Source organism: Stenella coeruleoalba (genome assembly GCF_951394435.1).
Source record: "Stenella coeruleoalba genome assembly, chromosome: 4".
In the NCBI taxonomy this organism is placed as follows: domain Eukaryota; kingdom Metazoa; phylum Chordata; class Mammalia; order Artiodactyla; family Delphinidae; genus Stenella; species Stenella coeruleoalba.
The window spans coordinates 40,780,569-40,852,657 of NC_137149.1; the positions used below are offsets into that span (position 1 = coordinate 40,780,569).

At 40.3% G+C, this 72,089-nt stretch overlaps 1 protein-coding gene across 4 annotated transcripts; it reads right to left on the minus strand.

Annotated features, from left to right (window-relative positions):
* Window positions 1-3,291: 3,291 nt before the first annotated feature.
* Window positions 3,292-59,475, minus strand: BOD1L1 (biorientation of chromosomes in cell division 1 like 1). Of its 4 annotated transcripts, none has more exons than XM_079919078.1 (26): window positions 59,122-59,475; window positions 53,916-54,040; window positions 49,321-49,511; window positions 48,202-48,816; window positions 47,471-47,620; window positions 39,549-39,715; window positions 38,290-38,401; window positions 37,488-37,626; window positions 36,011-36,083; window positions 27,967-33,937; window positions 26,018-26,082; window positions 25,048-25,132; window positions 22,873-22,916; window positions 21,385-21,442; window positions 20,071-20,141; window positions 19,422-19,458; window positions 18,565-18,644; window positions 16,844-16,928; window positions 16,402-16,475; window positions 14,460-14,535; window positions 14,347-14,381; window positions 12,978-13,023; window positions 10,997-11,046; window positions 10,815-10,899; window positions 10,279-10,432; window positions 3,292-5,033 (listed from the first exon to the last, which is right to left on the minus strand). In XM_079919078.1, the coding sequence occupies exons 1-26, from the start codon at window positions 59,356-59,358 to the stop codon at window positions 4,916-4,918; spliced, it is 8,943 nt and encodes a 2,980-aa protein (XP_079775204.1). In that variant the 5' UTR covers window positions 59,359-59,475; the 3' UTR covers window positions 3,292-4,915. The 4 variants fall into 4 exon arrangements, 2 of the variants coding, with proteins under 2 accessions (XP_079775204.1, XP_079775203.1); XM_079919077.1 differs by having other exon boundaries at window positions 19,386-19,458; XR_013827904.1 differs by lacking the exons at window positions 3,292-5,033; window positions 10,279-10,432; window positions 10,815-10,899; ... (6 more) ...; window positions 18,565-18,644; window positions 19,422-19,458 and having other exon boundaries at window positions 20,116-20,141; window positions 21,385-22,195.
* Window positions 59,476-72,089: the final 12,614 nt, after the last annotated feature.

Sequence of the window (72,089 nt, forward strand, 5' to 3'; positions counted from 1 at the left end):
CCATCAATTGTGTGTGTGTGTGCGTGTGTGTGTGTTGTGTGTTTGTTTGGAGGAGTGGTATTTGCAACACATTTACATGAAGGTTTATTATCCAATATATAAAGATATATATATTTATATCTTTATATTAAATATATAAAGAATTCCTACTAGTCAATAAGAAAAACACAAAGAACCAAATGGTAAAATGACATGAACAGGCATATCACAAAAGAAGAAATAAGGATGGAAAATAAACACATGAAAACATATTCAACCTCCTTATAACCAATGCAAATAAAGACCACAATGAGATATTTTACATCCACTAGATAGGAAAAATCAAGAAGTCCTATATTACCAAATGTCCAGTGAGGTAAACACACTGCTGGTAGGAGTACAACATGGTGAAAGCATTTGGGAAGAAATTTGGTTATCTTATGAACCTGAAAATACGCTTACTCTAGGAATTAGCAGTTGTACACTGAAGCAGAAAGCTGAGTGTGTCTTGGCATGGGAAATGGGGATATATATTAATCCCTCAGCCTTTGAAGTGGTTGAGTGGTCCTCTGGTTCACAGGCTAATGGTCGCCTCAGGCAGCAACCAGCCTGCTCCTTCGGCTTCCCTTAATGTGCCTATAAATGTCATCTTCTATATGTATGATGATAAGTTTGGGAGGCTCTGCCCATAAAATATCCATAGAATATTCATAGAAGCATTGTTTCACCTGGAAACAACCTAAAGACCAGTAACAGGCAAATGAACAGCTTAGTATATTGTGATGTATTCTTTTAACGGAATACTATACAGCAGCAAAAATGTACTAACTGGAGGTATGCATGTTACCATAGCAGGTGTGCACATTACCATAGACGAATTTCAAAGCACAGTGTAGAAGAAAAAAGCAAGTCTCAAATGATCCTTAAAATATGATTCTATTTATGTAAAGTTCGAAAGTATTCAAAACTTAAAATATCGTTTAGGGACGTATATACATATACAGTAAAATGATAAACTTGTATTTAGAATGGTGGTAAACCTGGGGGCACACAGGAAGCTTCCAAGGTGTGAGTATCGTTCTATGTTTCAATGTGTTGGGGGGCCCATAGCTGGTGTATTAAATAAAGAATGTACAGATTATAACCTGCTGAACAAGGAGGCACAAACCACCCTCAAGGGGTTGGCAGGTAGCTCTTCCGGTATCCGATCTCCCACTCTGGGGAAGTGAAGACCCCGGGGTCACTTTGATCAAATGTGCAGTTTCAGTACATTCATACAAAGGAAGTAAAGTCCCAAGATTTGTTGCTTACAGATCACAGATATGGAGGCGGGGTTGAGGGAAGTGCAGTGAGCTGGGGGAAGGGCAGTCCTCTGTCCCAGATCACAAAAGAGCAGGAGATGGAGAGTGGGGTACCAAGCACCTGTTACTTATAAGGTGTTTGGGGCAGAGGTCACTTATTTTTTGAGTACTCAACTCTAAGTGGTTATTTTAAAAGGTTCCCCAGGAAAAGCAAAGCGGGAACTTAGGGCAGGAATCCTCAACTCAGGTTCTTATGTAAATGTCCAGAATCTGGGTGGGAGCAGGGTTGTCAAATAGATGTTAAATTGTTGAGTTTGTGTGTGTGTATGTGGTGTGTGTTACGGGGAGGTAGTAGGGGTTCTAAGGTTTTGACAACCTTGGAAAATTCTGGGTTAAACAAAGTTAGCCAGATTTCTTAGAAATCCATGTGTGCTCGTGTGACTAATGAATTTCCAAGAAGGTCTGCAGTGTGAGGAAGCAGCCTTTGGAGCTATGTATGTGTTTTGTGTGGTTAGAGCTATGTAGATATTATCTGTGTGCTTCTCCTCCTGGAAGTTTCTGGAAGGTTGACTTGGCAGTGAGAATGGGGCCTGTCATTGCCAGCCTGCTCCTCAGCTTTCAAAATGCTCTATTCTTTAGGTCCTAACCTTGCTTCAAGCTCCATTTTATACTTAAACAAAGACTCTCTTGTCCACCAGGAGTTCATCCTTTGGCCGGCTTCTCTCAGGAAGGTAACTTTCTTCCCCGCTGCTGTGTCCTATGGTGCAGTCCCAGGGCAGCACAGCTGTCTGCTGCACGTGTTGTCACCCCTGGGACTGGGGCTCACACTTGTGTCCCTGGTGTTGGGCTAGGAGCTCAACAAATGTGCATCCCAGCGCAGCAGTTTCAGCAGGAAGACACTGGCTATACAACCATTTCCTTCCCCTGAGAAAAGTGTCTCACTCAGTGTATCAGGAAACACTTCCTGTGCTTGATTTAATTACACAAGGATAGCTAAGCAGTAATTTTAGGAAATGTAAGGTGCTCTCGCACTCAGGATGAACAATAAATAAAAAACAGATGAAAATTAAATCATTGAGCTCGAATCATCCCCCCACCTCATCGCAAATCAGTTAGGTTTTCAGTTGTGGAGATGTTTGGGGATTCCTCCACTATATCATGGTCCTGCCGTGAGTGAGCCTGCTGTTGAGGTAGGAAGATCCATCCTCCCTCTGTTGGGGCTTTGCAGAAAGAACCTGGACCTGGGGTTAGAAGACAGGAGTTCAGTCCCAACTTGGCTCACTGTGAGATCACCAGACGGCCATTCCTAATGGCTGGCCTTGGCAAGCTGGAGTTAGTAGGTTCTAATCTTGAAGAAGTCTAGGTGATGAGGGGGGGAGTCCAGCAGCATCGCCCTGAAGAAAGAGGACTGAAGTAGGCAGGGAAGGACCAGCTTCAGCTGCAGAGGAACTGGCTGCATTACTTTCAGTCAGGGGACAGGCTGCCCCTTTGGGACGTCCCGCTGCATTGGCCCAGCCTTGTGTCAGCTCCACAGATGTGTGACTGTTCAGGTTGCCTACAGAGGAGCAACGAGGCATGGCAGTGGTCACTAAGCTGAGATGAGGGAAATGGAGAGTTTGAGGTGGTGTGAAAGTGTTTCCCAGTGGGATCTCGGGGGGAAGCTCCTGGCATTTTGGGCTGTGGAGTCAGGGGCTGTTCTGTGCATTGTAGGACACTCAGCATTCCCAACCTCCTCCCTTCTACTAAATATGGACCAGTGATGCCAAATCCTTGTGATGACCAAGAACTGTTCCTGTGTAGTTCCAGTGCCCCATGGGGTGGCAGCTCCTCCCTACATGGGTTTCAGAACCGCTGGAGGTTAAGTGACCCAGCTGAGTTCCCCACCAGACGATTCCTTATGCAGCTGCAATGTTTACTTCCAACTTTGTTAAGAGGCTGCATTTCCTCACCACCCAGCTACTCAGTCCCGTAAGGTCGTGCCTAGGGAGGGCGTTACTAAACGGAATAAGACTGGTTTCACGTGGAGAATACATTCTCGGGTGAGCACTTCTGGTGAACCAATCTAGAACCATCTAGTGCGAAGATGGTTTGCCAAGGAGTTTGGAGCCTTGGAACCCAGTCTGGCTTCTTACCCTTAACTAACTTTGAGCTTTGGTTAAACTCAACCATATAAATGGAAATAAGGAGTTCTCACATTCCTTGTCTCCCAAACCCCTTCCAGATCTAACATTCAATTCTACCGAGAGAGAGGCCATCACCGACTCAAATTTGAATGTGAAAATGGAACAATATATCTAAGACCAATTATTTAGAGAGATGAAACAGTTTTCACAGGGAGAAATTTTAAAATAGGGGGAAAAAAATTCTTACCACTCAAGTTTTGGGAAACATTTTATAATTTATATATAAAATCTCAGTAAGAAACAATGTAAAATGACAGAAATATCCAACTTACATTAAGAGTTCAAAAAAAAAAATCACACACACTGAATGTAAATTTTAATTATAAAACAAGAATATGAACAAAACATTTTAAAACAATCTCAATTATTTGGCAACTCATCACATCATTGCTAGAGGCAAATTTGATCTTAAGAAAAGCTTAATCTTATGAAAAACTTAAGTTGGACAGTTTGCTCATATGAGAGTTAAAACATGTTTAAAAAAGAATCTGGCAATAAAGCCAGTTTCTATCTTGAAATAACTGTGTATAAAATAACATATAATCCTGAAGCTCGATAAACAGGAGTGACTTTAATCTTCAATGCATTTCTCTTCACTGAAAAAGACATTATGGAAAGAACATGGGGCAGCACAGAGAGGAATGGACACCGACACAGGGGTTTATGCTGCAGGTAACAGATGTAATTTTACTTGAACCGGAACCTCCTACGTCAGTGGGGCTGGTAGTAAAGTCAGAGATGCGAGTATAATCTAGAAACAAGTTACATTCTTAAAAAACAGAATCACAACTGTGAACAGAAAAGCAATGGAGACCCCTTCTTGAGCTAAACTACTTTACTCATACATGCGAGAAGAGTCTGTATTTCCTGCCAGATGAAATTCAGATAGTTACAGGGCAGGCAGAGTCCTAAAACATCTCTACTAATGACTGCATAGCATTTAAAACCCTTTTTTTTTATTAAAAAAAATAAAATAAAATAAACAGATATATAGTAAAGTTCACAGATAAGTTTTCTCTGTAAAATAAATAAAGTGTTCATTGATTAGCATCATACATACAGTAAAATACAACCTGTTTTTACATGTTTATATACTGTACACAGATTACCAATTGGCAGCCTGGTGTCTGATGGGCTGGAAGGGTTTGCGTGAGTGATGTGTCACATCGGGAAATCCCAATTTCAAATGTTAAAATATACAACTACTTTGTTTTGAGTTCAGGTACAAAGTAAACTTATTTTCCTTTATCTGAAATAAATGTACATAATACTTCTATGAACAATAGTTTATAAAGCTGTTTAAAACATAACAAGAAAAAGCTTGCACCTAGGAACTTGGAGCACATGCACGGCCTTCCCCTGGTTAAAAACGACAGCCTGTGGCCCTGAGGCTTGTCCCTCTTCTCTCTACCGTGTCCCCTTGTGGACCAGCCAGGGGTGGCCGCAGTCAGATTACCGCTTTGCCTTCTTCACCGGGGTCTCCTCCACCCTCTGCTGGCCTCTGGTGCGTGCCCCGGGAGGGCTGGCTTCTCTCTTGCGTTTGGTAGGAGGGGAGAGCTGTGCCTTTGATCTGCAGTAAACAAAAGTCAAGGCCGTGGTAAGACTTAGAAAGAGCTGCTTCAAATAATTTGGGAGTTCTTCAAAAATTGGAAGATTTTTGACATTGAGAGCCAAGAAGAGAAAACCTGGATAAGGTCCACACAGGACAAGGAGACTCTAGAAGAGCCTATGCTGACAGCCTCACATCCTAACAGGGCACGGGTGCGGGAGTTTGGAAGCCTGTACTCTGCTTCCGGTTCTGTCCTACTCTGGGTGTGGACCTTGGTCAAGACCACTTTCTTCTCTAGGCCCTAGTTCTTCTATCTATACAATAAAGAAATCAACGGCCAGTCCCATGTTGAAACAACTGGTGAGAACACAGCGGGATGGCAGCCTCCATCTGAGCACGCGCACAACCGTGTCTCACAGGACGTTACCACAGAGGACAGCTGGCAGTGTTAGAAAAGGCATGGGAACCTGAGAAGAGTTTCCTACCCAGTCTCCCTGCCAGCAGCCTAGCCCTGCTCTCCATTCTGCCATTAGACTGATTTGTCGGAAACTTCAGTTAATCATGTCAATATCACCGTCTTATCTCTTCTCTAGGACCTCTGATACTTTCAGCACAAAGTCATCCAGAACGCAATACACAAAGTCCTTTACCATTTGCCCTCAACTGCTGCACCATTCTGGACTATAGTCCTGCCAAAGTAGCCCCATTCCCAAACACAAAGTGTTCTCTGACATGTTCATATTTTGGCATGTGATTTTTTTTGGAACAACGCCACACCTCCTATCTGGCAAACCTCATTTTGAAGCCCCAGTTCAAAAGCAACTCCTTCTGGGAAGCCTTCCTCATCACAGAGCAAGCTGCCCTTCGGAAACCCCACAGCACTTTCCGTTGTTAATTTATCCACTGGAGTTTTTCAAATTGCAGGCTAGAGCCATTATTTTAAAACAACGTATTAATAGAACACAATAGACCACTGATATCACTTCTATTCAGTTTGGCTCATGAAAATTTTGTTTCAGTGACAGCGACAATATTGCAGAATACATTCTTAACATGAGCTGCTTACTGTCAAAAAAGTTTGAAAGTCAGGTACACATACGTCCCTCCATTAGACAAGGTGTTTCTCCAGGGCAGCTGCTGAGGTTATTCCTTTTCCTCTCTCCAGTGCCTAGTACAAAGCCCGACATGTGTGAGCGAGCAGTAAATGTTATATCAGTGAAGACACTTGGAAAATAAAACTGCAGGAGATGGGACTCTACTGATGTGAAGACATGTTTTACTTATTGTTCCTTTGACAGCACAAGTAAATAAGCTCAAATCGAGTCAAATATTGTTGTATATGATGTAGTTTCAGCATGTTATCTATGCATGTGTTGAGAACAGCTAAAAACCAGTGGTTGTCAATATCCCATTTCAAACCATGACCAGGGAAAGCCATCAGCCACTAAGTGCGCAGCTATTTACCTAGGAGTGGGCGTGTGCCAGCACTGTGCTGGATGCCATACCGCAGAGAACAGAAGCTTTGCGCAGGGGCTTCCGTCTAGCTGTGTGAGCTTGGCTAGGTCACCTGACAGACCCTTTCTTTCCACTCAGAGGGTGGCCTATGACCAGCAGCACTGGCAGCACCTGGGAGCTTGTGAGAAATGCAGACCATCAGGTCCTGCCCCAGACCTACAGAATCAGAGTCTGCATCTCAGCAAGAGCCTCTGTGATTGGCCTGCACATTCATGTTTGAGAAATAATGAACCAGACCTTTCTAAGATTCTTCTCATATATAAAATAAGGATAAATACCACATTTTACTTAATGAGGATTAATGGGAGAATATATGTGAAAGGTGCCCGGCACTTCAGTTTGCTTCGCTTTCTATAACACGGGGATAACAATGCATACATACAAGTATGCTAGGAAGATCAAGTGTGATAAGAGACATCAAAACAGCTTTCATACAATGTGAAGTCTTTTATTTTTTGATGCTATAATGTACAGAAGGTCAGGCAAGTCCCTGACCTCAAGGAAGAAGCTTATGGACCAGATAGGAAAACAAAACTAACACACTTAAAGCAATGGTATATGCCACTGTCAACTGCACAGCCCCAATTAGAAGGGCAACAGGAAGGAGGCGAGGATGAGCTGAACAGGCAGGGCGGCATCCTGAAGGGGGTGGGTGTACAGGATGGAAGGACGTGGCTGACTGGGGGCTGGTGGTGAGGGCGCTCCTCAAGAAAGAGCCAGCACAAGCAGAGGCAGGGAGCAGGGGTCGGCACAACCTGTGGGAAGCGGGAAGATGAACCAGGCCAGGCTGAAGGTGTAAGCCAGCTCGTGGCTATGCCTCAAGGGCTCTCCTGTCACCTCATCGCCTCTCCAGTGCTCTGAGCAAAACAGAAATGACCCCGGGCTGTTACCTCCTGGACCCTGCTGCAATGCTTTTAACCAAGCATTCAGGTCTGTGACCACTTGGGGAGAAACAAGCCTTGTCTTTGGTTCTGGGGGGTAGGAGTTGGCTGGTAAGGCTCACACGTGTCAAGGATAAAGCCTGTGCAGGAGGGCCGTGAGGTGGGGCAGACTGGTGAGGCCACCGAGACTCCTTTTGGCAGCCCTTCCTACTCTGTTTGGAGTAGATTTCATTTGGAAAACAAATGATTCCCAAAGACAGTTATTTGGCAAGACAAGAATCTTAAACTTAGGGAGAAAGCATCACTGCACCCACCAAAACCAATCTCAGGGGTTTAAAAGTGACTTGAACGTCAGCAGGGACTTACCTTCCTAGTTGGGGAGATTTACTAACTTTTTCACTGGTAGATAATTCCTCTTTTGCTAATTTTTGGTGATTTCTAAGGGAAATTCTCTGGGCTGCCAAGTTTGGATGTTGCATGTGTAGATGGCTCGCTATGATGTTTTCTGAAACAGATTATAGAAACACTGGGCAAATGGCAGCACTGAACACTCCAGTCCCTGGGACTCCAGAAAGGACGAGGCTCCTCATGGGCAAGTCAGAGAATGGGGACTAAAAGTAGGAAAATGGCTGTTTTTCTGGACCACTGTTGGTAAGCAGGTCTTCATGTCACCTGAGACTAACTCTGCTTATATGACTCTAGCTTTGCTTTCACTGTGTGGGACAGTATATCGTGATTTAGAGAAAGATAAATCTGTGATAAACAGAAAATATATTGGCTGATGATATAAGATCCCAAAGTGCTCACCAGAGTAGAATAAGGGGCCAAGATCGATGAAAGTACAGTTCACAAAGCTGAATGTTAAGGCCCTGGAACCGGGTCCAAGCAGTCACCTGCACAAGCATCAGGTGAGAGAAGAAATGTCCCATGAGGAAAAAGAACGTGCTGAGTTGGTGTGCAGCCCAGGCAGAGGGAGCCCAGTGAGTTGGATGCATGTTGAAGCACAGTCTAGAAAATAAGGTGGACCGGCCTCTTCTAGATTCATCAGCGCACACTTGGTGTAAACATTTGCTTCTTAAAAGAGAATACAGATAAACTGAGGAGAACAAACAGGATGATGAGGGGGCTCAAAACAAGGGAAGACCTAGAAGCCACCCTCCAGTGTTTAAGGGAAAGTTGTACAGGCTCCAAAGGTAGAAGCTATGGGGAGGCCAGCATCCATTGAACACAAGAGAATGCCATGAGGAGGTGGCTTTCCTGTCCTGAGGTAACACGCAGAAGCAGAAATACCTTTTCAGAGGAGCTGTGGGCAGCATGATCGAGGTACTGATGGGTTTGCAGTATGGACCCACTGAGACCCCATGTGACCCTGAGAATCTGTGGGATTATAAAGATGCCAGAGCCCTGGAACCAATCAACCAATGCCAAGGAATCTAAAGTCACAAGCTCCTAAAGTGCATTAAGGAGAAGCATTGATAATCTGGGTGATTATAGAACTGTAAGTCAAATACGATTTATTTTTGAAGAATAAATTTTAAAGGGAAAATCTGTTCGCTACTTTTAGACACTCACTTGAAGATGCCTAGAAGGCCTGTGGAACTTTCCGAGTTGGGCTCGACTATACTGGATGATCTTTCCACGAGTGTAAAAGAGGGAGGGGTGTCTGTACCCAAACGCACCCTCTCAATCAGCAGATCTCTTAATTCTGTGATTCCTATTTATCTGAGCTGCCCCACCTAAGAAACAACCATGAGACACCTCACCTTCAGCCCTGTGAGCTCGTAAAGTCTTCTGGCTCTAAAATCTCATTCTTTGAGAAACTAAACCACATCACGAATGCCTAATAATGTACAGGTTTAGAGGAATTAGAAATAGGCTCATTTTAAGTCTTTATGTAAACATAACACATTATTACTATTATACTACAGTGGCAGATGTTAATAAATGATCCTCTTGAAATAAATATTCCTGAAATCTTGGATAATGAAATTATAGATGATGATACCAAGATTAACAGCTTGTGAATCACATTAAAAATGGAAAATATTCACGCTTCAGAAAAAGTTATAAAACTGTAAGGTGATGCAACACTTCTCAAAATGGGCTGTGGGGAAAGGAATACTGATTGATGTTAAAAGGTATAATAACAGGGGCTGGGGGGCAAAGTATAACTGACAAAGTTAAACAGGTTTCTTTCCTTTAGGACCATGACAAGCCCTTAATATGGTAATGTACACTACAGCTTAAAAAGGAGAGAAAATTCAGAGGCATTCCCCAAACTCACTTGACCATGGTCCTCTTTTCTCCAGAGGCTCTGGCTATACTAGGGTTTGGGAGAACGTACTATGGGAAACATATGAAATTGCCAGTTATGTAAGTGGAAAATGGTGGCCATCCTGGCGATTTCACGTGATGGACCTGTTACACAGCACTGTGAGGTGCATCTTGCAACGGGTATGGGCTCATGATTTCTCTTTCTCACTGCAGCTAAGCACGCTGCACACAGAGACTGTGTTGTATGTATCTGTGTTTCCATCCACGGTGCTTAGCGCTGCATCTGAGACATCTACTCATCCTTGATAAACATTTATGAAGGAACTAAATAGGTTGCACCAAACAGGTATCTAAAGCCTGGAAAAGATTCCAAAGTGATCCTCAAAAATGGTTAAGAGGGAAAATAGCCTCTCCCAGAGGAACTGAAATGTCAGAGGGCTGGGAGCATGTGCTCTCTGCTGAGGATAAAACGAAAGGAAAGAGCTCACACTGTGGCACAAGTGAGTCAAAGACAAGAGAATCCCATGAAACCCACAGCTATTTCCTGATGGAGAAGCTGGTGAAGGTTCTGGAAGCTCTCCTTTGTCCCCTGTTACCTCTGAGCCTCTGATCTGGTGCTGGACCTTGTGGTGGCTCCTGTGGGCTCATCCTCTTCCTCTTCTTCCTCTTCCTCATCAGACTCCTGGTCTTTCTTGTCCTCAGTTGCTTCAGAAGCTGATTTCTGGCGTTTTCTTTCTGGCTCTGAGGATTCTGTTCAGACAGAAGGGTAACACCTGGATTGTACAATTCCCAAAGACACTTCCAAAGGACAGATATTAGGGCCTTGGAGGCAGAAGAAGTGGTTTTCCACTTCCTTTTTGTTTCAGCACTTGCAATTTACAACTGTTTAACTTAATCTCTGGGATAGTTTACTTAGGCAGTTCACAGCCAGCATTTGCAAAAAATTCACATCTACTCAGAAAAGCACCTGGGATGTACCATTTCTGACACAGGATTAGAGCCATTTCACACATATTTATGTAGTATTAATACTAGCTGCACCCCCTGGATTTTTCCTCATCCAAAGAAAAACTCTTAAAAGGTGATTCTGAAATGATAAGACTCTGTAATTAAGACTCTGCCAGGAGCATACCAGCATCATCTGATAGAGTGAGGGAACGCTTGGGCTTTCTTCCTCTCCGACGCACATTTGCTACAGATTTTTCTTCACTGTCATCCTAGAAGCAATAAAATTAAAGTTGAAATGGTGGTCGCTTGAGCATTTACTAAGTTTATTTCTAAAGGACATGTCTTGATAAGAAAATTAACACTTACATTGCTTCCACTTCGTTCTTGTAGGTTAGGTGTTTCTTTATTGGACTCATCTTTAAGAAAAGGAAGATCTCTGCATTAGTATTTTAATTAGTGTCAAATTAAATTTCAACAGTTTGGCTTGCTGTCTGTGAATGTACCAGTGCTAATTAAGGTATTCTTATGCGATTTATCATTGTTTTTTATCAGCCAAGCAAACGTTGAGGTGGAATACCTAAGCAAAAAAGCACGTCAGAATGAAAGTCAGGATACCAAAGTTTGCATTTCAGATCTGTCATGAATAAGCTATGTGATCTAGGCAAATTACTTAAATTCCCTCAGCCTCAGTTTTCTCATCTGTGAGATGAGGATTTGGGTTAGATTGCCTTCATGGTTTCTCTCTTTCAGCTCAAATGCTCTGAACCTGGAAAGGGAGGAGGAAGGGGACATCTAGGGAGCCCCCAAGAAACAGCAGGAACTGCAGGTCAGGATTCCAGACTTTACTCAAATTGTAATGGAGCTCTATAAATAGTACAGCCCTCATTTGATAGGTAGGAAAATGAGGCTTGAGTAACTTAATTATTTGTTCAGAGTCACATAACTAGCAGGTGGGGGGGGGGGCAGTTGGAATTCTTATGACTCCATATACTTATACCATGGTACCTAGAAAAGTACATTTTATAAGCCTATTTTAGGTTGTGAATACCTATTCTTTATGTATTTGCTTTCTGTAGATGTTATCATTTTCTGAGAATGTATCTTGGTAAGAAAAATGAAGTTTAGTTCAATGCACTGTTTGAAGCTAAGATTATGAGGATGCTGATTAGACACTCAACAACCCAAAAGTGGACTTATTAGTGATGAAGACTGCGTAGCTGCCTTTTCTGCAAGTTCACTAAACTAACGTAGGTAGAAGAGTTAAAAGCCAAGAAAAAGGCTCACAAAGAAGAATCCAGTCTTTAACTGGTCATCATTACCCTGATTCAGAAAACTACTGCCCAACGACAATACTAAAACATAATTGCATAGCTTACAATAGAGTCTTTAAAGGGCATTTGAGTTCTAAAGATTTCTTGTTGTATGGATATAAAATATTATAAAATTATGAATAAAAGATGGTTAAAAACAAAACATAAGCAAAACCTCCTTTTGTTAAAAAAAAAAAACCAAAACTTAATTTTCAAAGAGGCAAGAAAAAGATGATCATAAGATCCCACACATAGTTAAATGTGGAAAAAAATTTTAAATTACACATTTGCTTTTACCTTGCTAATCAAAATATGTACTTTCCTGATATGACCATGCTATTTATTTGGTCCAAAATACTCGTCATATTCTTTTTTTTTTTTGCCTGTGTCAGCACTTTCAAACCCATCAATGGCTATTTTTGGCTTTTATGTATCAAAAAATTTAAACCATGAAATTAATACATACACATAGTAAAGATTCTGGAAAATGCAGGCAACAGTAAAAACACGAAATGTTCCTACTATCTCACCAGCCAGAGCTAATCATTATCAACATTTTGGAATATTTTTTCTCCTTGGAATGAGGACAAAAACACTTCATTGAAACAATTTTATCTCTTGCATCCTAGTTCTGGAAGCTGCACAGGCTCCTTTCAAAATTCTTCTTCTGAAAACAATAGGCTCTTGGGCTGAATTCCTGTCTTCCTGATAAGAGTTCCCAGTCCCAGGTTGATCTATTTCTCCCTAAAACATGTCCATGAAAGTATGGTTTGGACACAGCAGTGCCTTCCCTCTTTTGCTCCGTGTTGCCCTCCCCCTTCTCTCTGAAGACTTCCCAGACTAACAAAATTGAGAATGACTCAGATCACAGGAAAAGCCACTAGCTAGAGTCTCTCATGGCTACAAGGACAGCCGCTTTTACCAAGGAAGCCACCCACTTCATTGGAAAACAATGAAATTCTAAAACCTTCCCCGACAGCCAGGCTTCCCCACCCCTTCCTTAAATCATACAGAGAGCAATGCTTTTAGGTACATACCTGTTTCCATTACTTTCTGTTTGCTGCCAGGTGGAGATTGTTCTACCTAAATTTAAACAAAGAAAAAAACTGAAGTCAGCAGTTTGTTATCATCCCATAGAAAGTCAATCAACAATGTAAAGAAGGTACAGGAGGACCTCTGTTTATTATGTAGGCAGAATATCTGGAACCTACTTCCTGCAGTTGATTAAACATACCAAGCAAATATGGATGCCTATGATTCTGAACACACAGGTCTTTCCACAAGGAGGATTAGGGCTGCCCCAAGCCTCTTTCCCAGCCACTGTGCTGCTACGCCGGGGGGGGGGGGCAAGCAATGGAGGGACACACATGGCCCGCTGTTAATATTCCCCAACCCGGCCCGGCAAACCATCTTATGTGTTGGTAAATGCATTCACACTCTTACATGTGGCTCTTTGGTTCTGTTGTCTTATAAGAATTCTAGTGAGATAATTAATGCAGATATTGTTACACTACTTTATATCCAAGGAAATGGGAGTCTCGAGAGGGTCACATGACTGGTCCAGTATCACAGATCTGGGAGTAAGTGGCAGAGCTGAGGCTTGAATCCCATTTGCTTTTTTTTTTTTTTTTTTTTTTTGCAGTACGCGGGCCTCTCACTGTTGTGGCCTCTCCCGTTGCAGAGCACAGGCTCCGGATGCACAGGCTCAGTGGCCATGGCTCACGGGCCCAGCCGCTCCGCGGCATGTGGGATCCTCCCAGACCGGGGCACAAACCCGTGTCCGCTGCATCAGCAGGCGGACTCTCAACCACTGCGCCACCAGGGAAGCCCCCCTGCATTTGCTTTTGTTAGGTCAGTGGACATGTCTGTCCTCTTAATAATGTTATCATTGAAACTCATGCAATGACGTCTTGGTACAATGATTTTGTTGGGTATACACTTCAAGGTCAAAGATAAAGAATATTAAAAAACAAAGTATTACTGCCAATTTTCCTGCATCAAAATTGGTGTACATTCTACTATAAAAGGGCCTCCATAAAAAGTAGTAAGATAGACACTTTGGAGGTTTCCATAAAGAAGCCGTTATCTAAAAATCATATAAAACAGCTATTTTCTATATTTTAATCAAGGATGACAAGAAAATAAGTCCCTATATAATTTATATAACTGAATTGACAGGTGAGGATAGAGTCAGAGTGAATTACAATTAATATAATTATATTTATATGATGCTATTAGTAATCATAATATTATCTGAATGGTTATTTGATGTTTTATTTAAGAGAATCTTTTAAAGCTTTTCAAATACTTTTTAGAAAAGATAGTTGAAAATGCTAATATTGCAGTATACTCTTTCCAGGTCAAGAGCAGATATTTGAAGAATTCTCATCTTTTGCAATTACTTACAGTGACAATGCCAGCATCTGTTTTGCAGTCATCTTCTAAAAAATAAAAATCTCACTTAGAAAATCAGTTTGAAAATTTCTTTTGTGTGAACTGAAAACACACCAAATACCTACTTGTTTTTAATGATGTTTCTACAGGGTGTTTACGAGGTCTTCCTCTTTTCCTTTTAATAATTACTGGCTGATCTTCCTAAGGGGGAAAGGAAAAAAAAGCAATACAAAGTTTTATCCTCTATTATACAAATAGTTTGCTTTCTCAAAATGGGATTTAGAGTTCCCTCCTAAGAGGTCTCAAATCCCAGCTTTGTCTCTTAAAAAATATGTGACCTTAGGCTTAGTGCTTCATTTCTCTCAGTACAGTCCCCTCACTTGACAAACAGTGCTGACTGAGTATGAATTCACAGAGTCCTGAGGATTATGAGATAATGAGATAATGGAAGTAAGTGCTCAGTGTCAGCTTTTACTTCTGTAATAAGTATGTATGTCCACTTAAATGTGGATTTGGTCCTAGTCACTTGTGACCAAATGGGATCCCTTATAAAAAATAAAGGAGGCCACTGAAAACAAACATAACTATTAAAAAGCTGTATCAACAAACAATAAATGCTGGAGAGGGTGTGGAGAAAAGGGAACCCTCCTGCACTGTTGGTGGGAATGTAAATTCATACAGCCACTATGGAGAACAGTATGGAGGTTCCTTAAGAAACTAAAAATAGAACTAGCATACGACCCAGCAATCCCACTACTGGGCATATACCCTGAGAAAACCATAATTCAAAAAGAGTCATGTACCACAATGTTCACTGCAGCACTATTTACAATAGCCAGAACATGGAAGCAACCTAAGTGTCCATCGACAGATGAATGGATAAAGAAGATGTGGCACATATATACAATGGAATACTACTCGGCCATGAAAAGAAATGAAATTGAGTTATTTGTGGTGAGGTGGATGGACCTAGAGTCTGTCATACAGAGTGAAGTAAGTCAGAAAGAGAAAAACAAATACCGTATGCGGACACATATATATGGAATCTAAAAAAAAAAAAACAAAACGTTCTGATGACCCTAGGGGCAGGACACGAATAAAGACGCAGAGGTAGAGAATGGACTTGAGGACATGGGGAGGGGGAAGGGTAAGCTGGGACGAAGTGAGAGAGTGGCATGGACATATACACTACCAAATGTAAAATAGATAGCTAGTGGGAAGTAGCTGCATAGCACAGGGAGATCAGCTCAGTGCTTTGTGACCACCTAGAGGGATGGGATAGGGAGGGTGGGAGGGAGATGCAAGAGGGAGGGGATATGGGGATATATGTAAACATACAGCTGATTCACTTTATTATACAGCAGAAACTAACACACTATTTGTAAAGCAATTATACTCCAATAAAAATGTTAAAAAAAAGCTGTATCAAGACTGGCAAACTTGGCAATGGTTATGTAGAAGATCTGGCTGGTGTACAAGTTGTTTGCCTTGATTTATGGACCTCCGTCTCAGGTCACTGTGATTCTGTGTCCCCCTGGGCTCTCTGCAAATCCGAAGGGGCCTGGAGTGAGCAGGGATGGAGGTCTGCCTCTCCTGCAGCCTCCCAGGAATCCCTGACCTCACCTTGTCAAACTGGGTCCCATCTGGCACTTGCTGCAGGCCTTCCGCACATCCTGATGCTGCTGCTCCCATTTCGTTCTGCTGGACTCCAGGGCTCAGCAGCTCCCTGTTCTCTGACCTGAGCTGGTGCCTGGCTTGGCCGTGCTAAGCCTCTGGGTCAGGAAGTGACATGGACACTGAGGTACAGATCTGGGCTGATCCCATGTGGCTGACAGAAGTAGGTCTCATACAAATGTTTGGATAAAATTAAGATATAGGGAACAAAATGAATCAAAATGACACTGATGAAGTGCACTGCATGAAATGCTGTCCTAGTGCACTAAAAAAAAAAAAGAACTACTTCAAAAGCATTTAAGAAGAACTTTGGGTAAGAGCATTGAATGTATTTTATTTGTTTGTAGTACTTAAATAAATCTGAACAAATAAATATAAAAAAATATTTCTCACCTCCTGAGATTTTATGTTGTCATCATCATTCTGCTCTGTCTTTTCGCCAGCGGCTTCACTGCTGCTGTATTCATCTGAAGAAAGAGCAGAGCTCGTTCACTGCTGGGGACTACACTCAGCCTCAGCGCCAGGACACCTACCAAGGTGACCTATGTCGTCCCCGTCACACATGCACACAGACTCCATTCTCAGGTGGACACACCAAAGTTAATAAGCCAGAGTCTGGTTAACCGATAAGAAGCACACTTTGGGTAAAACAGGAGCCAGATTAAAAATGATCCCCAAGCGCTGCTGATACTCAGCGCGACGTACTGTGTTATAACGAGAAGGCAGATCAGCAAACTGCAGTTTCAGTTGGTGAAGCCTGGTGAGAGATATGCTGACTGCTTTGAAGGATTAGTCTCCTCTTAAAACAATTTATCTAAGTAGATGTATTACTCACCTTTTTCTTCCATGGCCCTTGAAGCAGTGTTGTTTGTCTTAGAACTTGTTTTAGGTAACTCTTCCAAATCTCCAGAGTTCTCTTCCTATGGAGAAGTTGAACAAGACAAGAAGCTTCTTTTTCTTACTTATTTCAACAATAATTTCCTAGCAATCTTTTAGATATTTGTGGGAATTTTTCTTAAAAAGTAACAATCTTGCTGCTTGGGAGACTACACAAAAAGATACAAAATCTGAAGGCAGAAAAGCAAGAGATAAGGCTATAAAGCAACAAGGGCATTTTTTTTCCCCCTGCAAAATGGAAATTGCTCTCCTCCCTCACCCTGGACTTTTCAAGAGAAACTCCAAAGAAAGAACTGAAAGGCATTTACAACAGACTTTTTTTTTTTTTCTTTGCTGGTGGAGGCGAGGGGCTGGGGGAAAGGACTAAAGCAGAAGATGCCAAAGAGAACTTCTGGGTATCCAGCTGGGCTGATTTAGAGCAATGATTTCTCAATGGTTAAATTATTTGCCCTTAGTTGCAAAGAAGTTTTGAGCATGAAATACCAAATTGTTTATACTATGATACTAATATAATGTGTAAATAAAAATATACAAGTTAAATTTAAAATCAGAATACTGTTTTATATTGAGAATATTACCTGTATATGTGATTTTTAAATGAAAATAATTAAGTCAGAGTATATTTAAATTTAACATTAAAAACCTTACACAAAGTTGAAGGGAAAATAAAAGGATACCCTTTAATCTGTTTCTTTCCAAATTCAGGAGTACTGTCTCAAGATTTTTGTTCTGGATAGGGCAGGGGGAGTGATGGGCTTTTTAAAACCCAGTATCTTTCCTTGGCCACAACCAACTGAAATTCATGACAGTATGTGACTTTACCTCTTCGGCTGTTAAAATTCTTTTATTACTTTTTATTTAGTTTATCAGTTATTGGGAGGAAAAGAGACTATAAACTGCTTTTAGTGAGCTGGAAGTCAGCTGCATATACTTATAAGGTGACTTAAATACTTTTGGAACAAGTTGGAAAAACAATAGATTAGGGAAAGAGAGAGAACAAGAAGATGGAGGTGGACTGGAATAGACACTGAGAAGTACTGAGTCTCGGAAATGGGAGAAAACCCAAGAAGAGGTTATCTACCAGGAAATGGAGAAATCTGGGCCTAGAACAAAAGACAGGGTAAGAGCAGAAATGAAAATTTGTGAGCCGCTTCCCTGAGTCACAAGGTGAAAATAAGATCATAGGAAAAAAGAGGCAATGAGGGAGGGCCCAACCTTGGACTACCTATATTTTAGGGGCTGGAGTTATGGTAAAGAGAAAGCCAAATATTAAAATTTTTAAACAGTATGTATCACCGTATTTCACTGTTCTCATGTAAGTATATCTGTAATAAAGCCTATTACACTTGGGAAGAAAGGACCTGGAAACCTAAGGAAGTCAATAATATGAACAAAAACCTAAGCAATGATTATACCTAAATTGTGATATTAATACAATCTTGCAGTTTAAGATTATAAAGTGCAACATTTGTTTTTTTCCTTTGAGAGAGCCTAAAAAATATACACCTTTTATTTTTAGAGATACATAAAGTAAAAGAGATATCAGAACTATATATATAATATATACACACACACACATATATATAATACAAAATAAGTATACACAGTGATGTAATTAGGTTACCCCTAAAACTTAAAATTAATATGTGGAAAAAGTACCTTTGTATCTTGTGGCTCAGTTTCAGAGCATTGCCTCTGTCCTGTTTCTATTACGGAATCCAGGACATCTGGATTATCATCTGTAAATCAGTTTGCACAGAATCACAAAGGAATAAAAGCCAAATGAAAAAATGAAATGCATAGTTCTATTTTAAAAAATGACAGTTTGAGACCTCTTTCTTAGGCATTTATGATGTCATGTGACTTGAGCACTGAACACTGGCCTTGGCCCTAGCAAAACCAAAAAAATAAAAATAAAAAAAATCTACAAATGCTCAAATGGCACCAACAAAGCAGGAGGTTCTGTGGAGAAGGCTTAGGACATAGCGTTTCCAGAGATTCTTTTATTCTTGGCTGAGCTGTGTGGCTGTGGTTCCCCAACCAGGGATTGAACCCAGGCCACGGCAGTGAAAGTGCCAAGTCCTAACCACTGGACCTCCAGGGAATCTCTGTCCACAGACACTTTTAACTTCCTGAACAGGTTAGCACCTAAGCGGTATGGCTTAGCAATTAAGACCATGCTCTTGGGAATCAGATTTACTTGATGGCACCTGGCTGGGGCCCAGGTCCAGGTTACAGAGGAAGCCTGGGTTTTTGTGATTTCCAGGGGTTGGGTCTTCTGCAGGGAATAATCTAGTTTCTAGATCAAGTCCAGAAAAGACCCTGGAGGTGTCAAGCTGGTCTGGAAACACACTAGAGTTAAGAATTGTAAACAATTACTACCCTCAAGAATTTTCTATGTTACCGGCCCATTATTTTGGATGTGAAAATAATATGATTTTCAAAGATGTCTAAAACAGGAACACATATATTCTAGATACCCAGTTCATCTTCTGAAGAGAGATACTGCTTCTTACTTTTTCTTTTAGGCATGTGCCTTTCTTCCTCTTCAACCTAGAATTAAGAGTGACTATATTAAAGACAGTAGAATTTGGATCCAAATCTACTTAAAGAGGGGCACATTGTATTAGTTTCTAGCCCTTGGAATAAATTTTTTAAAAATCTAGAATATTGCTTCTGGCATCTAGATTTGGATTAGACTCATTTTGTAAGCTTGAGGTTTTTTTTTTTTAAGATTTTAATATAAGTCCAAACAAAATATCCATATCTATTTTTGGTTACATACTGTATTTCAACAATTCTAAAATACGTTAAAAAAAATTCTCATTTTACCATCTCTGAAGTCAAACTATGTCTTACAATTGATGGCATGTCATAAATTAATTGGCAACATTTTTCTCCCGTCTTGGTGGCCTATTAAAGGGCTGATGAATGGCAGTATATGAAAAAACATCCTTGACTGTACCGTAGGGACATGTCCAAATAATCCTGGGACCTGCCAAATTACCTAAACCTTACAAGAACATAAAGAAGTAACAGTGATATGGAGAACTCTTAATACATACATTTAATTTCTTATATACACAAAGAGGTAAAAGCCTTTATGCACAGGAGAAAGCACTATGCATAAAACATGAAATACTTGAGTTTCTTATGAAAACCCACCTCTTTAGGATTTGTTTCAACACTATGGCTTCTTATGGCTTCTGTGTTGTCTTTTCCACTATTGGATGTCTCTGAGTAATAAATACAAAAGAAAAAAGAAAAAACAAAACCCCACCTTAAGTATTCACTCCAATACTTATTTTAGGGGTGTGTGTGGAAGGGGGAAGGAAAAGAAGAAAGAATACTTTACAAATGACTGTGGTGGGATCCTCACAAAAACTATGTCAGTTAAGTTCAATGATTTCCATTTCTAGACTTGAGTAAATGGAGTTGAAGGAGGGAAGAGAATCACTGGAATTTACATGGTAAATTTCAAAGCCATTTCTCCCCCCAGCTCCTGTTTCAGCACAGTATGAACAAGTGTCCAAGGGAAACAATAGATCATGCATGGTAGCTCTCTTTGTAATTGGGACAAGTTGCAAAAAACCTCAATGTCCACTAACAAAAGAAGCAAAATAGTAACTGTGGTATATTCACACCATGGAATACTAAAGAGCAACTGAAGTAAAGTAACTAGAGTTATACATGTCAACATGACAAAAAAGAGATTGGGATTGGGGAGGGGGGTGTAATAATATGGATTCAAATATATCTGTAACATTTTTTTAAAAGTTATGAAGCAAATATACTGCATTTTAAGATATGACAAAACTAGGTAATGGATACATGGGTGTTTATAATTATTGCCACTTTACTTTGGTTTGAAATATGGTATAACTTGTTATAAAAATAACTGTATAGGGGATTAAGACCTCTTTCCCCATTCTTGGAATAGGGAATCAACATCATCAGTAGGAATCAACAAAATTCTACATTTTGTTTTGAGAAGAGAATTATTCCTCTGGGGTTGACAGTCTCTGCAGGTTGCATGCAATGAGGTCTGACCCCTGGGCGATGAGCCTCATAAATGTGATGTCCCTGATCTGCTACCAAACTGAGACTGCTTGTCAGAAATCAACAGTTAAGTACTTAGCACAGAGCCTCTCCTATGATACAAACCACTGGGGTCTATACATTTTGTATCCACGTTGGATAAATCTACTGTGAGGTTTCTGGCAAAGTTCTAGTAGCTATTTAAGGCAAGGCACCACTTACAAGCTATGTGGCCTTGAATGAGACACTGGACCACTCCATGCCTCAGTTTCCTCAACTACAGATGTGATGCTGTTAACGCTCATTGTAATGGATCATATAAACTAGATGAGTGAAAATTTGCAAACTAATTATAATTAGCACAGGGCATGTCACACAGAAGGCACTCAACAAATGATAATTATAATATTAAAATTACTACTATGAAATACACTAACTTACCTTCTTTGCTTTGAGATTTGCTATGAATTTCATTTGTTTTTGAGCCTGAATTTTCGACCTAAACACGCAACAGAAAAAGTTACTTATGGATAATCTCACACAAATCTTGAGTATCTAGAAAATAATCTGGCCATTTGTGGGAACGCTTAAAGGAACTGGAGTCCGTGTTTTTTTTTTAATAAATTTCACCCACAAGCTCAAGAGCATAGGGCATTTTCCTTTTGAAGAAGTTTCAGTTTAAGAAATTAGCATCCCACTCTGTTTACTCTCCTTGTCTTTAAAATGGTATGGCAAAAGAGTAAGAAATAAGAGAGAAAAAATTTACGAATTCTATGAATTCTCTTCCCATCCAACAATCCCTGAAGATTTTCTTTACTAAAAAATGTTAAGAGATTCTGTCATTCTGCCGTAAGGTTTCCCTCTGGGAAATCTTGTCAACTGTACTTTTTTTTTTTTTTTTTAACACAGAGAGGAAGTCTTAGAATATCCTACAACATTCTAAATCCTAGCTACAGAATTTCATATTTGGAAAGGGCAGTTGTGCTTAGATGGGAAAAAGCCAGCTGGGGGATTCGGGGAAACAAGGTAGGATGCTGGGGAGCTCTGGAGGTTTCAGCCACATTTAGAATCCTTTTAACTCCTGGAGGGTAAACCTGAACAAAACCAAGTGGGGCTTTTCTCTTCCTTTTACTCAGTAGACCGTGTGTGAGCTTCTAGATACAGACTGGGATGTCTCAACAGGGTGAGGTAAGCCCTCTGATGCCATAGTTGTCTGGTAGGAAGCAAAGCTCTTCTGAGTCCTCTAGGGGCACTGGAAAAAATGTAGCTGTCTGTGATTTGCAAGCATTTTACAAAATGTTCACTTCCCTATGCACTAAGAAAGAAAAAAAAAAAGCAAACAAAAACCCAACTCTTTCAAGCACAGAAGGGATTATGAGAGCCACAGCTGGGAAAAAATATGTATATATAGCAATTATAGTTTAGTATCTTCACAAAAGGTTTCTAAAGACATGAAGTGAACTTTAGTTTTTAAAATAAAGTCGGTTTGGTCTACAGCACCAGGATAATTTAAGACGTCACAGTCCAATTTGCATCCCATTATAGTAATAAAACAAACAGAAAGCTCCTAGCTCTTTGAAGGATTTCATTAGGATTACCAGGGGAGTTCCCTAGTCTGAGGGATCTGGGCCACCTTCTATTTCCTGAGTGCTGTTTCATGACATTGGCCTAAACAGCCACTAGAACACAGTGCAGCTGAATTGAGTGACTCCTTTTTTCTGAGAAAAACAACTAAATTTCCTGACATCAGTGGATATAATTGAACATGGAACTGAAGGTGTCAGTAAGTTGAACTTGAATGGAGAGCACGTCCTGTCTCCTAAAGAAATGCACAGCCAGCCCCTCCCCTAAATGTAATCGCTCTCAAAACCCCAAATCAAAGCAACCCCAACTGATAACAACAAAACTCTAACCATTACAGTGACTTACATTTAGTGATTCAATCACCAACAAAGGCTCCCTCTGTAGTTCAGCTGTTCAAAAATAAAAATGAGAAATAAGGAAACTGAGTGTTGTTTCTGAACCACAGAGAAACAAATTTAAAGCTTTTTTAGTTAAGTCGGAATATGTCGCTAAGTGGCCTAGCTGCTTTTGTGAAATATACAATCCGTGTTCTGTCAGTACTATCAGAAAAACAATGTTGCCTGCATTTTTACAGTAATGGCAGTGATCCATTAAATCACTATAGTGATGTAGCCATGTCAGTGATCTGAAGCTTAGAAGGACGGTGGAAGGAAGGCCTTTGCTGTAACCGTCAAGCGACAGTGTAACACTGGTTCATTTAAAAATAATGCCATCAAATGAAAAGTTAGATCCTATCCCTTCAAATGGCAATGGTCTATTTATATTCTTTGGAAACTTGAAGTACAAGGTCTACTGTTTCTACTCAACAGTGACAGAACACACATTTTTCTTTTAAAAACAACTTCCTTTTACATAAGTAGATCTCTTATTGAACCATACCTAAACACAGTAAAGTAACCTGAAATATAACTGTGGGAACAAAGGACTTCAGAATCCAAAAATGTTACCTTCTTGACAATTAACAAATGGGATATTAATTATTTGTATTATAACACATACATACAAATTTTAATTAATGCATCTGTCCAAGTTTTGGATAGATTAGTCATCGTTAGGGTTTTAACATGTGAGCATGAATGGCTTACCAGGTCTTGGGGTGGTCTTCCAGGACTGCCTGGTACTTTTGCTTATAAGGCTTCTGAGGTCACATACTTTGAAGGCTGCCCTTTCAGATGGTTGTGCCTTGGAAGGTCCCCACCCTGACTGCCCCAGATAGTTCCCGGTGAGGATTTATACACACTGCCTTTCTCTTTGCCTTGTCCACTGAATATACACCTACTCATCCTTCAATATTTGCCTCCAAAGTAGGGGGAGTATCAAGTGCTTGAAATGAAAATGCAAAACTTACATATTCTTTGACCTCTCAACTCACTCTTATGAAAACACTTAGGGAAATGCATGGTTACATGCATATGGAAGCTCACTGCAGCTAGTAAAAACTACAAAATCTGGAGACCACTAAAATATCTAATAACAAATGGGAAAATGCATTACAGACCACTATTAAAACAAATGAAGTTGATCTGTATACAATGACAATGAAGGCTGCCCACAATATATGGCTGAGTTAAAAAAAAAAGATAGAACAATATAATTCAGGTACCTAAACTGAATCAGAGTAAGTCTCAGGATTTCAGCCATGAATGACAGCACAAAGATATCTTCCTAAAGACCAAGAATGAGAAAGTGATTACTTCTGCTGGGGGCTAAAGGAGAAGATAAGAAATTGGGCCTTTGCAAGCTGTGTCTTTGCTCCTGGATCATGCTTTACCTGAACTTTGCAGTTTTTTGAATGCTATGGACTGGATGTTTCTGTCCCGCTCACATGGAATATATTGCCACCCACCCCATATACTGAAATCCTAACCCCCAATGTGACGGTATTGGAGTTAGGGTCTTTGGGAGGTAATCAGATTTAGATGAAGTCATTTGTAAAGTGGTCCTGACACCAAAGTGTTTGAGAGCCGCTGTCCTAATCCTGTCTGACACTGAGGCTCTCCCCTAAAAAATACTTAGTGGACACCAAATACTACTGCACAGAGAGACTGAGAAGAGGCTATGCAAGCGGGAAGTAGCTTCAGTAACTGGGCAACTGCCAGAGCCCAGGAGCCATGAGCGTGAGGTTAAAAGAAGTGGGAACAGGGGCCGGAGACTAGACTTTTGGAAGTGAACTGTGATAGCACCTTAAAGGACAGGGAGGGCCACACTGACACATTTGTGAGCTTGAGCAAGGGTTTGCTCCAAAGCAACTTGTTTGGCCACAATTATTTGGAGACATTGGATTTAAATAATTACCTTACATAATATTGATTGACATAATACTGATACTTCATGAGAAAAAGTATAAGTCAAAAATGAAATAGTAAAGAGTTCCCTCTAACCTATGTTAAAAAGTGAGAGGTAAATCCATATAGCCTGTCGATGTTTTATTACAAGTTAGCTACTAATTTTATGTGGCAATAAAAGATAAAACCACATGCAAGGAAAAAGTAATGTGAACAACCACTAAAAGGAGTTTACCGACTCCACTCAGCTTTCTCCCACTTGGACTTTCTGGTGGTGCTGGAATTTCATGATTTTTCTCTTCCTCTGATGGCACAAATACCTAAAAAGTCCAAAGCACCATAACAAATAAGTTAAATGAGGTTTTTGAAATAAGAAGGTAAGTTTAATTCACCTCAAGTGAATTAAACAAAACACCCAACATCCTGTGACAATATAAAAGTCTACTTTCAAGTTTGTGAAATTTAAAAATGAATACTGTCAACCTTCAGAAAAAAATAAAATAAAATAAAATATGATAAAACTAATTTCATCCATCAATGGCTCTCCTATTGCTTTAAAGTAAAAGAGTACAACATACAAGGCCTTTCCTGATCTGCCCCACTTCCTCAAGAGGCTCAAGTCTCACCACAGCTCACCCTGAACCACTGCAGTGCCTGCTGTGATAAAAAAAACAAAAACAAAAAAACACCCCCCAAACGAGATTTTATTCTAAGTATGATGGGAAGCCACTGGAAATTTCAAGCAGAGCAATGACACGACCTAATTTATGTTTTTCAAGATAGCTCTCAGGGCTGTGTGAAGACTAGAGGAGGGACCGGAGAGGAAGAAAGTCCAATGGGGACACTACTGAAGTAGTGGCTTAGATTACGTGGCAGCTATAGAAATAGAAATAGATGGATTCAAGTTATATTTTGGAAATGGACTGAATGTGGGGTGACTGAGGGTGACTCTTGGGTTTCTGGTTTGAGTGGATGGAACTGATGATGGCACTATTAACTGAGGTACTGAGGTTCTTAGCTTTTCCCCTATAGGATGTGACAATAACAAAACTTAAATGTCTTAAGTACAATGAGAAGCTATACTCTGCTTGTATAGCTATACAGAATACAGGAACTATATTCTGCTCAAGTGTACATATGTCTATATATGGTGAAAAGGTACTTACACCACTGACAGTTCAGCATAACTGAATTACCAGCCATACCTCAGTTTTCAAGTTGGCTTTCAGTCCCAATCCTCCCAAATCATTCAATGGAGACTCTTCAGTGCCTAATGAAATTCAAAGCACTAAATCAACTTAAGAATTTGCTTGCAAAATACATCCTGAATCAAAAGGTAACAGAATGTTGTTATCTAGTATGCCATGCCCTCTTCCTCTGCTGTCAATAGAAAACAGTAAAAAGGAATATATACGAAAATTCTCAGATGAAAGGCAAGGGGTCATTTACTCATTTTTGGTGGAGGGGGTGTGTGAAAATGTTTTTTTGCTGTTAAGATGGCTGCCCACAAAGAATGATACAATATTATTTGTGAGGACATCTTATTTCCAAGAATTTTTCTATAGTGATCTACATCAAGTTTGTCCCTAAAAGAAAATATTCTAGGCCACTGTGGTATATTCCCAATAAAGAAGGTGATTTGTGAATAGACTCACTGTACTTGCTTCATGCTGACACAGCAAAGTTGAACATAAAGTTAAAAACTGTGAAGTGGATAAAAAGAGAACAGAATTTTCTCTGCTAGAGACTCAAACCTATCCCTGTCTTGGTCGTTTCTTTCCTTCTCTCTTCTGTCCTGTGACTTCCAGTTTCTCTCACCTGCCCACATGTAAGTCTCCAAAGAAAACCCTTCCTTTCTCCAAGAGGCTGCAAGCTTGCCTTTGCTAAAAGCCCTCCTATTTCTGTTCCTTCAGGGAGAAGAAAAGGGGGGAGGCAGGAGGAATAATAGACTGTAGCAATGGTTGAGTCATAAAAAAACTTCCAGAGTGTTCAATTTACCCTAAGCTAAAATCAATGGAAAATTTTAAAGTCACTTATTTCAACCCTTGGGACATTTCTTAATGTCTCCTATCTAAGTCCCTATAATGAACAGGACTAAACCTACTGGCCTCAGCCTCTGGAGGCTGCATTTATATGGTATCTAAGGTCTATTCCAGTTGAAAAGTCCAGGGTGCTACAATTTATACAATTAGAGTAGAAAGGAAGACAACATCCCTGATCCCTTCAAGTCCAGCCCATGTGCCCCTCTGAGTTCTCACAGCATTCTGTGGTTAACACTATTCTAAGCACCTGTCACACTGCAGTGTCATGGCCTATGTACAATACATGGCTAGATTCACAGCTATTTTCCCATTTTGACTATTTGTCTTTGAATCCACAGTGGTACCTGGTGTAATGTGTCTGAAGTGGGAGTGTATGAATGACCATGCTTAAAGCTTACACCTTTGAAAGTTACCAACTGTTTCTAACAAGACCAGCACTCTGAAATCTACCAGGAAGGAATGCTTTTCCTTTTCAAACAATTCTAAACCAGAAACTAACTCATTTATATGAACAATAAACTCCATTAAAAGTAATAATGTGCTCCCTCGATTAGCAGTAGCCAGCTAGACTGAACTGACACATAGTTCAAGTCTGTAAGTCAGAGAAGGGTTAGAATGATGCTTGTTTTTGTACTATTATCTCCTTTTTATACAACAGAAAACTGAGGCTCTGAAGTAATTTTTTTTTTCTAAGAGGCACCTGAGTACTATGCAAGTTATTTAAACTCTCTGAATCTTTTTCCTCATTTGTAAAATAAGGGTGATAAAAAATACACTAATTTCATACGTTGTTGTAAGGGATCTTCATTTTGATTGATAAGAAACCTGAAGGTCCAAGAGGTTTAGTAACTTGCAACAGTCCTGCAGACAACACTTGGCCAGCTGATGACCTGGCTCTCAGGCTCTGGCCTCTGGCCTCATCGCACATGAGAAGCAGGCCTAAGGCTTTAAGCTTTTAAACACAATTTTAGAGAAGCTTGACCTTCAAGTTGGATGAGAGCTATTTTGTAACGTTCTAGAATCCAAACCATCTTTTGGAAGATTGTCTTAAATGTCCTCTACACACAATTATCTTTGTAAAATGCAACAATGTGCACTTAGGAGATTCTCACCTATGTTACGCAAATTCTCTTCAGAAGAAACAGTGACTTCAAGGCCTCCTTCTTCCTGGAAGGACACGGTCATGCTGCTACCATCTCCTGTTTTCTCAGCAGGCGCTGGAGCGCTCCACTTGCCACTGCGATCACTCCTGATAGCCAAGTCCTGCTTGCACTTAGGAGCCGAGAGAGCTACAGCATAGGCAGCAGGAAGAACTGTCATGTGAGAAGGAGCAACTTCTGATTCTTGGCCATTAATACACTCAGTGGTGGTTTTCAAGTTGCCCTCAGGCCCCTGCTGATCATCAGATTTTTTAGCACCAGTATTTACAGCTGTCAAACAGAGCACCCTGACGGAGGAGTCGTTGGCTGCCTGCTCTGCTCCTCGAGGGTCGAGAGGCAAGTCCACACTAACCCCTGCCGGACACCTGCCTGGAGTGCTGTCCCCTGACGTCCCTGCCTCAGGGCTTTCATCTTCTCTCTGATCTTTGCCTGCACAGTCCTTGCCAGACTTCAGTGTCTCTGGTGCACACCCAGCACCTGCAGAGAGCACGCTGACCGACACTCTGTTGTGCCCTTCCCTGGTGCCCACTGCCACCATGGGGCCCACTTCTTTTTCTCCTGTGGATGGCCCAGGATACTGACAGTTGTCCTCAGCAATTAGGCTGGGCAGAGGGGCCTCAGCCTTGCTCATCTTCGAGGCTGACAGGTCATCTTTTCCTTCAGGGTTGCCTGCAGTCAGCTGATTCTCTTCGTGCCTGTCTAGGCCAGTGGCGGCCAGCACACATTCGGCTGTGCTGGTGGAGATGATGGCAGCATCGCTCAAGTCCTCTGTTCCCACAATGGCGAGCTGATCTTCATCCTGTGGGACGGCACCCACCATGACTGCTTCACGTCCTTCTGAGGTGCTGGTGGAAATCATGGCGGTGTCACTCGTCTCCTCCGCTGGTGTGACCAAGGGATGGACTTCCTCCTGAGGGGCAGCACTGGACACTGGGCCCTCGCAGTCTTCTACCGAGCTTGTTGATATGATGGCACTCCCATCTTTCTCCTCCATGCCCAGGATGGATCGCTCATGTTCCCTTCCCACAGCCACACCACAAATGGAGGCCTCGCACTCTTCTGCGATGCTGGTGGAAATGAGGGCACACTCATCTTTCTCCTCCTTGCTGGTTGAAGCGAGGGGGCTCTCGACTTCCGCAGGTGCGCTGGGCATGGGCACATCGAAGTCATCAGCGCTCACCAAGACTGGCCCTTTAGCTCGTTCTTCAACTGCTACAACTGGCTGCTGACTCTCGGCACCTTGGATGGTTGTTGCACTGGAAATGGGCACTTCAAACTCCTCCCCTATGCTTGTGGAAATCATGGCACACTCGTCTTTCTCCTCGTTTCTAGCAGCCGGGAGTTGGCTCTCATCGCTTGACACCGCGCTGGGCATGGGGACCTCAAATTCTTCCACGTTCACTCTGGGGCCCTCCACACTTTCTTCAGTTCTCAGGGCACTTGAACGACCTTCTTCCATACCTACCATCGTGTTTAGCTGCAGGGTGAAATCATTTGTTGTACTGGTAGAAATCATCAAGCCTTTGCCTTGACTTTTACCGCTGGCTAAACAAGCTGGGTTCATAATACTGACACTGGCTTTAGCAGCCACAAGGCCATCACAGTCTTCATTTTCCACAGAAGTGATGATACCTTCATCTGCTTTTTCATCTGGTGACGTGTGATGAGCCTTGTATTCTGGGACTGCACCGGATACAAGAGCCTCATAACTGCCCCCCACCAGGCCAGTGGAAATAGTGGTATCGTTGACGTTTTCTTTTCTGGTGAGCTGACTGTCACTGTGATCTGAAGCTGCATTAGTCATGGGGCCCTCGCAACCTTCACGAACCGGAGCCGCTTCGCCCTTTCCTGCAGCTGCGCTGGTCACGCTGCTTTCCACAATCCCTTTGGCACTGGAGCAGATCTCTGCATCTTTAATGTCCTTCTCGGCACCACTCATGCTATCAACATTACTCTCATTTGCATTCGGGATGGCAGCCCCGGCCTCGGCTTCCACATGCCCCACTGCAGTGCCAATCCGACCATCCCCTTCTTCTGCACTTTCACAAATGGACACCCCTTCACCTTCTTCTTCAATCCCTGTGCATGTTGATGCGTGCCCGATCTCATTTCCTCTTCCAGTACTGGTCACGACACCCTCCCCTTCGTCATCTTCCTCCTTCGCGCCTGTGCTGGTCACGATGTCTTCGTCATCACATGGACCAGCAGCGACTAATGGTATGTTGGTGACGTCTTTGGCAACTGTGCTGTCCATTGCACTCTCTCCATTTTCTTCTGATTCGGAACTTAGAGCAAAGCCTTCGCTGCTCTCTTCTGAACCTGTGCAACTTGCTGGCCCCTCCCCATCTTCCTCTGTTATCCCCGTGCTGGTGACCGCGCTCTCACCTTCTGGGCCGTCATTCACAGACCCGCCTCCCTCCTGGGTGGGACTGGTTCCCGCTGGCGTGTCATTATCTACTGGGACCTCAGGGGCCCCCGTAACCCTCCGCTCCTCCTGTGGCCCTGCACCAGCTACTGAGCACATGACGAAGCTATCACTTCTCTGTTCTGCTCCTGTACACGTCACAGTCCCCTCAGTTTCCTTCTTGGGGCCCATTCTCATCATATTTCTCTGGAATCCATCCACCTCTTCACTGCTTAGGGACCCCTCTCTGATTTCTGTGCCAGCACTTGTTACCGCTCCATCACTTTCAACCTCGCTAATAAAAGTAACAGCTCCCTCCACAAGTCCTGAGTCCCCACTTGAAGAACCATCACACTTCCCCTCGGAGCCTGCACTGGTCACAGCATCATCCTTCTCTTCGGGTGCTGCGCTATTGATGTCGCCTTTGGTGGTCCCCATGGGAGCCGTCACTGGGTCAGCCACTCTTTCTTCTGGCTCGGCCACAGCGCACTCCCCACTTTCTCCTTCCTTGGTGCTTGTGAGGAAAGTTTCACTTTCAGCAAATCCTTCTGTGACAATGCCCCCACCCTCCTCTGCTGCAGCAAAGATGGTGCCTTCCCTGGCTTCCAGCCCAACGTGAAGACAGTGCTTTCTGGAGTGCACACCCATTGTGAGGCCTTCATCTGCCTCGATGCTTGTGCAAGGCAGGGCCACCCTGCCCTCTGCTGTCTCTGCAGACGTGGTTGTGGCATCCCCCGCCTTCACTGGGTTTAGGGGAACACCTCTGTCCTTCCCTTCAGTACTGGTGGCAATGGAAGTCTTTTCTGCTCTACCAGACCTGGCTGTTGCAGTCTCAGCTTTCCGGCTCCTCTGGTATAAAACAGAGGATGCAGTGTTGCTTTCAGCACTGGTGTCCACCTCACTGTTTTCATTCCTTCTGTCAGCATCAGTTGGCAAGTTTTCTATTTCACCTGGGCCTCTACTATGCTTAAGTCCAACAGTTTCAGCATCTTTTTCTGTACTCACACCTACCACCTGATTAACAGCAATGCCATCCTTTTGGCCATTTTCTACAGAAGCCTTAATTGTCTGCTTTGAACTCAAGTTACTTCCTTTCCCAGCCACGTCCATTGAACCACCTTCTTTGATAACATTCTCATTTTCCATAGTCATGTCTGTTAACTCACTACCAAGAGGCATGTTTACTTTTCCTTGCTTGCTGTGGAGTACAGTGGCCTGGGAACCTTCTGGAATGTGTCTTTTGTTATCCATGCTTGCTTTTGCTGGTTTATCTACTGTGGAAACTGCATCACCTTCTTTGCTGTCACTTGTCCTAGGGACTTCTGATTCCCTAACGGTCAAGCTTTGGTTAGGGATTTCAGAGTGGTCCACAAGCAAGGTGCTGGCTGTGCCACCTTCTGAAACAGTTCTTTTGTCAACTGAAGGAGTTACACCTGAATCATGAGATTGTTTCTGAGGCACAGCAGTCACAGAACTTAATGACAGGGAGGAGTCTACATTTGTGGAATGTTCAAGAGCAGTATCTCCTTGAGCAACACGTTCCTCAGTGGGCCTGGTGGTGTTTTTCAAATTCTTTTGCGCCCTGTCGCTTTCTGACAGAGCACGAGGTAACAATCGATGACTTGTTTCAGAGTCTACATTCATTTCATGAGTTCCTTGTTGAGTAGGCTCTTTCTCCCCAGGATTCGGTTTGGACACAGCACCTTGGAGATGCACTTTCTTGGTCAGGGTGCTTTTATGGTCAGCGTGCTTTTCAGAATTACCAACAGTTCCTGTTCCACGTCCTGATTTACAGGCTGGAGCTGCTGTTTTTGAATCTACTATGGAAGTTCGTAACTCATCCTTTAGAACTGTAGTGGTTTTTTGTTTTGTAATATTTTCTGAGTCAATGTCTTGCTGAGAACTACTGCTTCTGATGTTTTGGGTTTTTGGTACTTCCAATGCATTTTCCATGGCTGGCTCCAGATCAATTTCCATTGGCTCTTGTTCAGGCATCAAGGCAGGATCACTGCTTTTTTTGGGTCTCTGAAGGGAGGAACTACTGGGAGTGCCCAAAGGGTTTGCTGCTGGCTTTTCTTCTCCTTTGGTCATTTCTTGGGATAAGCTTCCTCTTCGATTTTCACACAACCGTCTGCTTAATTTCTTTTCCACGACTGAACTGTTTCCTCTGGGCTTTTCATGACTGCTGTCAACTTCCTTACCATCCTTATCCTCTGACTTATTTTCTTCCTTCTTTTTCACGTCCTTACTACTATGCTTTAAGCTCCTGCTTTTGTGCCCATCTGATAACTTTCTCTCAAGTCTGGCAGAGCTTGACTCTTTATCACCCTTGTGCTTCTCCTTTGCTAGTGGTAACTTCGCTCTGTGACTGGACTCTCTCTGTGCACCGTGTGTTGAAGAGGCAGTGCTCTCTGATGCAGGTTCCATACCACTTTCCTCAGAAGGTCTGTCTTCAACTCTAGACTTCCGCAGCCTATCTGGGTCACTTTCTTCTGTGTTCTTCTCCTTATCTGGTTTTGAAGTGGTCACCTGTTTCGTGACATTTTCTTGTGATTCTGTTTCAACTGCTTTTAACTGTTTGCCTTGGCTTTTGGATTTAGACTTTAACACAAGTTTCTCTTCTAACAAGCTCTTGGTTCTTCGCTTCTCCTTGTGAACAACGTCTTCTGCTTTTGAATTACTATCTACATTAGTCGAGTCCGTATCACATTTATCCTCTGAGTAACTTTCACTTCTTCTCTGTAATGTGCTTCCATGTTGCTTGGAACTCAGAGAATCTTTCTGAATTTTAGAATCACTTGATCTTCTTGATTTGTGCTCTGCCTTAGTTTTGTCGGCTGAACCGTGTCTCTCTTTTCTGTTGTTTTCTTTACGAACATTCTCATCAGTTTTTATAATATATTCAGAAACTGGTTTACCATCTTTGCCCAAAATTGATAATTTCCTTTCATTCCTATGTTTACTTTTTCGTTCAGCTTTATCATCTGAAGAAAGCCTTGTTTGTTGACTTGGCTTCTGAATATTTTCATCAACTTTCAAGCCTTTCTCAGAAGAGTGAAGCTCAGTCTCATCACCTGTTTTATGTGTACTGTCACCTTTATACTTGTGTTTTGTAGACAGTTTGTCTTCTGACAAAGTTTTCTCTTTTTCAGGCTTGTCCTTGGAGGATTTTGTCTCTTTCTTAGGCAGGCTTCTCAAGTATGGTGTTTCAGACTCATCCCTCTTTAGATGCTTTTCATTTTTAAGTGTGCATTTCTGTTTCTGGGGTTCTTCTGTGCCACTTTCTGACCGTTCCACTGGCCTCTTCCCATCTCTCATGTCAGTCTCTTCCTGCACTCCTTCCACCACAACAGGGGTTGAGGTCCGTCTTTTATGTTCCCTTTCTATTTTGGATTCATTTTTGTTTTCATCAGCTGAATGCAAAGACTCTGAAAGTCTCCGAGCAGGTTTACTTGGTTCACTCTTTGCATGAATGTGCTTCAAATCCTTTGAAGAAGATACTTTTTCCTTTTCACAATGCTGTAAGAAAATAAAAGTTAAAATGTAAGAAATACTAACATTAACTTTTATATTCACATCTAACATTTGGGTGCATATAGTACGTTGAGTGCTGTCACATGTTACACCTTACTCATTTAACCTTTGCCAGCAGCCAGTAGATATTGTTAACTTCATTCTATGCATCAGGAACCTGAAACTCAGCATGATTCAATAACTTGACACCTAGCAATGAGTTCAGATGATTTCATTCTGAGTCTAGTACCCTTCCCACTACATTGCAGCATCTTTTTAGAGAGTAGTTCTTTCTCCTGAGATAGGTCCATGCATTTAGGAGGCCTTCTTAAACTCTAAGTTGCCAAAGCCCACTAATGCCCAGTGGTCATTAATAAATATAAGCTGAAAGAATGACAAAGCAATGTTCTTTTTAGTCCAAAAGCTGAAAACCTAATGAAGCCAATTTAAAAATTTTGCAATGAAATAAAAGTTTCTTATATTTTAATTTAGAAACCCAAATTATTTATAGGAACTCCATGAATTTAGGTTACCTGTAAGACAAGCTACTTAGGAAGCTTCAAATGCACACAATAACTCATGGTAATAATAATGTTATATATAATGTATGTATACATTGATGTATCCAAGGGAAGATACTAATTAACCAAAACATCCAAACTTTCCTCCCTATCCCACAGTACAGCTCTGAGGGGATTAATGTTAATGACTAAGCACACTCTAATAAAGACTCATGGACTAGCTATAATTATTCTTATTCAAATAATGGGCTGAAGTACTCAGAAAGCCCTCTGTGTCTCTGGGTCAATTTATCACTGCATCTTTTTACATTTTAGCAACTACTAATATTGGGATCAACATCTTAAAAAAATACTTTAAAATTAAACTCCTCAAAGAAAGAACAGGGATTTCATCAACCTAATTTTACAGTAAGTTCTAACCAATTAATGTGAATAAAATTTTATGAGATTTTTCACAGAAATTTCTCATAAAATAAAGTTAAATATTTTAAAGATATGCCATTAGAATATCAGGATATACTTACAAATATGCCTCTAATTTCTGGATAAAGACATCAAGAACATTTACTGGCTATGAATAAATAATTACTAAACCATTGTTTCCCTTACAAGTGTTAAGATAGTTCAGCTACAGAGTTATAAATATGGCAGTATACATAAACATTTAAACCCAGTGAAAACAAAAGTTTATCTCAAGAAAATAAGGCAAAAAGGAGAAGAAATGTACTTATTGAACATTTTGGGGGTAGTTTTATGTACATATTTTTACTATTTAAAATGATCACATCTTAGAAACAATCTAAGTGCTCAACTAAGAGGAAATGCTTAAATTATGGTATTCAATATAATATTATACAATCAAATATTATAATTAGGAAGTCACAGCATACAATGAGCAAAGAGGGAACATTAAAAACACTTTGCAGGGCTTCCCTGGCGGCGCAGTGGTTGAGAGTCCGCCTGCCGATGCAGGGGACATGGGTTCATGTCCCAGTCCAGGAGGATCCCACATGCCACGGAGCGGCTGGGCCCATGAGCCATGGCCGCTAGGCCTGCGCGTCCAGAGCCTGTGCTCCGCAGTGGGAGAGGCTGCAACAGTGACAGACCCACGTACCACAAAAAAAAACCCCAAAAAACAAAAACACTTTGCAAGATTACATCTATCTACAAAATTATGAACATACGTTGATGAGAATGGAAGAGAATAGAACAGACAATCTATTTGTAGAGGGATTTTAGCTTTTTTCCCTTTTCTTTTTCATTATTATTCCTGGCAATTTTATTATTGCCAATATAGGAAATAAGAAGTGGGGAAGTTGGGGGAAGGGAAGGGAGTAGAAAAGTAGCTATTATCCAGATAAAAGATCATAAGAATCAACTTGCCAAAATGAGGACTTCACGCCATAATACGATGGGGGTGTTAGAATGCTGAATGTGATGGATTTTTTATTCAACTTGGAAAAAATCAGATTGTATTCTAAATTTTACTACAAAGGACTGAATGGCGTATATCTAACAAAAGAACAGTTAAAATGGGGTTTTATTAATTAAGACACACCTCACTTGTTTTGAGGGTTTCTTTGGAATCTTCTTCAGATTGCTGTTTCTTTTTAGAATTCTCGTCAACATTCCTAGGTGGGGGAAAAAATGAAATATGAAAGACGGAAGAGATATGGGAACATATGTATATGTGTAACTGATTGACTTTGTTATAAAGCAGAAACTAACACACCATTGTAAAGCAATTATACTCCAATAAAGATGTTAAAAAAAAGTGAAATTGTAAAGCAATTATACTCCAATAAAGATGTTAAAAAAAAAAAGTGAAATATGAACTCTGAATCAAATATCAGAATTTCTCAGCAAGATTAAAAAAAAAACCTTAGCTTTTCTTTACTATAAACATTTAATTTGTACATAGAGACTTGTGAATTTCAATTTAAATCCTATTCTTGGTCAACAGTGAAGAACTCAATCCCAAATGTGACATGGAACACTCTTGGCCCTATAGGAAAGTATTCTTGAAACAAAATTTCCTGAATGTTGCTTGAAGATGAATATGATATGGGCTACAATTTCATTTTGAAAGTCTTATCTTTTGAATAAACAGGGTAGTTTTATTTATTCAGATCGACAGGAATAAGGTCTATAAGAAAAATGAGAGGTAACTCCTCCCACTGAGTTCTGCAAATGATTGATTCAGCTATCTTCAAGTTTAAGATAAATTTATATAACTGCATCACAATGGAACAGCAAAGTTATAGCCCATGGCTAGACAGCCACTCTCAATCTCTTCAGCTTTGTAGTTCTTACAGAATTAACCATGATAATGCAGTGCTAAAAAAAATTTTGGCTTGGCCCTCTGGTTTATGGGGAGAAGCATGAGATTCTGGTGAAGTGAACTGCCTGGAAAGTCTGGAGAATGGAAGCAGTCACTGTCAGTAAGAGGTAACTGAAGGCTTCCCTGGTGGCACAGTGGTTGAGAGTCCGCCTGCCAATGCAGGGGACACGGGTTCATGCCCCGGTCCAGAAAGATCCCACATGCTGCGGAGCGGCTGGGCCCATGAGCCATGGCCGCTGAGCCTGCACGTCCAGAGCCTGTGCTCCGCAACGGGAGAGGCCACAACAGTGAGAGGCCCGTGTACCACAAAAAAAAAAAAAAAAAAAAAGAGGTAACTGAATGTCCAGAACAGGGATACTTCCTGAGTACTTCTAGAGCGTCTATAAAACTCTCTGAAATTCTAGAGCAACTGTGTGCTTATGCATTTGCATTTTTCTGGGCAAAGAGCCCATAGCTTCCGTCAGATTATCTAAAAAGTCTGCCCCCTCAAAAGATTAGTATACACTACTTTGAAACATTATAGATATTAATACAATGAATTATGATACTGAAAAGGAAACCCTAAGGTCTTTCATAAACATGAAATAACGTACACATTAAAGGTCTCACTCTTTACTGTCATTTTCAAAGCCTCTCTTCTGAAAGCATGACGAGAGAATGTTACAGTGGGAATGTGGCCAGATAAAATATGTACCTGGAATCCTTTTTTCTCTTTTTGCTTAAGGCTACCTTTTTCTCTAAAACTTTCCGTTCTTTAAGGACTTCTTTACTTCGGGGGGCTTTGGGTTCCAAACTCTTTGTTGATGATTCTTCTAAGTCCACACTACTTTTGCCTGGGAAAGAAGCAATCAATAAACTGTATCTCACAACAGAGTTTTAAAAACAGTGTAATATTTATTTTTCATTAAGGTTTCCTAATCACTGTAAAAATGCAAAATGGCTTTAATATCTCTAAGCTGTGTTAGAATAAAAATAATTTTTTAGATGGAGAAGTCGTATTTTTTATTTCAAATGTTCATATATGTATATCTGTGTATTTTATATCACACAAGATCAGTGTCCAGAGGAAGTTCAATTTTATTCAATGAAATATTCCAGATAAATGTTTGACATTTTGGTTAACATAAAGTGTAGATGAATTCCATTATTATCACTGCAAGGCTTGAGGACTCACAGGTTAACAATAAATTTTCCAGTGATAATTCATTCCACCATCACTGGAGAATAAATTGCTAACATGTGAGGTGTATTATCTGGTATGTGATAGAATGTTTACTTTAGATACAGAAATATAATTTAAAAAGTGATGAAACACATTAGATTAAAAAGGAAATCTTCCATACTTTAAAATACATAATTTAAAAAAGTGAAGTTTTTTTGAGATAAGATTATAAAATAAAATGATCAAAATTATATCTCATAAGTTATATTAATAGCTACAAAATAATGGAGTATATAAGGTAGTTTAAAATATTAAAAGTTAACATCTCCCATACCTTGATTCTTAGCTTTTGAAGACTTTGTCTTTTCTGCTTTCTGTTTTCGTTTTTCCTCAAGTTTCTCTCTATTAATTTGCCTTCTTAAAAGCCTCTCTTCTTTTTCTTTAGCCTAAAACCACAAAATATTCATAATTATCCTGACAGATTATCAGGCAAAAGCAAAAACACTTTGGGGAAAAAAGCACACTTGCCCTTCAGATGTTCTTACAAATTAATGGGCTCTGCAAAAGTGCATATTTACTACTATATACATATGTGCGTATGTGCATGTGCATGTGTTTCAATCTGGACGTTACCAGAGGAATAAAAGAGAGAAAAGTTAAACTTTTCCATTACTCTTAAAGAATACCGTCAATTTAAAGGTATCATTTTGGGAAGTGGTGGCTTAATAAACTGCTATTTCAGTTAAAAGGATAGCTGTAAAAATATCTATGAGCATCAAGTGTAGAGGTAGGTCTCCATAATTTTTTGATTTTCTCAAAAAAGAAAGTTGAAATACAGATTCAAGTGACAGGCTAGTCCTACAACAAATGTGACCTTCTGGTCATAATCTCAGGACCCAGGTTTTAGACATGGGACTTTCTGCAGTCATATTTTAAAGCCAGGGAAAATCCAGTCATTGTCTGTTATTCCACCATCTCTTTCCCACCCAGAACTCAAAGCCTTAAAGTACCAAACATCCTAAGCATAAGCGTAGCTCCTTAACAACTAATCTCAAGAGATAAGCCACTATTAACATTTTGGTGCACTTCCTTCAAGTAATTTTTCATGTAGTAATATTTCCTCAATCTATGATGCACAATTTTTCATATTTTAATGTTTCTGATATCATAAGCCATCTTAAAATTGATGTACATATACAAGGTAGCGATTTTTTTCTCTAAAAACCTGTTAATAATAGCACATCTTAGAAGTTTTTTCAAATGCAGGAAATATGTGGATGGACTGCGCTTCCTTCTTAATATTATGTTAATGGCTGATGTCATCTCTCTTTATGGCTGGATCCATATTTGAGTCAAACATTTCGACACTGTGAAACACCTAGGTTGTTACCAGTTTTTCACTACCACGAATCATGATATGAACACCTCCATCATATGTTTATGTCTATTCTGCCTAGTTAAATGACAAGGTTCCTGAAAGTAGAACCTATATGTCACTGTTTCAAATGCTCACCAGTACCTTGTAAACAGACTAGTCAAGTTTGGCAACCTGACTTAACATGTTAAAATAATAAGAGATCAAATCTGACTTACTATAGATTGCCGCCGTTGTTCTACAGTAAGCTCGTCATCAGAATCACTATAATACTTTGAATAAAGATATGGTTTGTGAACATAAGCATGCCGTATACTTTTTGCTTTTCCGTCACTGGGATCATTGGTTTGAGTTTTTGTTTTGTTCTGCTTGTTCTTTTCTTCGTCTGGAAGAAAGTCAATAGAAAGATCAGTGCTTCTGTCAATCAGCAATAAGATCAACATTATGCTTGATCAGCAGTAAGAGGCAAAAGTAGTATCAATGTAGTTTGAGTGTATTTGTAGGTCTGACAGGAGAAATATCAGTATCTGAACATCCAGATATTGACATTTTTAAAGGCTATAATCCATTTATTTATTTATTTATTTAGGCTGCACCACATGTCATGTGGAACTTCCCCAACCAGTGATTGAATCTGTGCCCCCTGCACTGGAAATGTGGAATCTTAACCACTGGACCACCAGATAAGTCCTCTTGACTTATTAATTTTTTCCTTTCTTTCAGCTTCTCACATATCAAAAAGGCAAAGAAAAATTAGGCCTTATAGTTATTTATGTTTCTTTGACAAATAGTTAATCCTCATTTGTATGAAAACAGACTTGGTATGAATGCTTTACCAGTATTTAATTGAAAAAATTCACCTGAAGCAACACTTTAAAGTAAACTTGAGATGTTAATGATAACCTGTGATCTTTCTTTTATGGAAGAGGGAAGAATCAATAATTGGCCCTACACCAAGTATATACTAAAACCCCTCTACCTGAGGAAGGAGGATAAGTTCCCCATGGCACAGCAAGAAGTAAAGAAGTGGTACTAAGTACTCCTTAGTACTCTCAAAAGAGCCATTTTCTTACTTTTTGGATCTCATATATAGAAAATCTAGTTCTGTCCAGGAAAAACCTTGAAAAGACCCAATAAAGGATCTAGAATTAAAATTTCCATTTGGCTAGAGAAAGTGGAGTTTTAACAGGAAGACAGCATTCTTCCTACATTGGTACTCAAATGACCTCATGACGATAATTATGAAGAGTGGAGATTGCTGCTAATTCAGTTTTTTAATGGATACTAAGAAAAGAATGAAAAATGGGAGATACAGAAAAATACATCTGTGGCATTAAAACCTTCTACTTTTTCTCCCCTATGGTTTTCTCTCTAGGTATTCTATCCAAGAGCCAGCAACAAAGTTACAAGATGCTACCTACAGGCAATTGCAAATCATATTCAATATTTTTGACTTTTCAAAAGGCCATAAATAATATTTAATCATGTGGTAAAGAGCAGCATAAGGTATTGATTATAAGCCCAGACACAGGTTTGAAATGGCGCTGTGCTCACTAGTTATAACACCCTGGACGAGACACCCTGTCTTGGCAACTCTGTTTCCTCACCTGCACCTATACAATAGTGTAATAACTGAGCCCAGTGCCTGGAACACACTAAGTACTTAATAAGGGTTGGCTGAAAAACAAACTATATAATAAAAGAGAGGTCTGGTCTTTCTTCTCCATTCTGGGAGGTAATCTCTAAGCCTTTGGAATGCCATGCCTGATAGGAGTGTTTTTATTTACCTAGGGTCATGGGTCAAGCCAAATTGCCCTAATAGTGTGATTTAGGGTGGAAGCATTGGGTCATGGGGTACCAGTTTGACCTCCAGAGGGGCTGGAGGCTGAGGCCAGACACATGGGCAGTCAACTAGGTGTATATGATGAAGCCCCAATAAAAACTTCAGATGTAAAGACTCCAGTGAGTTTCCCCGCTTGGCAATAATCTGTATACTGTCAGATATCAATGCCAGGAAGGGCACCGTGTCCACAACACCACAAGGAAAGGACAATTGGGAGACAGCAGAAGCAAGAAGAAGTACAATCCTGCAGCCTGCAGAACAAAATCCACAATCACAGAAAATTATATGAAATGAAATGGTAAAGGTATACATGTCCCAGGTAAAGGAAGAAGATAAAACCCCAGGAAAACAACTAAGTAAAGTGGAGATAGGCAACCTTCCGGAAAAATAATTCAGGATAATGATAGTGAAGATGATCCAGGATCTTGGAAAAAGAGTGGAGGCAAGGATTGAGAAGATGCAAGAAATGTTTAATAAAGACCTAGAAGAACTAAAGAAAAAACAAACAGATGAACAATATAATAACTGAAATGAAAAAGACCCCAGAAGGAATTAATCGCAGAATAAGTGAGGCAGAAGAACAGATAAGTGATCTCGAAGACAGAATGGTGGAAATCACTGCTGCAGAACAAAATAAAGAAAAAAGAATGAAAAGAAATGAAGACAGTCTAAGAGACCTCTGGGATAACATTAAATGCACCAACATTCGCATTATAGGGGTCCCAGAGGAAGAAAAGAGAGAGAAAGGACCTGAGAAAATATTTGAAGAGATAAATCCTAAAAAATTCCCTAACATGGGAAAGGAAACAGTCACCCAAGTTCAGGAAGCACAGAGTCCCAGTTAGGATAAACCCAAGGAGGAACATGCTGAGACACACAGTAATCAAACTGACAAAATTAAAGACAAAGAAAAAATATTAAAAGCAACAAGGGAAAAATGACAAACAACATACAAGGGAATCCCCATGAAGTTATCAGTTGATTTTTTAGCAGAAACTCTGCAGGCCAGAAGGGAGTGGCATGATACATTTAAAGCAATGAAAGGGAAGAACCTACAACTAAGAATACCCTACCCAGCAAGGTTCTCACTCAGATTTGACAGAGAAATCAAAAGCTTCACAGACAAGCAAAAGCTAAGAGAGTTCAGCACCACCAGACCAGCTTTGCAACAAATGCTAAAGGAACTTCTCTAGGCAGGGAAGACAGCAGCAGCTTAAAACAATCTTGTACATACATAGACTGCTATATCAAAACTGCATGGGAACAGCAAACCCAAAAACTACTATACACACACACACACACACACACACACACTCTCTCTCTCTCTCTCTCTCACACACACACACACACACCACACACACAAACACAGAAAAAGCAACCTGAACACAACACTAAGGATGGTCATCAAACCACAGAAGAGAACCAGAGAGGAAGGGAAGAAAAAAGACCTACAAAAACAAACCCCAAACAATTAAGAAAACAGCAATAGGAACTTATACATTGATAATTACCTTAAATGTAAATGGATTAAATGCTCCAACCGAAAAACACAGACTGGCTGAATAAATACAAAAAGAAGACCCATATATATGCTGTCTCTAACAGACCCACTTCAGACCTAGGGACACATACAGACTGAAAGTGAGGGGATGGAGAAAGGTATTCCACACAAAGAGAGATCAAAAGAATGCTGAAGTAGCAATACTCATATCAGACAAAATGGACTTTAAAATAAAGACTGTTATAAGAGACAAAGAAGGACACTACATAATGATCAAGGGATCAATCCAATTATAAATATATATGCACTCAACATAGGAGCACATCAATATATAAGGCAAATACTAACAGCCATAAAGGGAGAAATCAACAGTAACACAATAAGAGTTGGGGACTTTTAACACTCCATTCTCAGCAATGCACAGATCACCCAGACAGAAAATTAATAAGGAAACACAGGCCTTAAATGATACATTAGACCAGATGGACTTAATTGATATTTATAGAGCATTCCATCTAAAATCAGCAGAATTCACATTCTTCTCATGCACACATGGAACATTCTCCAGGATTGACCACATGCTGGGCCTTAAAGCGAATCTTGGTAAATTTAAGAAAACTGAAATCATATCAAGCATCTTTTCCAACCACAATGTTATGAGATTAGAAATAAACTAAAAGAAAAAAAAATTGTAAAAAAGCACAAACATATGGAGGCCACAAAACATGCGACTAAACAACCAATGGATCACTGAAGAAATCAAAGAGGAAATCAAAAAATACCTAGAGAAAATGAAAATGAAAGCAAAGATCCAAAACCTATGGGATGCAGCAAAGGTAGTTCTAAGAGGGAAGTTTATAGCAATACAGTATTACCTCAGGAAAAAAGAAAAATCTCAAATAAACAACCTAACCTTACATCTAAAGCAACTAGAGAAAGAAGAACAAGCAAAACCTAAAGTCAGTAGAAGGAAAGAAAATATAAAGACCAGAGCAGAAATAAATGAAATAGAGATGAAGAAAACAATAGCAAAGATCAATGAAACTGAAAGCCAGCTCTTTGAGAAGATAAACAAAATTGATAAACCATTAGCCAGACTCATCAAGAAAAAGAGGAAGAGGACTCAAATCAATAAAATTAGAAATGAAAAAGAAGTTACAACAGACACTGCAGAAATACAAAGCATCCTAAGAGACTACTACAAGCAACTGTATGCCAATAAAATGGACAATCTGGAAGAAATGGACAAATTCCTAGAAAGGTACAATCTTCCGAGACTGACCAGGAAGAAATAGGAAACATGAACAGACTGACCACAAGTACTCAAATTGAAACTGTGATAAAAAAAACTCCCAACAAACAAAAGTCCAAGACCAGATAGCTTCACAGGTGAATTCTTTGAAACATTTAGAAAAGAGCTAACACCTATCTTTCTGAAATTGTTCCAAAAAATTGCAGATGGAGGAAATGCCCAAACTCATTGTATGAGGCCACCATCACCCTGATACCAAAACCAGACAAAGATATCACAAAAAAAGAAAAATTACAGGCCAATATCACTGATGAACATAATAAAAATCCTCAAAATACTAGCAATCTGAATCTAACAGTACATTAAAAGGATCACACACCATGATCAAGTAGGATTCCTTCCAGGGATACAAGGAGTTTTTAATATCCGTAAATCAATCAATGTGATACAAGAACAAATTGAAGAGTAAAAACCATATGATCATCTTAATAGATGCAGAAAAAGCTTTTGACAAAATTCAACACCCATTTATGATAAAAAACTCTCCAGAAAGTGGGCACAGACGGAACATACTTCAACATAATAAAAGCCATATACATAAACCTAACATCATACTCAGCGGTAAAAAGTGGGATTGCAGGATCCCACTTTAGCTTTTAGTGGTAAAAAGCTAAAAGCATTTCCTCTAAGATCAGGAACAAGACAAGGATGTCCGCTTTCGCCACTTTTATTCAACAGTTTCGGAAATCCTAGCTATGGCAATCAGAAAATAAATAAATAAATAAAAGGAACCCAAATTGGAAAAGAAGAAGTTAAACTGTCACTGTCTGCAGATGATATGATACTATATGTATAAAATCCTAAAGACGCTACCAGAAATCTACTAGAGCTCATCAATGAATTTGGTAAAGTCGCAGGCTACAAAATTAATACACAGAAATCTCTTGCATTTCTATACACTAACAACAAAAGGTCAGAAAGAGAAATTCAAGAAACAATCCCACTTAACATCACATCAAAAAGAATAATATATGTAGAAATAAACCTACTTAAGGAGACAAAAGACCTGTACTCCGAAAACTGTAAGATGCTGATGAAAGAAATCAAAGATGACACAAACAGACGGAAAGATATACCACATTCTTGGATCGGGAGAATCATTATTGTCAAAATGACTATACTACCCAAGGCAATCTACAGATTCAATGCAATCCCTATCAAATTACCAATAGCATTTTTCACAGAACTAAAACAAACAATCTTAAAATATGTATGGAGACACAAGAGACCCCGAACAGCCAAAGCAATCTTGAGAAAGAAAATCGGAACTGGAAGAATCAGGCACCCTGACTTCAGACTATACTACAAAGCTCTAGTCATCGGAACAGTATGGTACTGACACAAAAATAGAACTATAGATCAATGGAACAGGATAGAAAGCCCAGAGATAAACCCATGCACCTATGGTCAATTAATCTATAATAAAAGAGGTAAGACTATACAATGGAGGAAAGACAGTCTCTTCAATAAGTGGTGCTGGGAAAACTGGACAGCTACATGTAAAAAAAATGAAATTATAACAGTCTTTTAACACCATACACAAAAATAAACTCAGAATGGATTAAAGACCTAAATGTGAGACTGGACACTGCAAAACTCTTAGAGGAAAACACAGGCAGAACACTCTCTGACATAAATCACAGCAATATCTTTTTCAATCCATCTCCCAGAGTAATGGAAATAAAAACAAAAATAAATAAATGGGACCTAATTAAACTTAAGAGCTTTTGCACAGCAAAGGAAACCACAAACAAAATGAAAAGACAATCAGAGATTTCAAGAAAATATTTGCAAATGATGTGACTGACAAGGGATCTGCCTCCAAAATTTACAATCAGCTCATGCAGCTTAATATCATCAAAACAAACAACCCAATCGACAAATGGGCAGAAGACCTAAATAGATATTTCTCCAAAGAAGACATACAGATGGCCAAGAGGCACATGAAAAGATATTCAACAGCACTAATTATTAGAGAAATGCAAATCAAAACTACAATGAGATATTACCTCACATAACCAGGCCATCATCAAAAAATCCACAAACAATAAATGTTGAAGAGGGTGTGGAGAGAAGGAAACCCTCCCACACTGTTGGTGGGAATATAAACTGATGCAGCCACTCTGGAGAACAGTATGGAGGTTCCCTAAGAAACTAAAAACAGAGCTAGCATATGATCCTGCAATCCCACTCCTGGGCATATACCTGTACAAAAACATGGTCTGGAAGGATACATGCACCCCCAACGTTCATTGCAGCGCTGTTTACAATAGCCGAGACATGGAAGCAAACTAAATGTCCATTAACAGAAGAATGGATAAAGAAGATGTGGTACATATATACAATGGATTATTACTCAGCCATTAAATAGAATGAAATAATGCCATTTGCAGCAACATGGATGGACCTAGAGATTGTCATACTGAGCGAAGTAAGTCAGACAGAGAAAGAGAAATATAGTATGATATTGCTTATATGCAGAATCTAAAAAAAAAAAAAATGATACAAATGAACTTATTTACAAAACAGAAACAGACTTGCAGACTTAGAGAAGGAACTTATGCTTACCAAGGGGGGAAGAATGGGGAAGGAGGAATACTTAGGGAGTTTGGGATTTCCATGTACACACTGCTATATTTAAAATGGATAACCAACAAGGACCTACTGTATAGCACAGGGAACTCTGTTCAATATTCTGTAACAACCTAATTGGGAAAAGAATTCAAAACAGAATAGATACATGTATAACTGAATCACTTTGTTGTATACCTGAAACTAACACAGCATTGTTAATCAACTATACTCCAATATAAAATAAAATGTTAAAAAAATATATCCTGTGATAAACCATAATGGAAAGGAATATGAAAAAGAATGTATATGTATGTATAACTGAATCACTTTGCTGTGTAGTAGAAATTAACACAACATTGTAAATCAACTATACTTCAATAAAATAAAATAAAAAAATAAAGGACAAGTGGAAGCTCTGTGTTTGAACTTTGCCAGACTCTATAGGCTATGTGCCTCTTCCCTTGGCTGATTTTAATGTGTCTCTTAGCTGTAATAAACCATAACTATGAATTTAACAACTTTCAATGAGTTCTGTGAGTCCTTCTAGTGAATTACCAAAACTAAAGGTGGTCTTGGGGACTCCGAATTTGCAATTGGTGTCAAACATGAGGGCAGTCTTGTGGACTGTGCCACTGACACATGGCAAATTCATACAAGATCACATCTTTTATAATAATCCTAGGGAATGGAGTTAAGAGATAGAAAACCTAGGCTTGTTGAGGTTTAATAACTTACCAAGCTTGCTCAGACAGACAACCTCGGAGCTGGGACTCAGGAACAAATCTTCCACCTATAAAGTCCCGTGCTCTTGCCGCTGTACCACACTGCCTTTCATGATACAGCCATCTGAATATACAAATACTGCTCAATGCGAAGCTTCACAAAGGCATTATTAAGTAAAATGCTTTACCATCTGATGTAATCTCTCCTTCTTCCATGCTATCAGACATTACAACTTCCTCCTCAGTGTCTTCTTCAAAAGATGAAAGGTCACTGGTGTGGACAGAGCTAACTGTGATGTCTGTAAGTCCATCCACATCAGAATCTATCAAAGAGAAATCTTCAAGAAGGAAATATAACAGAAAATAAATCATCTTGTTATATAAGAATACACACAGCACCCAATTCCTAAATTACATTTAAATTTTTCTGGTTTAAATACTGTCAAAGAACTTCAACTTCAGAAATAATCCCTCACCATTAGTAACCAATATCAAATAAGGTACAGTTGTTTGCAGAAAATACAAAGGCAAATTATCCTGTAAAATTAATGAAACTCGTAATTCATGGTCTGAATGATATAAACAAAGGAAATTTTAAGTAAGGAACTGAAATATTTACTATGTAATATTTTAAAGACTATGAATTAAGTTGCTTGGAATAATGTATATGAATAAATTACGAGTTACAAAATAAGGTTTAGAACTTCTCTGTTCATTTACTTTGTGAATTGGTAAATTAGTATAGGAAAGAAATATACAAATGTTTATTGCTCATCTTTTAGCAAAGAGGGTATGAGTTTTCAGGCTTTTAAAACACACATATCAAATACATTTTATTAAAATTTGAAAGCAAATCTGATGTGCCCCCAATGGACACTCATTGTTCCTTAAACTGTTGTTGATTTTTCCAAATTTTTACCTTCTTTGGTCCCTTCGCTGGTTTTAGCTTTATTATTGTTTTTTTCTGAGGGAAGTTTTGAACACTCTACTTCTTTATCCTTTGCTTGTTTTTCATCTTTTACTTTTTGGACATCTTCACTCCTCTTTGAGTGATCAAATTTCTTTTCAGTCTTTTCCTTCTTTTCTTTCTTTCTTTCTCCCTTTTCATTGCTATCTGGCTTCTTTTCACCTTTGTCTGTTGATTTATTTTTTTGGTCACTGCTTTCTTGTTGAACATCCTTATTTAGCAGAACTGAACTATTACTTTCTTTTATGTGATTTTTAATTTCTTCAACTGGACAAGGGAGATCACTAAATTCTTCAGACTTAGGGACTGTTTCCTGTCCTTCCCCTGCAGAGTCAGGTGTAGATTTTTCTTTATCAGCCGTGTCCTCTGAAGTTCTCTCTTTCTCAACAGTAGTCTCAGTGCTTGGCTGAGATGGGAGTTTTTTGGATATTCTCTCACTGGTCTTTGCATTTGACATTTCTGTCGAAGCCCTGGCAGCACTAGCTTCTTGGTTAAGAGAAGTGATGGTTTCCAAGATTGACATGGCATCACTGGCCACATTCGCACTGGCCCCAGGGGCAGGGACACCTTCGAGGTAAAGACATGTTTTAGAATAAATTTATGCAGAAGGTAAACCCCTCTGCTGAATCAAGGCCACTTGCCACTGTCATCTTCACATGACACATCACCTTTAGACTTTCAGGTACTGGTGCTAGTACTTAACACCTTCTAAATTCTCTACCTCTGTAATACAGTATATTAGGAAAGGCACCAGCAAATGTGATACTAGTCTAGTTCTCAGAAAAAGGATGTGTTTTCTAATTATTTTAATTATCCCCTCTATTGAAACACACACACACACACACACACACACACACACACACACACACACACACACAGTACATTACTAAAATGCTCATCATTAAAAAAAAAATGTTATGCCAGTTGAAGAATCTGGGTAATAATTAAAATAAATATAATTTCACTAGAGTAGCCAAATAGATAAATGTTTTAAAGAACTAAATACCCCTAACTTGATACTCAGTTCAAGAATGAAAGCAATGGAACTGACCAAGAGTAAAAGCAAAGCACCTTGTGTAACGATGGAAGAGTCTGGTTTCTCATCATCGGGGGCTGTGCTGCCACCTGTTTCCTCTTTGTGATTTAGCGTGGCCAAAAACTCATGCACAGCTTTCTCCACTTGAGGTCTGAATGTGTGGTTAATCTTTGGATCCACAACCTGAGAAATAATTCTGTCAATACCAGACTCCAACATTCCTGATCTGAAACACAGGGTAATTTACAGAAAGGTGAAAAAGATAATACTACATTATTTGCATTAATTACTTTTAAGTAAAGCCATATCTATTACATATATGTTCAACCTTAAATTGCCTCCAATCCATTCACTTGGAATATACGGAAAGAATACACAAAAGAAAATACGTTTCACAATACAGTGGCATTTAATACATCATACTGCAAAAAAATATGTAAACTCCCCACCACTGTGTCACCAGTGGCAATACTAAGGCAGACAGAACAAAAACAAAACAAAATACCCTTAGAACTAGACACAGCACATTACCTAAAGACCAGGCTTGTAGGTGATGCTTATCTTACCTCAATCATGCCCATGGCTTATCTCACTAAATGACCTTAGTGATCATTTAGTGATAGGAATAAATGGTCATTAAAGCTGAGCTCTGGGTATAAAATAAATCTATGGATTCTGCAACCTCTTTTTTTTTTTTTACCAGAAAAATGTATGCCTCTTGTAAGTATTAGAGCCTCCAGGAAAACTGAAGAATATAAACAAAGTATAATTTTACCAAACTTACAAAAAAGGAAAATAAAAAGAAAAAAAACTTTAAAAGAACAAAAATAAAACTTAAGATTTCTGGCCTTCTTTTTATTATCTTCTTGCTATAAAAACTAAATGATGTATTCATTCAACAATTATGTTACGAGTGGCATCTACACAACAGGCACCATGCTAGCCACTGGGCCACTACAAATCAGATCTGGTCCCTGTTCTGGTGGGAGAGAGAGACACAAACAAAATACAACATGATAGGCACTAGAACACACCATACACTGTAGGAAAAAAGTAGGATATTATTATTATTAGCTATGTCTGAGATTATTTGCGAAAGCTTTCCTAAGGAAAGCTTGATTTCCAGAGAAGAGAAGGGGAAGAAAGTGCACAAAGAAATATCATACATAAGAGACAGAAGGGCAAAAGGCACAGTAAAGTCTGAAACGTGCAGAAAATCACAAAGGTGTCTGAGCAAAATAAGATGACATGAATTTATCTGAAGAAACACACTTCCACCTTGTCCCTTTCTAACAAAGAACTTGAGGAGTCACAGTTCCCTGGATAGAGTTGGGAGAGTGGGGTGCTGGTCTTCTGCAGCTCCGAGGCCTCAGGCTCTCCCTGCATAGTGGGTGAGGTGTCTCTCCTTATACTTTGCAATGCTATTTCTGAGTGCAGCGCTGTCTGGAGTGCAGGATGGCTGTGATTTTCATTTCCTGAGGCACCTCGCAGGCCTGGGATACTATAATTCCACTTATGTGGGCCATAGAGAAAAATGAGTCAACACTGCCCAAAGTAGGTAACCTGCTTTCTAAAGTTCTAAGATATAATACAAAAAACAAAAAAAAAGCAAATCCTGAAAACATTGTCGTTACATCTTAGAGGTGTCTTTAAAATGTAGCAGGTGGAAAAGAAGCAATGACAAGCAATCTGAAAAATGTTTTGATTTAAGGCACAAGCACAAAGGCACAAAATAAAAAATAAAACCCACCCACCTCCAAATTACTGCTTCAGTCTCTTTCCCTGATGCCTATGTTCTGGTCCCTGGTGTACTTTAGTCTACTCTCACTCAGAGGTCAGCTCTGATCTTAAAAATGTGTATGCATAGCTGATTCACTTTGTTATACAGCAGAAACTAACACAGCATTGTAAAGCAATTATACTCCAATGAAGATGTTAAAGGAAAAACAAAAACGGAAGCCAGTGCTAGCAACCACATTGCTCTTCGTGGGCTCACTTCACTGAGGTGTGGCCAGAGCTGCCTCACCAGAGGAAGAAGAAGTCACACTTCTAGGTTCAAGGGCAAAGCCAAAATGCCAGCAGCTGGCACTGTCTTGGTTAAAGCTACTTCCTTGTCTTCCTTTTAAACACTGTACAGTTAAGGTCATTATTTCTGAGCTCCCTAGTATTTTTAGGTTTTGTTGTATAAACGAATGCATAAATAGAATAAAATAAAACTTTTTTCTGCCTATTGAGTTGGCAGACTGGCTATTAAACTGAACCATCCAAAACTGCTGATATTAGACTATTTTGTCCTACAAAAATGGCAATTGTAGACGGTTCAATCTAAGAGTCAACTATTTCTCAAAGTATATGTAAAAAAACTGTCTGACATTGTATTTATAGGTGATAGTCCATCCCTTATACCATTAGTTAGATACAACTAGTCTTTTAAGAAACTTTAACATGTTATTTAAGAGACATAAATTTACTAATGGAATTTAAATAAGAGAACAGTTCTATTAAAAATAAATAACAGAGCTAGAAGAAAATATACAGATATCCCAGTAAGAGCAATGCCTATATTACCCAAGAGACAGCTATTTCCCCTGTTCTAAAACGTCTCTAGAGGAGAGTCCTCATCACCCATAGGTGGACTGCTCTAGTGTTAATTGCTGACAGTCACAAGAACCCTCTACTGATGTGTCCAGCAATCCCTCACCAAACAAGATTCTGTGAAAACAATGCCTTATATTGGTACAACAACAATTTTAAGTGCTTGATTTTACATGGGCACGATTGAGTTTAGTTCCCTTTGAAGAACAAAATAAATGACTGCTTCTCTACTTTATAGGTTCTGTATGCTAAGGAGTAAATTCCAGGAAATTTGCCTTCCATTTAGTCTCTCAATATATGGAAAAAAAAAAAAAGGATCCAAGACTCTACCCTTGCGCTTTTAAAGCAATGTTTTCCTTTGAGAGAGGGAAGCAGATATGCAAATTGTTGCCTGACAGTGCTGGGCAAGTGTGGACAGTGTCAGTAAGCTTCCCTCCCCCATCCCACCCTTAGCCTCCCATCCCCCTACTATTTTGGTTATTGTTCTCCTGAAGGTCTGGAAGTGAGTAGCCACCCCCACCCCAGGCCTGCCACCCAACAGGAAAGGCTTTGACTTTTTCCCAAAAGGTATTATTATGCAGCCCTCTAATGGCATCTTTCATCTTACCTGGATTCTTTTATAGGTTCCTGAACATCCTTTAAAATGCAGACAACAAAGCTATTGTCAAATTTCCCTCTTCTCTTATTTACTAGGACACAGAGTCTGAGCCCCCAGGCTCCTAGTATCTAGTATTACCTGTGGCTAAATGGGTCTTTGAGTCAGAGTGTAAAGTTTTATTTGTGGGGCTTCCTGTGGGTGGAACTATCAATGGAGTAGCACACTAGGTAGGTGTGCAAGGTTCCTGAGGGACAAGAGGGAATTAAGAGGTAACAGCTATAGGGACTTCCCTGGTGGAGCAGTGGTTAAGAGTCCACCTGCCAATGCAGGGGACATGGATTTGATCCCTGGTCTGGGAGGATCTCACAAGCTGTGGAGCAGCTGAGCACGTGTGCCACAACTACTGAAGTCCATGCACCTAAAGCCCGTGCTCTGAAACAAGAGAAGCCATCGCAATGAGAAGCCCGCACGTCGCAAGGAAGAGTAACCCCCGCTCGCCGCAACTAGATAAAGTCCACGCGCAGCAACGAAGACCCAACACAGCCAAAAATAAATTAAATAAATAAATAAATAAATAAAAGATGTAACAGCTGTAAAAACATTTGTCTAACTGTTTAAAAGCCACATTTCGTAAATATTTGTCAAGGCAGGGAGACTAAGGCAGTTTTTAAACAATGTAGTCACGTTTTTGGGGTGTGAAGCAGGGAGAGAGGGTCCAAGTCTTCTTGTCTTGGCAAATACTTATATTCAAGAACAAGATAATATTGTTAATCTGCTTCTGGGGGTATAAATATGATTTTTTTAGGTCCCTCTAACCATTCCAGCTTTTCACTCTCTTTATGTTTACCAAAAAATGACTCCGACATGTCTAAATGCACTTCTCCCACCTTTTTTGGATATGTCATCATTAAAAAGCACAGGTAAAATCACAGTAAAACGCAAGTAAAAAGACAAAAGAAAAGGAGAGGGGCAATATTAGAACACAGAGGACACAGCCTCAAATCAGGGGAAAATGTTTTAATCTCAGTGACCTTTAACGTCTTTATTTGTAAATCAGGCATAATAAACCCTGCTCTTTTAGGGCCAAGAGAATAACTGTGAATGTAACTGTATAGGATATATTTACCTATCTGGCATTAACCATCTATTCATATCATATCTAGAGGGTTTTTTTTTTTTGAAGTCACGCTGTCATTCCCTTCCCTCAATATTTCCAAAGGTCTACAGGAGAAATCAGACTGTTAAATTTATGGGGGAAATGTGAAGTGATTAGCACCTACTCTAAAATCACACTGTATCATAATATAAAGTAGCCACACCAAACTTGACAAAATTATCACCAGGTGAACAAACTTCTGCACAATGTCTCTGCTTTCAGGCAAAGTATATGGTGACATTCTCAAGCCCTTGTAGAAACTCTGCAATTCTGAGGCTTACTTGAGCACTTGCTGTCGAATATTGTTTCTTAGCTGGTTCTTATTGAGGTGCGGACTCCACGTATGAGTTGCTAAGTGGTTTGCAACAAAGTTGTCAACACGTTGTCTCAGATTCTGATAGGCAGGCTAGAAAGAAAGAAGAAAAAAGACATAAATGTTAAAAATCTCCATTGTTATACCATATCGATAGTCTCAGGAATTTGAGTATCTTTAACAGTGTTAAACATTTCTTAGATTACAGTGTCAATGTGGCAACGAAGTTTCACAGCTTATGACAATCCTGCTTTGGGTTAATTTCAGAGTCATTCAAATACCATTTATTTTGTCTAAGACAATATGTTTGGAGATGAGGAATACAAAGAAGACAGACATACCTTCTATTTACAGACAAGGGACTAGAAAATAAGATACCAGTAAGTGTTACTGTTAGATGATTTGGAGCAAAGAAAGGGAGAAGAGCAGAGAAAGTAAGCCTTCATTGAGAATGTGGCACCTGAGTTTCACAACGCAGCTGGGACCAGGAAAGGCAGGCCTTGCAGGTACACCCAACAATATAAGAGCAAGTAGGTGAGAAAATGTGGGGTCAGGAGCATTAGGGAGCCCCCCACATTGTTAAATCCAATTTGGATGGAGAAGAGACTATAAAAAAAACAAAAAAAAGCAGAGAAATGTAGTTGGAGACAGAGCTTGGGGCCAGGGCCTAGAAGGATCTGGGGACCTGTATACGAAGTCTGGAATTATGGGATAGAGAACGGGAACCCACAACACATATAAGCAGAGTGATATGTGATAGCTGAGCTTTCTGATGAAAACTTTCTGATAAATTAAAAGCTTTCTGATAAAGCTTTTAATCTTCCTACGGTGAAAGAGTAAACAGACACAAAATATACTCAGGAAAGGATGCAATGACTACAATAATAAAGGTCTGAGCTGGGGTGGCAAAAACAGGCTGAAAGACATGGATTCAAGAGAAATTATGAAGTGGCAACCACTGGAGCTAGGCATTAAGTTTGATGTAGGTCACCAGTTCGTAACTGGAAGCAATTGTTGCCCCCCTCCCTCCCGGGGTGGGGGGGGACATCAGGCAACGTCTGGAGACATTTTTGATTCTCACAGCTAAGGGGAGTTGCTTCTGGCATCCAGAGTGTCGAGGGCAGGGATGCTGCTGAATATCCTACAGTGCACAGGACAGACCCCCACACAAAGAACTATCCAGCCCAAAATGTCAGCTGTGCTAGAGCTGAGCACTCCTGACATAAGGGAAGCAGGAGAGAGGACGCATACTATGTCATCTCATCCTAAAAGGATGCTGCCTAGAAGGAATGTTTGACCACTCAGTCAGGACTGCATGCTTCGTTCCTCCAAGCTGTCCCCCACGTCATGCTGTTTATATCTTTCTTTTATGTGGCTCTTAACGTAGATGAGTTTGAGTGTTCCGAATGATTTTAAGCAAAACTGTACAGCCTCGTCTTCTGCTATTTGCTCCCTTACCCTTCAAAGCTAATTCTCTAGTGATAAGTTCTCATGCCTTCAATCTTGTACACCTACCATTCTTTCTCCCTGTCCATTTGGCAAATTTCTCACTTTTGGAGTTCACCCAAGTCTGTGAAGTCATCCTGACACCCAAGGTAGGCTTCCGTGGCCCTTCTCCCACGTACCAACTATCCCCTATACATACTGTCATTCAAGTAATTCTTGTGTTGTACTATATTTTGAGGAGAGGGGGAATATTTATCTCCCTACTGAAATGTAAGCCTGTTCCTTCCACTCTTTCAATCTTTGTTTCCACACACCTTTCCAACTGCTAGGCAGATAAGCAACTGAAAAGTCATTGTCAGGTGAGATGACTGGGTAACTATCTAGGTAGCACAGATGATAAAGATTTTATCCCTCTGTGACACCCCTTCATCTCTTCCAATTTCCAGACTTTTGCTAATACCTATGTTCAATCCTACCAAAAATGGTCTCACGAATATTTTTCATGTTCTTCTCCATTTATCCAAAACCAGTGTGAATGAAAATTAATTTTCTCCCCAATGATTCTAAAACATAATTCTTCTTTGCAGTATTCCCAAATCTCAGAAAGTTAGGATCAAATATCACAACAAATTTAGCACTCTAGTTGCCCCACAAAACAAGCTTCAATCTGAACTACAACAGGTAATTCTCCTGGTTGCTAAGTTCTACTTTAGGTTAAAAGCCTAGTGACTAGAGAAATATTTTAGATTCCATTACTCTTCTGGGAATAGCTATCTATCTCTTCTTCCTTCTCCAGTGCTCCGGGTCAAAAGCCTTGATGTCCTCCTTGCTTCCTTCCTCCCTTTCTCTTCCACCCCTCTTCCAAAACCATCAGCAAATCCTGTCAGCATTAGCATCAAAAAACAGCCAGAACCTGACCACTTCCCTCCTGCTTCACTGCTACCACTCTGGTCCAGAGCATTCTCATCTCCTTTCTAGATTATTGTTGCTGACCTCCCTGAGCTACCTTGTTTATCTGAAGTCTGTTTTCCACAGTGCAGCTAGTGCCAATCTTCTAAAATTAGGGTAACCATATTAATTTATTGTCCAAACCAGATCATGACTGGGTGCAAAGGGGACACTGTTAATAATTATACGAGGTCAAGCTATCTAAAATGAAAGTCAGATCATGTCCTTCTTCTGCTCAACTCCTGCCAGTGGCTTCTCAGCTCCAGTAAGTGCCAAACTCTTACAAAGGCTTCCAAGGCCAGACAGATCTGTGAAGGGAGGGAGGGAGGGAGGGGCAATTCTACCTCTCCTCCTGTCACTTTCTCCCTCAGTAGGTTCTGCTTTAGGCCTTCCACACTTGCTGTGGTCTCCACCTGGAACCCTCAGCCCTGATAGCTGGACAGCTCCTTCAGTTATGGCTCAAATGTCATCTCATTGAAATCTTCCCTGAACAACTTACTCAAAACACATCAGCAATCCTTTCCACCCTCATCCTGCTTTCTTTCTTCCAAAGAACCTCTCACATATTATTTATTGTCTGTTTCTCTCTGCTGGGATTCAAGCTCCATATAAGCAGACACTTTGTGTTCAAGGCTATATCCCTGGCACCTAAAACAATGCCTGGTAAATAATAAGTATTTGTTGGGTGAATAAACTTATATACTTCTGTCTTCTATTTTCCTTTTGAATCTAAAAAGAAATAGACAATAATCATAAGTGACCAGGAGCCATTTATAACTGAGAAAGTATCCAAAAATTGGCCTTTACCACCTGGGGTGAAAGGTGCCATATTTACTTGGTCAGTGAGCTCCCTGCCTGGGACAGAAAGATGGGCCTCTCTTGATTTTCCCTCCTCATACTCTACTCAGTGCAAAGGGGTCAGAACGGCTTTGTAACCTCTCAGCTTGCTCCAGGGGTCTGGGAACTGGTAGTCTACAGCAGAGGAGCCTCACCATTAGCTGGATCTTATGGCTGCATGTTAATGTGAACATATGCATTTTCCCTAGTTTTCATTAGACTGTCAAAGCCCTGAGCTTCCCTCCTTCCCGCCCAAGAAATGTTTTAAGACTCCACTTTGAGAGGATCTGGCAGGGATATTACAGATACAGCAATAACACTCAGTGGGGATGGGGATGAAGAAAAAGTTGAGCCTTAGACATTGCAGCCCCCTCGCCCCCACCACCAGCATATTAAATTTTCAATCTGCATACACAATAACACACAGATTTGTAGGTTTCTGAGAACAGCAAAGTGAAATTTCTACTTGCTGGATACAAATAACCAGCTTTATTTAGTTGGGTAACATTTACTTGGCCATGCCCTTTGAAAGGAAGGAAGGGAAGAAGGGAGGGAGGAAGGAAGGAAGGGGCAATAGGCATTATTTTCAAAAAGGTGGTTGTGCATATTCTCTAAAAGTGAGAAAACTACATATCGATACTTCCTACATAGATAAATATCCCCAAGTAAACTGAATTTTCTGTGGTGCTGAAACTCTGACAACTCAAAAAAGGCACATTCCATTTCTGGTCTACAAGGTGGGCCAGAGTTTTTAAAAGGGAAGATGTTCCCACATGTCAGGAAGGTTTTCCCAGAGAAGATAAAGGAATTGTGCGCAGTTCATCACAAAGCATTTTTCTCAAAGAAACGAGGTTCTTTAGAACAGCTGAACACACTATGAGAAAACCCTCACCCCATCAAAACTCTAAAAGCAGTGAACCAAACCAGACCTAAGGAAAAAAAAAAAGAAAACAATTGTTTCCAACAGAAGCTTCCTGCTTCACTTGCTTCCAGACCCTACTGGGTTTCCATTCACCTCACTGAGTGCTCCTTCCTGGTGTCCTCTACTCATCCCTTGCAGAACCAGCTAAGTTCACCTGTTCCTGCTAATGCTCCTTTCACTTTGACATTTGGTATAAAATCCCTTCCCCTTCCTAGCCCCTAACTCTTTTTGTACAGGGAACCACCGTGCTGACCTTTCCCTTCTACCACTTACTCTTCGGAACTCACTATTTTGTCCAGTCCTTCTTCCACTTCACTATCTGCTGCCCCCTCTCCTCCATCCTTTCCTCAGTTTTCTCTGCTCCTCACCCCTCACCCCACCTCCCTTCTCACTTTAGAGAAGTGACTTGGCCTAAGCTACCTAAATCAGTCATCGGTAGAAACAAAAGTCCTGATCTCCCCAGCTCTGCCTCTTCACCCCTGCACCCCTCACAAAGTCCAGCAATGCACACTGCAAATAACTTGATTCATTACCACTTAGTAATTTCTGCAAAGGACAAAGATATGATCCTTGCCAGAAATCTTCGAGAGAAGGCAAAAATAACTTGGATACAAAGTAAACGTGGCGGGGGGGGGGGGAATCAGAGATGAAAGCACAGTTAACGTTAATGTTTCCAAAAGAGTCTCCAAAAGAACAGTGACTCCGTCTTGCTCACCTCTACATTCCCAGCACCTAAGCAGTGCCTGGCACGTTGGAGGTGCTTAACGCTAGTCTGTTAAACGAATGAAAGGCTAAGCGAATGAATGAACACAGCGTGCCCTGCACAGTGCCGGGCACAAAGCAGCAGCTCAGAGAGGAAGCGGCTGCACAGGGAGCTCGGCGGGAGATGCGCCTCAGAGGGGCCTCGGCAGGGGAAGCCAAGGCGCCGCCGGCCCATCGACGGATGTGGAAGACTGCCCATCAAGGCGGCCCGCGGGTCCTCCCCTGTCCCCGCACGCCCGCAGCACCTCGCGCCCCGAACCTTGGTGTCCACGTCGGCCAGGCAGTCCCTGCGGAACTGATCGAAGAGCCCTTGACTTTTGAGGTGGTTCACGATCATGGCAACGAGCTGCGGGTCCCCGACGCCGGCTCCCGCGCCGCCCGCCCCGCCCGTGCCCGGGCCAGCCCCGGGGCCGGGCGGCGGCGGCGGCGGCTGCGGCTGCGGCGGGGGAGGCGGCGGCGCGGGAGGAGGCGGCTGAGGCTGCGGGTTGGTGGCCATGGCGGTCTGGACCGGGGAGGGCGCGGGCCCGGGCGGCCGGCGCTCCTGGCAGGCGGCGGCTGCACAGGTCCCGCCGCCTGAGGTAAGCCAACGGGATGTTGTTACGGAACCAGCGGATCCAGGGCAACCCCGGAAGTGAAAGGGAACCGGGGGAAGGGAGGAAAAGGCGGTGACAATAGCAACGAAGGTCCGGCTACGGGGGCCGCGAGGGGCCAGTTACAGCAGCCTCCGACTGCGGGCGCCCTCGCAAGGCTGGGCTGTGTGGGAAGCGGCGGCGGGCGGCGGGCTCTGCGCGCGGGTCTTAGGTCTGGAATCCAGGGCAGTCGGGCGTTTGACTCACGCGCCCCCCAGGACCTGAGGGCCGACTGGGCGCCGGCTAGCACCTGGCCGGGGCGGAGGAGCGAAACGTTGACCGTTGGTTGGTTACAACCGCGGTGGCGTTTAGGCCTGACGCTGTTGCTCCTGATTCACGGAGCAGTCGAGATCCATAGACGTTCGCATCCGTAGACATGCGACCCGTTGGTAGAACTGCTTAGTCCAAACTCTCCCAGCCCTCTTCTTTCTCAGTCTGTGATCCTGCCCATTTTTCTTCCAGGCAGGTAGCTCCAGGGGCCTCCTGTCTCTCCTCCCCGTCCCCATCCCGTTTTCTCTTGAGCGTCCCGTTGCTCTCCGAGTGTGCCTGTGATCTACAACCCGATCCCTCCAGCACCTCCTTCCTATCCGTGAAGACAAACCGCCAGGCTTTTAGTTTTTAGGGTGTTGCTGTTGATTAGTTTGATCAGTAAGTAATGCTTGCTTATATAGCACGCACTAGGAGCCAGGCGTGGCGTTTAGAGCTTTCTATGTGCATTAATTCACCCAGTCTTTGGAACAGCGCTAAACTGGGTCTTATTATCACTAATTTGCAAATCAGGAAACTGAGATGCGAGGAGATTAATTGTCCAAGGTTACACAGAGAGCAAACCGCCTGATTCTTGACTGAGTTATCTTTAAAATTATTCTTAGTACACGATCAAAGCAAAATAAATATTACAAATTTTCATAATTATTCAATAGAATGTAAAAGTTATGGGAAAATACATCTCAGTGAAATGGATTTTGTTGCTTTTTAAAATTCATAGATCTGTGGATGAATATGTCTTATTGCTAGAACGGAAAAGATTGAGCAACAATTCTATTCGTATTTCTAGTTTTTATAGCTGTATGACCTGAGAAATTGTGTTCATATAAACAAGTACTCTACCTGGGAACGGAGTTTTATTGTAGCAATATTCAATTCTTGATCTCAAAAAATTAGATTTGATGATCTTTGAGCTGGCTGTTCAATTAGTCCTCCTTCAATTTTCTTGAAAGCAAAGAATTGAAAACCACCCGACTTGCCAAAGGATTTGTTTACCTAGTCCTTATTCTTCCACTTTTTCGGTTACTAGAAAATATACCAGATAGGATTTATCAAGACATCAAATGATAAGAGTAGGGTGTTAAAAAAGAAAAAAAAAAGACATCAAGTGACTATGAATTAGACTTTTTAAAAAATGAGATGTACCTTGTTTAACCCAATATACTCAAAGTTTGGGAAAAAACATTGTTCATTTGCATAAATAGTTTTGGATAAAATGCATTTTTTTTTTTTTTTTGGTTACAGGTGATTCAGTTTTGTTTTGTCAAAACTTTGCAGCTAATGAAATAGCTGATTAAAGTTAAAACTGTCAAATATAGGAAATATTTGTCATATAACCTAATTAACAGCCATTTTCATTGTCAGACTAGCCAGATCAGCCTGATTGGGTTTACTTTCTATCAGAAACAGTTTGACTTCATTGTTTCAATTCAAATAAAGTGTCCTGCATTTTTTTTTTTTTTTTTTTTTTTTTTTTTTTTTTTTTGCGTTATGCGGGCCTCTCACTGTTGTGGCCTCTCCCGTTGCGGAGCACAGGCTCCGGACGCGCAGGCTTAGCGGCCATGGCTCACGGACCCAGCCGCTCCACAGCATGTGGGATCTTCCCGGACCGGGGCACGGACCCGTGTCCCTTGCATAAGCAGGCGGACTCTCAACCACTGCGCCACCAGGGAAGCCCAAGTGTCCTGCATTTTGAGGAGTATAATGAAGACTGCAGAGAGCAGAAGTCGTGCAATAAAAGCTTTATCACTAAAAGCAAATCAAGATCAAAATGGTATAAGATATAATTGTTTTATCTATTTTCAAAATTAGTTATGAAAACAAGATGAGAATATGACGTTGCCCTTTAGTTAATTACCAACAATGCAATACAATATATTGTTAAATGTATATAGTACTTATTGTGTGTAGTAGGGTAAAAGGCATGGTATTTCTTTGGTGTATATAGATGTGTGTATCAAATTTACTCAACTATTTGGGAATAACTAAAGAGTCATCCATAAGAATTCAGCAAAATTCCATAAATTTAATTAGGCAAATGATCAAACTTAAGAAAATAATGAAACAATAAGATATTTGCTGCTAAAAATGAATTGGTTCAGTGGCTAGTAAATAATTTTATGTTTTGTAAACAACATATAGAAAATCCTAAATATTTTTAAAACATCATAGGGTGAGAATTAACTATATTCTGTTTTTACTTTTTTATTGATATTATTAATTTTATTTATTTTGATTCATTGGTTACTCAGTATTCCAATTTTTTTTTTTTTTTTTTTTTTGGCTGCGTTGGGTGTTCGTTGCAGGCTCTAGAGCAGAGGCTCAGTAGTTATGGTGCACAGGCTTAGTTGCTCTGGGCATGTGGGATCTTCCCGGACCAGGGCTTGAACCCGTCCCCTGCATTGGCAGGTAGATTCTTAACCACTGCGCCACCAGGGAAGTCCCCAGTACTCCATATTTTTAGAGACATTTAAAAGTACATATTTTTGTGATTGTAAGGTTAATACTTGTAGAAAATTTGAGAACTATAAAATACAAAAGAGAAAAGAAAAACAGTCTCTTTTTCAGATAACCACTATTAACGTGTTAGTATGAATCCTTCTGGATATTATATTGATATATATGTATATACAATTATTCAATTTTTTTAAAAAAACTAGGTAATACATTCAAATGGAACACAGTGGAATATTAAGTCTCTCCCCTGTGCCCCAGTTTCCCTACCCAGAAGCAACCTCTATTACCAATGTCTGGTATAATCTTCCAGAGATGTTACACACACACACACACACACACACGTGTTTTAAATTCCTCTTTATAGTATTAATTGGTGAAAATTATAAATCATGGTTGGTTTAAGATGATGGGTCCCTTTTCTGGTCCAATATGGTTTCTTTTTCTTTTAGTTTGTCCCACTTCTGTTAATCCTATTCTTTGCCTATTATTTTGCAGAATTATCAGTCTCTGTGTATGTTCCAAATTCACTTGAAGTATTGAGTTTTTATAAACGGTATTCCTAAGAAAATGTACTTCTACAATATGCTCTATAAAATGTCTCTAGTAGTTACACAAAGAAAAGTTTTAACTTTCATGGTTCCCTTAAACTTGCTCTGAGTGCTCTAATTTAGACCTCTATAGGGATTGGACAAGGCAATTTAAATTCTGTTCCTTTTGGCAAAAAAAGTAGAAAATTATAATTTTATATATATTTTTATATATATATTTATATATATATATATTTATATATATATATTTTTATATATATTTATATATATGTATATTTATATATATAATATATATATATAATATATAATAATATATAATATATTACATATTATAATTATATATTATATATAATATATATTATATATTATATATAATAATATATATATTATTTTTATTATTTATTTATTATTATTATTTATTATATTATTTATATATAATATTTATATTATATTATTTATATATAATATTATATTATTTATATATAATATTTATATATAATATATTATATATATTTATGTATATTTTTTATATATATATAATTTTATATATATAAAATTATAATTCACAATTGATTTTATAAAATGTATGTTAACTGTCTTATTGAATAACACAGTTAATCTAAAAGAAATGAGAATATTTGTATCCATGGGTTTGTTACACTGGTTACACACAGACTGGGTACAGTGTAACTTTGAACAATTTTTTAGCCTTGGAAAGCATTCTAGTTACGTTGAAAAGAATCAGGGTCACTGATCTGTACTGCTTTGTCTGTTCCAAGGTGCTTTTCTTTCCATTTGAAGGCAGGTCCTAGGGATGAGTATTGTGAATACCTAGGGGGAAAATGGTGTACATTTAAATCTAAAAAAGGAGGGGAAAAAAGCTGTTTTAAGCAGTCATCATTTCTTACCAATGGCCTTGTTGCTTTGTTCTCTTCTCTTACAGTTTCTTTAGAATCAGTAATATAATTTTTGATAATAGTGGGGGCCCTCTTGGTGAGGTGTTCAAAAAAACTTGCCATTGCTCCCCTACCCCACTGTATGTATGTCTGAATTCAGAGCATCTCAGCAAGAATCAAATACTTTCTCCTTTTTTTTTTTTTTGCCGTACGCGGGCCTCTCACTATTGTGGCCTCTCGCATTGCGGAGCACAGGCTCTGGACGCGCAGGCTCAGCGGCCACGGCTCACGGGCCCAGCCACTCCACGGCATGTGAGATCTTCCCGGACCGGGGCACACACCCGTGTCCCCTGAATCGGCAGGCGGACTCTCAACCACTGCGCCACCAGGGAAGCCCACTCTCTCCTTGAATATGATCGAGCTTTCATTTGGTTTCCCAAGTTTGATGCTCCGGTGACTTTAAACAAACTTTACAAATACTTTGGGAAGGAGGGGAACAATGGTGGGTTATTATGGCAGCCATTACTGGTAGCCATTTGTGTCTTTGGGCACCAGATACCTGCCAAATATCTGACCCCTGTGATTTCCTCTCTTTTCTACAGCCCAGCCTGCCCCATCGCCACCCCTACCCAATCCTCCAAACCCTGTTTCCGGGGGCTAGTCCTGTGAAAGTCAAACATCAGTTTACAGTGATCTCCTAACCCCAGGGAGCCCATATGCTTATTAGGCAGAGTCATTTGTTCCCATTCCAAACCAGGCCCCAGGCCTTGCCTTTCATAATCAAAAGGCTGATGAATATTATTTCCTAAATGACTCTCCATCAACTCAAAGTTCAGTTGAAATCTTGAAAGTTCACTTTTTCAGTGATAACAGAACACATTTTAAGGTGGGGTTCAAAACACCCCCATTAGCAGTTTTTGTAAGAGGCGGGGAAGAGGATAAGATGTATTATTTGTCTTTCCAAAGCAAACTCTGTGGTCACAGCTAATTTCTATATTTCTGCTGCGGTGTACAATAGTCAATGAAGGTGGAGATGGTAGTTGGGCAGAACATTTTATAAAATGTTAATGTGAGAAGGGGAATTGCTTTTTCTCCTGAAACAAGTTGAAGGGCTTGTCAGGACTTGGAGGTGAGGGTGGCACAAGGGGATGGTCAGGTGGAGAGAAGGAGGGTCAGTTCTGGCAGAGATGGGAAACCTCCTCATTCCCTGCCAGGCTAGGAGTGCCCAAGAGTAGGGGTGTTTTGGGAATTGTGGCTGTGTGAGCATATGCTCCCTGGACAAGCTGCAGAATTGAAGGCAGCTGAGTTCTAGCAGGTGAGAGGTGGAAGATGGGTCTGGGACAGCAAGATGGCAATAATGGCAACAGAGTACTAGGATTGGATTGCATAAGCCCCTGGGATATTGGGGCAGGAACTCCAGAGGAGGAGAAAAATCATGATTTGGAGCAGAAGATGTGAGTGGAAGAGGTGGAGAGAGGCTTTCTGGTGAAGTGGGGCATAGCCATCACCTTAGTTATTCATACTTTATGTGGGAGGGTCCTGTGTGGGTAATAAGGAAGATTAGCAGTGGCTCTCAAACTTTAGGGTGCATTAGAATCTCCTGTAAGACTTGTTAAAACAGTGCTGGCCCCATCCTCAGAATCTCACTTTTGGTAGCCCTGGGGCAGGGCCTGAGAATTGAAATTTTTAACAAATGCTGGTTCACCATTTGAAAAACATTGGACTAGACTGTGTCCCACAGGCCTAATCTGGTTGATGTATATTTGTAAATAAAGTTTTATTGAAAGATAGCCAGATCCATTGGGTTTGCTTTGTTTGCATTGTCTAAGGCTGCTTTTGCTGCAAGGCCAGAGTTGTGACAGAGACTGCATGGCTTACAGAACTGAGAAGCTTGGGCCTTTATAAAGCCTGGACTAAAAGGAGGCAGCAAAGATGTGGTTGTGAGACTTTGGAGATGAGAAGCCTGTATTCAAGAATGTATGCATTTCACTAGATAAGAAGTTGCTTCTCTGAACAGTGAAGATAATGCCTAATTCACAGGGTTGTTGTAATGACCAAGCCAGCTCACGTAAATGACAATGTGACATATATCATTTTGTCACATGACAATTTGTTATATGAAATGAATTATTAAGAATGGGTGGAATTTGGACAAAGAGAGGGGGAAACTCTGCATGCTGAGGAAAGAGCAGATTACTGGAAAAGGGTCCAAGTTTTCCTTCATTATAGTTTCTAATGGTACTGTGAATGAGAATAGAATCAAGGCAGGACACTGGGTCTCTGGTATGGGTACTGGATGCACACGACGTGTCCAATAAATGCTCATTTAGTATGATACATTTATTTCATTTCTGTTAAAATGTTCTGTGACATAGCCCATCAGTTAATTAATACACATGCAGATGTGCTACTTTGAGAAGAAATTGCTTTTGGCATTGGGGGAGGTACAGTGGGTAGGCTGAGACAGAATTCTAAAATACGAATTTTCTCATCAATGTTTGGGGAACTCTGATGGCCATTCGTGGTTCCCTTAAGTGATTGGTTGCCTTTTAGTCAGGTTTTTATTCCACACTTCCTAGTTTCAACATGTTTTTGTTTTCAGAAGAGGATAATCCTTTTATGTAGGTAACATTACTTTTTTTCACATTTCTTTGCCTTTAAGATTTAAGCTTCTGGTAGTGATAACAATAAGATTTAAAGAAGTAAGATTTATTATGAAGTTAAGCAGCCAGTGTCAATTAATGTTACAGAGTTGCCGGCTGTTTTGACAATTGGGATGGCAGTATATCAGATACCTTGAAATAAAAGATATTCCTTAATATGCTTATAAAAATCGAAAGGAATTTTGCATTTAGAAGAGTTAGTCTTTAAGAAGATTGTTTTTATTTTAAAAATAACGTGTGTGTGTGTGTGTGTGTGTGTTTCCTGAATATTCTAGATGATAGATCGTTCCCTGCAAACTGCAAGCCACATCTCCAGGAATGAAATTAGGAAAAGTAGAAATGAAAGCAAGATTTGTAGAAATGATGTAATATTATCTGAAACACCCAAATCTAATCCAGGTCATCTGTGTAGAAATTCTGAAAGGGATGAGAAGGTAGTTTATAACCCATAAATCTTATACCTAAGTAATGAAAGTATTCTACCTCTGAATGAAGAATCTTTTCAGAGGGAAAATGGCTGGCATAGCATCTATGGAAGGCAGGGATCCAAAGTGTCTAGAACTGGCATTGTTTTTACAGAAAGCATGCATTTGCTAATAGGTGCCAGCCATTAAGATCATCTAATTCATTCCTCTTCTGACTCTGTGATCATTGGACAACTTTTGGTTCATATTTGGCTTCACATTTGGCTTCGCATCTAGGAAGAAAAAGTGCTGTTCAGCAAATATAGGAAGCTCTCCACTTGGTGGTTATATCTTTCCTCATGGATGATTTTTATGCAGAAGGCTGTAAGAACTTGGTTAATGGTGAAACCATGTGGGATTCAGATCCATTCTTTGTGTACTGATATTCACCCTCTGACCTTGCAAAACGGAAGGCTGGGCCCCACACTGTGGTGAACAAATTGAGATATTGCTGTGGGACCATTCCGGATGGTCTATCTCAGGTAACATCAAATTTTCTTGGCCATGTTTTAAATTTAAATTTAAATTCCACAAGTTCCTTGTGGAAAATGAGGAAAACACAGAAGTTTATTGAGAACAGCTAATCATTTAGAGATAAGCCCCCATACAAGCTGTACCAATTAGAACTATCCTTGGGGTTTTTGAAGATAATTGATATCCCTCTCTGGTGGCCACACTGTAAGCAGATGTCTAGTAGTCAACCACCAGGTCCTCTGCCATATGGATAGAGCCAGTCTGCAGAAGAAAAAACATCTGACAACCGGCAGAGTGAAGCACAGATAAGGGATGGACAGTGAAGGCCCTGCCTGTCCTCCACTTGTTTCTGAGGCCTAGTTATATTTGTTCTTACCCATCGTTTGATGTAAAACAAATACTGAAAAACATTCAAACTAATAAAGATTCTATTGTTTAATATGGAGGATGCCTTGTTAGGGTGGTGGGGAGGGACCCGAAAGGGAAGGGATTGTGAAAAATGGTGCCATGTGCACAGGAACCTAGTGAATATCAGCATTTGTCACCATTTGCCCCCTTTGTAAACTGAGCCTTGGCTTGACACTTCCTACTAATCCATGCTGGCATACTTCAAAACATCAATACAAATCTGATATTCTTTAAACCACATGGCTTGCTTTTTAATACTAGAGTCTCTGTTACTCCTGTGAGGCCATGGATTAGGTGGGGACAACTCTTTAAAAGTGTTGCCAAATGCAAGTTCATGTGTCCCATGCACAGTGAGGCCAAACAAACTGAAACATTGGAGTTTGGAGCTGAGAAAGGTTTATTGAAAGGGCCAAGTAAGGAGAATGAGTGGCTTGTGCTCAAAAAAAAAACCAAACTCCTTGATGGTTTTGAGAGAAGAGTTTTTATAGGCAAAATTTGGGGTGAGGGCTGCAGAGTGTGTGACTTTCTTCTGACTGGTTGGTGGTGAGGTAACAGGGTGGTGTTCTGGGAATCTTGTGCTCAGCCTAAAGTCACCATCCTCCACCTGGGTGGGGGGCCTTAGTTCCTGCAAAAGAAGTCAAAGATAATATTGTTTTGTATATTCCTTGGGAGGAACCAGGACACTGCTTTATTGCTTCACCATTGTTTCTTGACTGCTCCTCATTTGTTTCTGAGTTCCCTCCCTTCTCTAATTAGTAACTGTTTGAATCTGCCCTTTGGAATTCAGGGAATGTCTAGGAGGCTGACACCTTTTCCCTACAAACAAGAAACAGGGGTCATGGAAAGACGTTTGTAACTGGGAGAGCCTCGCAGGGTCTTCCTTCATTTCAAAAGCAAGAACTTTCTTGCTAGAGAGATTTGACTCAAGAATGATTTTCATAGAGTTGAATCATGTGTCTCAAGAGATATGAGTTACTTGGAAAAAGAGAAGTTATGCTTACTCTTGAAAGAAAATTGAATAAAAATACTCATCAAGTAATTCTTATAGACAATGAATACTACACTGACAATTGTACTCTTCTGGATATAAGTAAGGAGTTTATGTTGAAATGTCTTGCACCACTCTTTTTCTGTGATAAGAAGAGACCATAATTAACAGGTGAGATTCAGGTAACCATTAAGAACATAATAAAAGGCTGAGTAACGGCCAAGATTCTTTTAGTTTAAACATAAATTTGAATTTTTACTATTTTAGGTTATTAGAAACACGTACTTTGGTGTGGTAGCTACATTGAGCAAGTTACAATGGTGGTTAAACAGTGAGTTTTGCGATAAAGAAAGCATTTGTGTTGTTCCCAAAATTCAGAACTTTCAGAACAAGGAAGGAAGAGGGAAGAAAGTGTACTTTCATTTATATGCACATGTTTTCTGTTATTAGGCAACTGTATAGGAATTCTATACCATCTTGTTGGTTCTAAGTAGAGTTCCCTAAAGTAGGAAGCCCAGTGGGCATGGCCCACAGTCTCAGGGAGCTAACACGCTGATTATAAAGACAAAACATGCTTGTTATGCACACACAATACATGTGTGAAATAAAATAAGAGGAGTTGGGTAACGTAGAAGTTGAAATTAAGCAGGACCCCATAGGGCCCTCCCAGGTACAAAAGCCTTCTCACGTCCCCAGTTTCTTATTTGCAGGACAAAGGCTTCAGCCTCCTAGGCTTTCCTGAATTCCAAAGAGCAGATTCAAAGAGTTGTTAATCAGGGAAGTAAGGGGAAGAAGAAACAAAGGAGGAGCAATCGAAAAAGGATAGTGCGGCTATTGAAGCAGGATCCTGGTTCTTCCTCAACGGAGATACATAACAATATCTTTGTTCTACAGAAACTAAGGCCCCCACCCAGGTAGAAGTGAAACCGTGCAAGTAAGATTGGGACTTGAAACCACAGTCTTTTAACTGAGATCACACACCTGGTCTCAGGACTTAATGAAACTCAGGTTCTTGATGTCTCATCGCAGAAAAAATTCAGTGAGAGACAGTGATAGGTAAGAAGTAGATTTATTTAGAGAGAAACACACTCCACAGACAGAGTGTGGGCCGCCTGGGAAGGCTAGAGGCCCCAAAATATGGCATGGTTAGTTTTTATGGGCTGGGTAATTTCATAGGCTAATGAGTGGGAGGATTATTCCAACTACTTCAGGGGAAAGAGTGGGGATTTCCAGGAATTGGGCCACCACCCACTTTTCGGCCTTTTATGATTAGCTCTGAACTGTCATGCTGCTGATGGTTGTGCCATTTAGCTAATGTATTACAATGAGCATACAATGAGGCTTAAGGTCTACTGGAAGTCAAATCTTCCACCATCTTGGATCTAGTTAGTTCTAACTAGTTTTTGTCATGTCCTATGGCTATGTCATTCTTTTAAAAGTTGTGTCCTGCCCCCTCCCCTCCTGTTTCAGAAGATGGTAACTACATGCTGAAACCCCAGACTGGTTGAAATCAGGAGGCTGATGGTTCACAATCCTGGAATCCCCCACTTACCTCACCATCAACCAATCAGAAGAAGGTCACACACCATGCAGCCCTCACCCAACTTTTGCCTATAAAAACTTCCCCTGAAAACTATTGGGGAGTTCAGGTTTTTGAGCACAGTCCACCCATTTTCCTTGCTTGGCCCTGGAATAAACCTTTCTCTGCTCCAAACTCCGACGTTTCGGTTTGTTCAGCCTCACTGTGCGTCCAGTACACGAACTTGCATTTGGTAACAAAATGAGGGCAAAGTGGAAGAAAATGAATGTGTACATTTGTAGGAGGGTGGCTGGAATGGACTGAATTAATCAATGAAGCCATCTACAGGAAGGCAGCCTGGAACTTGGTTTTGAAAGAAATGATGGATGCTGGATGGACAGAGGGGATGGAAGGCCTGAACAAGTTAAGTACCTTAATCTTCAAGGGCAGTACTAGAAAATATATATTCATACAATTAAAGGCATATTCACTCCTGAAGTGGGCATTTTCCTTAATTTAGATTTACATAAAACAGTAGATAGCATTTTGACCAATGAATGGCAGAGAAGCTAATTTAAGTCTAAAGCAAAGGCAGATTTACTTCCATTTCTTAGACTAAATGTGTAATATATAAAACAGGAACGGTGAGTGAGGAAGCTTATTTTTACAGGCATGATGATGAAGAGGTGGAGCCTGAGGCCTTTGGAGCCACAACTGGGTTTGCTTTGCTGTTTTCTAGCTTTGCGACTGTGGGCAAATCACTCAACCTCTCTGTGTCTTGTTTTCTTATTTGTGAAATACACAAATGGACCTACCATAGGGTTTGGGGAAGACTGACTGAGATCATTCATTCATTCTGCAAATATGTTTGGGGTCCTTCTATGTGCCAGGAAATATTTTAGTCATGGGAGAGAAAGCAGGTAAGCTAGGCAGACAAACGCTTGCCCTACCTGTGCTTCCATTCTAGTGGAATTAGCTGGTCAGCAAACAAATGAATGAATAAAATATCAAGAAGAGATAAGTACTCTGCCTAAGATGAAGTAGACAGATACAGCAGAGGTTGACTGGACAGCAACTCACAGGTTAGGGAAGGTCATTCTCAGATCTGAATGTTGCAGTGAAGTCAACCATGAGGAAATGAGGAGTAGCTGGTGCAGGAAGAACTGCTAATGCTAAGGTCCTGGGGCAGGAATCAGCTTGATGTGTTTGAGGAGCAGAAATATGGTCATTGCAGCCAGAGGATATTGGGGTAGAGTAGTAGCAGGTGGAATCAGATCACAAAGGGCTTTGACCACAAGGATAGGAAACATGTTTTGTCTTAAGTGCAATGAAAAGCCCCTAGAGAATTGTGAACTGGCAAATGACGTGATTTCATAATGGATGGAACGTGTTCACCACTGGTTCTGGCACAGGAAAAACACTCTGTATGTGTTAGCTGCTGTTACCATTTCATATAATCCTCACACCAGCCCTTTGTGATGGTTACTGTGAAAGAAAATCATTCCAAACCTGATCTGGGGCACAACTTTGTGAGTTGACGTGATTTTCAGCCTCTTTGGAAAGGATCTAGCATTCCTAATAAAGCTCCGGAGTATTTTTCTGATGGACTTTAAAGCAATTTAGATTCCTTCTGGGAAGTTAGATTGACTCCACTCTGCTCTTGTTTAGATGTGCCCAGTAACCCTTAACCAGATATTCAAAGGTACAACACTCTTTAAGCCATGTGCTTTCCTAATAACCTTCAAACCAGACATTTCTGTTTTAAAACTTTAGTGGAGTGGTGTTTAAGTCACTTTTGGTGTCTTCCCCAAAGAAAATATTTGAGCTAGCTTTTTTTTTTTAAGTCTTTCGCTTTGCCAACAAGCTTGAAATGAAATGTGGATAAATGTTTATAAATTATTAATATCACCATTC

Coding starts and splice junctions, on each gene's coding strand:
- BOD1L1 (XM_079919077.1), bottom strand. CDS start 59,358: ATGGCCACCAACCCGCAGCCTCAGCCGCCTCCTCCCGCGCCGCCGCCT. Junction 37,627..38,289: donor TTCAAAAGCTAAGAATCAAG/GTATGGGAGATG, acceptor CTTCTTTCCCAG/GCAAAAGTAGTGTGGACTTA. Junction 19,459..20,070: donor TTGAAACAAATCCTAAAGAG/GTGGGTTTTCAT, acceptor TCTTAATTCTAG/GTTGAAGAGGAAGAAAGGCA.